The 72089-nt window shown below is 41.5% G+C and overlaps 1 protein-coding gene and 1 long non-coding RNA gene across 5 annotated transcripts; one reads left to right on the forward strand and one right to left on the reverse strand.

Annotated features, from left to right (window-relative positions):
* Positions 1-731: 731 nt before the first annotated feature.
* On the reverse strand, positions 732-56966 carry cul2 (cullin 2). Of its 3 annotated transcripts, none has more exons than XM_060922484.1 (21): positions 56688-56966; positions 52757-52895; positions 50567-50669; positions 50312-50406; positions 46227-46332; positions 38373-38455; positions 38120-38216; positions 37793-37903; positions 31856-32018; positions 29428-29606; positions 28880-28987; positions 26036-26095; positions 25824-25952; positions 23191-23277; positions 22732-22884; positions 22366-22443; positions 15741-15807; positions 12260-12462; positions 7258-7359; positions 7041-7157; positions 732-2063 (listed from the first exon to the last, which is right to left on the reverse strand). In XM_060922484.1, the coding sequence occupies exons 2-21, from the start codon at positions 52873-52875 to the stop codon at positions 1932-1934; spliced, it is 2292 nt and encodes a 763-aa protein (XP_060778467.1). In that variant the 5' UTR covers positions 52876-52895; positions 56688-56966; the 3' UTR covers positions 732-1931. The 3 variants fall into 3 exon arrangements, with proteins under 3 accessions (XP_060778467.1, XP_060778466.1, XP_060778468.1); XM_060922483.1 differs by having other exon boundaries at positions 52757-52898; XM_060922485.1 differs by having other exon boundaries at positions 29428-29552; positions 52757-52898; positions 56688-56965.
* On the forward strand, positions 31880-44543 carry LOC132887105 (uncharacterized). Of its 2 annotated transcripts, none has more exons than XR_009654768.1 (3): positions 31880-31973; positions 40146-40281; positions 43741-44543. It is a non-coding gene; the product is annotated as an uncharacterized LOC132887105 (long non-coding RNA). The 2 variants fall into 2 exon arrangements; XR_009654769.1 differs by lacking the exon at positions 43741-44543 and adding an exon at positions 42123-42934.
* Positions 56967-72089: the final 15123 nt, after the last annotated feature.

Genomic DNA, 72089 nt, shown 5'->3' on the forward strand with positions numbered 1-72089 from the left:
TTAAGGGTACGGTCTCCAATCCATACATCACAGCTGGTCTCACTACTGTCTTATACAGCTTACCTTTCACTTTTGCTGGGACTTTCCTACCACAAATGACTCCCGAAATCCTTCTCCAACTGCTCCACCCTGCCTGCACTCTCTTTCTCACCTCACTATCGTAGCCCCCATTTTCCTGCATAGTTGACTCCAGGTACTTGAATTCACCAACTTTCTTTACGTCAACTCCTTACATCTTCACTACACCCCATTCATCCCCATTCTCATTGATGCACTTGTATTGTTTTGCTACTGCTCACCTTCATTCCTCTCCGTTCCAAGGCATACCTCCATCTCTCCAAACCCAGCTCAACCTCCTTTCACCACATATCACAATATCCACCCGTTTGTATCATATTGTTTGATCAGAAAGTTTCTCCTCCAGCTGAGAGTTTGAGATTCCATGTTCATTAGTGGACTGCTGTTGTCTGCCAGGTCCGGCTACAGATTTCCCAAACGGCTGAAACGTCATGAACATCGTCTCAGTAAATGTATGGAATTCAGGTTGAGTCAAGGTCAGTGGCGTGTTAACTGGAGTCATTTGTGAGGCCTTTATTCATGCCTTACTATACCGCTCAAGTGTGAGATTCGACGTACAATAACCAGGACTTTTGGCATGGCCTAAAACAAAAAAAGTTGCCAGGTTTTGGACTGACACATCTGCGATCCAGCTGATAATTAACGAGGTTAACTTTTATAACAAGACTCGTTTATTGCAAACATTTGAAATCGGCTTTTCGAGTACAAAATTCTTCCATTCACATGAAAACATGGCCCACATACATTTCTTTGAAACATCTGCTACAGTTCTTCATTCCTGTTAATGCAAGAAATTGCTCTATTTCGACCCCTTCTGGCAACAACTAAAATTACACAAATGCATCCTGTCTCGATTTTAAAATAAGCTTTTCTGGGTAAACTCTTGTGACATGACGTGAAACCACAAAACTTCTACCCTTAAATAAGATGACAACGTAATGCCTCGGAGTGCACAAAACATGCCTTGGTGATGACGCACACGCTGTGGAAATGCGCGCTTCATCAGAACTGCTCATATGGATCCTATTTGAAGAGGATCTTCATGCCAAGAAGTAGCACACGCCAGGCTTTGGAAAAGGGGCTTGGACCTGAAGTGAGACACTTTAACAGAAAACTACCTCCAGACTGATGAAAAGCACAACCTCCTCGGGGCATTTCCTTTCTGTAGAGAACTGTCGATATTACAGCACTTCACTAAGACCCTTTGTCTCATAGCGAACTGTTACGCTCGAGAAAACATTCACACAATCAGTTTTTCATTTGTTTATTTGACAAGCAGCAGTATTTTGTCACCTCATTTTTTTTTTTTTTTACATGTTTAAGGTAAATACAATTATCGGTATAACGGCTTTATTACAATAGTCTTTTTTTCTCTCCCTCTCACTTTGATACATTAAAAAAGAAGAACACACTACAACTGCAAACGTGAGAAAAGAAAGCATGGTTGTTTTTCCTTAGACACTTTTTTTTTTTTTTAAAACTCTGACACGTCCATTTGCTCTCGTGGTTTCTTGGTTATGGTTACATTATTTAAAAATGTATTTTTTAATCAGTTTGCGCTTGAATAGCTATAGGCATCGTTTTCTTTCTTTTTTTTTTTTCCATTGACGCGCGGGGGCGTGGCACTGGTGATGTTGTAAACAGCGTAAAATCAGAAAAGGTTTTAGGCTGGAGGGAGGTGGTGGTGGTGGGGGTTTATGACTGCCTGGGTACGTGGAGGCCCTTCTCCCCCCTCTTCAGATGGCGGCACAGTCCCACTTCATCCTGCAGGGAGACAGCCTGAGCCAGCTGCAGCCAAAAATAAAGACATGGTTTACGTTTTGACTGCCAAGTGTTATTTTTTTCTTCTTCTTTTATGCCACATAGCTGTACTCGTCCGCAGAGGTTTGGCTTCGCTCTATGTACTGCTTGTCGATAAGCACTTCGATGCACTTCTTTATCATGCTGATACTGGGATTGAACCGGGCTTTGGACTGGTTGATCACCTTGAAGAAAAAAAAGAAAAGGTTGAGGGTTCAAATAAACATCACAACATACCTGTACTACAAAAAAAAAAAAAAGCCAGACAGCAGAGGAAAGGTCGAGAAGCATTTCTTTACCTCCATCAATAAAATAACATGCTATGAATATGCAAATAAAATTTTGCATACTGAAGCATGATTGGCTGTTATATTTTATGTCGTCACAACACTCACCTGTCATGAAACTTACAGCTCTCTTTTCACTGCAGGGATAATTTTTGCAATTTCTGAATTTTTTTTTTTTTTTAAATTTGCGCTAGCAGCGCTAAATCGTTACTCTCACTCAGGATCTTTCTACTTTATTATTCTTATTCTTCTCGTAATGGTTTTTAGGATGCTATTTCTCCCTCAGTTTTCAACCAATCATCACCCAATTTCACATGAAGAATACCTCTGGGCTGAATTAAGTTACGACTTTTGGTGCTGATCCGGATCAGTGATCCATGAAAAACAGCCTTTTTTTTCCCCCAATCACTGATAACTCTGTCAATTTTCATGATTTTTTTTCAATCAGGTTTTTTTTTTTTTAAATTGTTTTCAGGGCGCAACTTTTCCTCACTAAAGCCTCGGTCACAACCGGCCGTACGTGCTCCTACGGCCGGTCTACGTGCAAAAAACGCAAGAAACGCACGGAGGACATGCGTGTGACGTGCTGATTTTCGAGCCGTAGACTGGCCGCAGAGGTTCTTTGTCATGTCAAACAAACTCTACGGGCGCTTACGTTTTTTTTTTCAGGTTGCAAGACAAACTTACGGCCGACGTGCGTCTTTCTCCACGAACAAAAAAAAAAAAACCGCAACGATTTGGGAAACGCCAAAAATCGCACGGCCAAAAAATATCGTACGTCCGGTTGTGACCTAGGCTTAAGTGTCATCCTCTATCTCTTACCATTCTGGATCTACAGGGTATAGTAACCAGACATCCCGTTTTGTTTTTCTCTATCCATTTTTTCCCCCAAGCCGTCATACCACACTGCTGTCAAATTCTTGATTCTGATTTGTCAAAACACGTTGATTAATTTTCTCTACCAGCAACTCTGACAGCAGCACTGGCTGTAATTCCTTCTATAATGTTTCTATAGTACCAGCTCATATCAGGGCCTTGTATGGCAGATGCTCCACACACTCGAAGTCGAATAATGAACAAATTTAAAAGATGTATTGTTATTTAAAGTAATTACTGATATGGTGAAGCTTTCTGTCAAAAGATGTTTGTTTAATATTAATGCAAGGAGTCTCCAGCGTCATTGCTTTGTAACAGGCAGTAAGGTTTCCACCACAAGAAAGGACTTGACATTTTCTGGTTTCTTGTTAACATGACTTCATTTATTAACTTCAGTACAGAGAGGAAATAAGGTGGCTAATTAGGGAACAGCTGTTTATAGCTGCGAGAATGAATTCAAGGAAAGAAAATATATAGGTCTGTCTCAGAAACTGGGTGCCCCATATTCACAGTCAATAAACTATACGGTTTTGAATGGTGATGTTGGTTTGAATTTGAAATAAAATGATGAAAGAAATAATACAGATAAAACTAAATCTTTGATGTGAGTACTCTATTCAGAATTTGGCAAAAATTCTGCAAATTTGTGGAAAAATGGCGGCTTGATCTGGGACATGATAAACGGTTGACTACATCGCATTCCCTTAAAAAGGTCATAGTCCACTGAAAAGTCTACAGTTATCACTAATTGTATTTTAAGTTGTAACTTTATCCACCTAAGGATCGGTGCGCTCACAGAATAATCATAACCGTAATAAAACATCACGCAAAATATTTCATCACCGTCGTAACTCCGTTTTCCGCAGACCCAAAACCAATACGATCGAGTGTTTTGATCTAAACGGAAAGCCTCAGGGTCAAGGTCACGACCTCACCAAAAGTAGTAACTTAAAATCACTACGCCATATAAAAATTTAGTCATAAATCTGCGATTTTGTTTTTTAAAACGAAAGCTGAAAGTTAGGTATAGAATACGTTTCTTACAGAATATGTTACGATGGTAGCTGGTCCTGTATGAATTTCTGAGCTATAAAATGAGTTGTGGTCTATTTTTTACCGTAGCGTGTTATTTGTGTGCGGGGAAGGACACGCATTAACAATTTGCATGTGTAGAATGGAATTTTCCACTCCAACAGTTAGAAGTTGATCGTGCTTCCGTTTGCGGTCTTTCTGTTACGTGGGTGATCTGTTCGGACGTTATCGCTGAAAAGGTGAGTTTTGACAGTTTTATTTTGTTTTAGTCTTGCAGTATAAGGCAATAGAATGTTTCTTTTTCATCTTGCTTTCATATTTCGTAGTGTTTGCGTATTTTTGGCCAATATTTTGCAACCATGGTCAATTTAGATCGAACTTTTGATAGAATCTACGGCCAGTCGTTTTGCCCCGCCCCCGCCTCGCGCTCCGTCCGGTGCGGTAGTGATGTCCCGTTGCTCGCGCGCCGCAGCAGAGACCCGCGCGACCTTCAGCCGGTACAGTCGCTGTTCTTTTACCACCGCCGTTATTCTCATCTTTCCGTCGTGTTCTTGATTTTTCCATTGTGTCCTATTTCGCCATATCAAATACCCAAACTGTATCATATTATTCATATTTAAGCGAATAATCAATTCAGTCATCATAACTTGGCATTTTTAACCCAAGCAATCAAAAAGAGGAAATTTATTCAATATTTTCACTCCTCTGTGAAGGAGGGGCTTTAATTCTTCATGATGGAGTTATTTTATATGGAAATCAATTTTACAAAAGCATTTGAATTGTAATCAAAAGATTTTCCACAGTGGAGGCCAGATAAAGCAAGATACTATCTTTATTCTTATTAAACATGACAAAAGAAACTGAGTGTTAGGGAAATGCAAAAAAAAAAAGTAAAATTAGAAAATGTATTTTTTGACCATAATGTCCCAAATGAGAGACCAATTTCTGAGACGGACCCATATATATAGTCTGTGGTCTTGCAGGTTTTTGGTGTTGCCGAGCTCACCGGTGCACTCTGCCTTTATAAGAATGTACCAAGTTGTTGATTTAGCCCCTCCTAAAGTTCCTGCGATCTTTCTGATACGTCTGCTTTGTTTATTCAGCTGAATGATGGCAGTGATGGCTCAACAATTAAGGCCAATTTATGCTGACAACCCAGTCCTCGCAGATGGCGTCGCAGATAGCGTCTGCGTAGCCTCCCCCCTTCGCAGACGCTCTGCGCGCATCTCCCAAAAATTGTGACCACCGCAGAAGCCTCGCAGATAGCGTCGCAGACAAGAGGGCTCCGACTGGTCCACTCTACATCCGCTGTACACGCACTTCCGCTTCCCTACTTTCCCGGTTTGTTTTGTTTTCACGACCGCCATTTTTAAAAACACGAGCGAAGATGGAGCAGCACAAAGAGCGGTTGATCGAGGAAGTGAGGAAGTACGTACATCTATACGACTCCAGTTCTAGTCATTATAAGTAACCGGAGGATAAACACTCCACTAACCACACCCACCAACTACTCCTAGCGATTTCGCGCCCCCTTGCGTTGTGGCGGTGAATAACATCGCGCACGCCTATTACTCCCCGCTCAACGATAAATTACAACTGTCTGCGAAAAGCTATCTGTGAAAGCCTTGTCGCAAGAGCATGCAGAGGCCCTTAAGGCTCTGGGTTCAAGCCCACTGTTGGACCCTTAATCCTTTCTACTCCAGGAGCACTGTGTCATGTACCCTCTTGTTGTAAGTCACTCTGGATAAAAGCATCTGCTAAATGCCTGTAACGTAACAATGTAACGCAAAGCAATGCATCACCACGTCTTTGGACCGCATTTTGAAAGTTCTCATGACCAGCTACAAAATGCAAATTCAACACATGGGAGTCAACTTTTATCTCCTTGTCATGAAATAATCAGAAACAGGCCATGAAATTGTTGACCAGTTAATTATCCAATTACTTTTGAGCCTGTGAAAATAGAGGTACTGTATCAAAAAATATGTGTCATTTTTGTTCGAGCTCAAAGCCGACACGCCAATCACATCTTGATTGCTTCATTTCAAATCCACTGTGGTGGAAAAAAAAATTACAACTAGATAGAACTCGACGCCAACGGCATCGATGGGGATGCCTCCGCCTGGTAGACCACACGCCTTATTAAGTTGTGATTTGGGGATGGACATTTGACCTCACAGTAACCTTGACCTGTGACCTTTTAACCTCAAAATCTAAATCAGTTCATGTTTGTCCCAAAGTGCACAAATGGTGAAAGTTTGGTGAAATTCCTTTCATTAGCCTTGGAGATATCGCGTTTACAAGGTTTCGGGACGCACGCACGCACGGACAGACGGACAACCCGAAAACATAATGCCTCCTGCACCTTAAGGTGGCAGAGGCATAAAAATTGTCACAGGGTCTGTCCAAATACTTATGGACCTGACTATCGCAAAGTGGATGTTCTACGACAACTAAAAAATGTTTAAAAAGCACAGCGTGTAATTAACGAATTAACGCGTCAAATTGTTGCGGCATTAGAGAAATAAAATACTTCGAGATGTAACATGATGAGAAAAGAATCAACTTCAGGGTTCGCGTCGGCCTGCGACGCACCACGCGGACTCTGATTATTTCGCTATAAAACAGCACGCCCCCATCGTGTTTTATACTTTATTTAAATTTTGTGGGAATATACGCACATAGACGTGCAGGTATGAAATGCACACTTGTTTATGAGGATGAACATTATGTACAATTTGTGCTCAGACTGCATACGTGTATCTGTGCTCACGGAGACGTATTAGGTGACGGTAGTTTACAACAGGTTCTCTTACTCCAGATTTCATCCTGCAGGAATTCAGCTTCAGGGTTCCCGATAAACCTCCCAGTAAACAAGGCCCTCTGCTAATAAATACCTGGATCTTAAAACTCCAGCTTGAACAAACACACACACACAGAGAGAGAGAAAATATCTAAGTGACTCACTTCTTGAATAAGTGCGTTGTGTCTCAGAATTTTCCTGGCTTTCATGATCCTGACTATAGCAGCCTGTAAATACATCTTCCTGTCTTCATCCACGGCACTCCTCGTCTGTTCCACCTCCTACACACAATACATACACAAATCCAGTCACACAGGTTTGATATGACAGACAGCATGCACTGGATGGATCTGTCAGTGTTGCGAACACAGCGGCGTGTACCTGTGGCGTGTCTCGCTGCATCGAGGTCGTGATCTTAAACTTGGTCCTTTTACTCGTGAAACTCATATTTAATGAAAAAGTGGATTCGGCCTCAATTTCCTCCTGGAAGCATGAGACAGAGTGGAACATTAGGAAGCACTTTTGAACCTGGTTAACAACAAATGTACTTGATTTTTAGAAGTCTTCCAAGCACGAATGATTAATGATTTAAGTTTGAGTGAAAAATTAAGGAAAACCTGAAATTTTGATTTGTTTATTGCAAATTGGAGCCACAAACGAGACCATTATTTCATTCAATGCAAGCTTGCAACTTTTAAGGTCTTCACATGACTCACCATCGTAACTGGTGACAAACCATCTTCGTAGCTCATAGAAAGGGCTAACAGGGAAACCAATTTAGTACATGTACTTATTACACTTTTACCACAGGCCAAAAGTACACGGACACCTGACCATAACACCCATATTATGTTCCGACTGTTGCCACAATGGAAGCACTCAACCGTATAGAATATCTTCTGTTCGTATAAATGCAGAGGTGATTATAGGAAATCGTGTGCACTGATTGGTCGAGAAATTCCAACTATTTCTCGATAATATCACCTCGAGCGACTCGGCAAAATGCCGGTCGATCGCTTCGTCACCGTAAGCGAGGAAGAATTACAAACGATGAAAGAAAATGCTGTTCCTAAAAGCACTAAAGATGCTACAAAGTTTGGTCTAAAACTATTCAAAAAGTAAGGTGGGGTTGTGATTTATTTTATCGATTTCAAAACAAAAAGTATTTTATGTGACTCGGCGTAGATAAGTGACAAGTCTGCGTCGCATTTGCATGCCGCTTTTGAAGCTTGAAATGGAATTTTTTTTTTTAAAGATTTTTTTTGGGCTTTTTTCACCTTTATTGGATAGGACAGTGTAGAGACAGGAAATGAGCGGGAGAGAGAGACTGGGAGGGATCGGGAAATGACCTCGGGTCGGAATCAAACCCGGGTCCCCGGATTTATGAGCCACGACGCCCCCATGAATTTTTTTAAAAGACGATTTAAAAAAAAAATAATCAACTGTGTATTTATACTAAAATAATTCTCCGCTTCAGGCTCACTGAATATCGGTGATTATTTTATCCACATTCACTGGATATGAGCAATCGCGCGCTCTCATTGGCTACTCTACTACCAGGCTATCAGCTCATATACCGTTGATGGTAAGAACATATCTTTCTTCTTTTTCAAAAATTAATTATGGCATTTTTCACAAATTGCTAGTGTCATTTCGCCGGTTTATTTACATTCTAAGCGGAAATGATCGTCAGGCGTTTTGTATAAAAGTTTCTATTTATTGAATTTGCAAAAAATATAAACAAAAATGCTCAGTTTCTCAAAATCCAGTGAATGTGGATAGAATAAAACAAACAGTCATTCCACTCACTCTCGTCGTACATGGCTTTTAGACGACTCGGTGCTATGCGGCTCATGTACGCCTCGATTTTGTGGAATAACTGTTAAATATTTTTGATCATTATGGAGAATAGCTAAAGGGATCTGACATGGTACTTGAAGTTATACTTGATGCATAACTACGTGCTTAATATATGGAGCATTGTTCATGTACTCATCTGCATATACAACCCCGATTCCAAAAAAGTTGGGACAAAGTACAAATTGTAAATAAAAACGGAATGCAATGATGTGGAAGTTTCAAAATTCCATATTTTATTCAGAATAGAACATAGATGACATATCAAATGTTTAAACTGAGAAAATGTATCATTTAAAGAGAAAAATTAGGTGATTTTAAATTTCATGACAACAACACATCTCAAAAAAGTTGGGACAAGGCCATGTTCACCACTGTGAGACATCCCCTTTTCTCTTTACAACAGTCTGTAAATGTCTGGGGACTGAGGAGACAAGTTGCTCAAGTTTAGGGATAGGAATGTTAACCCATTCTTGTCTAATGTAGGATTCTAGTTGCTCGACTGTCTTAGGTCTTTTTTGTCGTATCTTCCGTTTTATGATGCGCCAAATGTTTTCTATGGGTGAAAGATCTGGACTGCAGGCTGGCCAGTTCAGTACCCGGACCCTTCTTCTACGCAGCCATGATGCTGTAATTGATGCAGTATGTGGTTTGGCATTGTCATGTTGGAAAATGCAAGGTCTTCCCTGAAAGAGACGTCGTCTGGATGGGAGCATATGTTGCTCTAGAACCTGGATATACCTTTCAGCATTGATGGTGTCTTTCCAGATGTGTAAGCTGTCCATGCCACACGCACTAATGCAACCCCATATCATCAGAGATGCAGGCTTCTGAACTGAGCGCTGATAACAACTTGGGTCGTCCTTCTCCTCTTTAGTCCGAATGACACGGCGTCCCTGATTTCCATAAAGAACTTCAAATGTTGATTCGTCTGACCACAGAACAGTTTTCCACTTTGCCACAGTCCGTTTTAAATGAGCCTTGGCCCAGAGAAGACGTCTGCGCTTCTGGATCATGTTTAGATACGGTTTCTTCTTTGAACTATAGAGTTTTAGCTGGCAACGGCGGATGGCACAGTGAATTGTGTTCACAGATAATGTTCTCTGGAAATATTCCTGAGCCCATTTTGTGATTTCCAATACAGAAGCATGCCTGTATGTGATGCAGTGCCGTCTAAGGGCCCGAAGATCACGGGCACCCAGTATGGTTTTCCGGCCTTGAGCCTGACGCACAGAGATTCTTCCAGATTCTCTGAATCTTTTGATGATATTATGCACTGTAGATGATGATATGTTCAAACTCTTTGCAATTTTACACTGTCGAACTCCTTTCTGATATTGCTCCACTATTTGTCAGCGCAGAATTAGGGGGATTGGTGATCCTCTTCCCATCTTTACTTCTGAGAGCCGCTGCCACTCCAAGATGCTCTTTTTATACCCAGTCATGTTAATGACCTATTGCCAATTGACCTAATGAGTTGCAATTTGGTCCTCCAGCTGTTCCTTTTTTGTACCTTTAACTTTTCCAGCCTCTTATTGCCCCTGTCCCAACTTTTTTGAGATGTGTTACTGTCATGAAATTTCAAATGAGCCAATATTTGGCATGAAATTTCAAAATGTCTCACTTTCGACATTTGATATGTTGTCTATGTTCTATTGTGAATACAATATCAGTTTCTGAGATTTGTAAATTATTGCATTCCGTTTTTATTTACAATTTGTATTTTGTCCCAACTTTTTTGGAATTGGGGTTGTATTTTGTACGTCCCCAGGATTAAAACCTCCGTTCCTGTGGAGCAGGTCAGAGTTGATACCGAGTCAGTGCTGGAATAACTTTTGAACGCAACTGATTTTACCCAAGTTAGTCAGTGAAGATGGTGGTTTGTGATCATGTGAAGATAACTGAGAGAAAATGACAGACAGTTTAACAGTTATTTCATGAAATCTCGTCGTACATGAGCTGATAGCTGACGAGGTGCATAGCATAGCACCTCGTTGGCTATCAGCTCATGTATGACAAGATTTCTTGAAATAACTGTTAAACAAGATGACATGGTCATCACTATCCCCTGCCACGAGCATTTTATGAAGACCTCTTAACACTTGCGCCGTTATAAGCCCATTGCTTTAATATCGACTTATGATGTCGTAAGTGCGATGACACCTTCATAAAACGCGACCCAGCTTTTTTCAGCAGTATGAACACACAAAGTTTCATGGATGTAGTTTCTGAGAAAACTTGTCCAGGTTGAGTCCACTTCTACGAAGTCCAATAACGAAAATCAAGGGCCATAACTCTGAAAGTAATAATTAATCGTAAAAGATTTTCAAACTCAACTTAGATCATGAATAGTAATATGAGCACGCAAAGTTGCACTGATGTAGCTTACAGCGCCCTCCACAATTATTGGCATCCCTCGTTAAGATAATGTTCTTAAAAAGGGACGTTCAACAACACTGTGATAATCAGGTGTCCACATACTTTTAGCCATATTGTGTACGATCTAAAAATGACTAGTGGAAAAAAACTGCAATGAAACGCATCATGTTTAAAATAAGAAGGCACAAATACCCCTTTTCCACCAAATCGGGGCCAGGGCTGGTTCGGGGCCAGTGCTGGTTCACAACTCGTTCAACTTGCGAGACAGCTGAGAACCAGTTTGCTTTTCCATAGCTCGCGGTGCTAAAGGAAGCCACGTCATTACGTCGCTGTATACGTCAGTTACGTCGCTACGTTTGCATAAATCTTGGCACGAATATCGAAGCAAAAACAACACGGAAGCAGCAGCAGCAGCAGCAACAACAACAACAATAATAATGGATGACTTCGCGTTTGTACAGCTGCTGCTTCTCGTCACTTAAAAATGGCGATCTTTCACGGTCTTGTTATTGTTGTTGGTCTTAACAACTCCGCCCCCCCGCTGACGTAAGCGGTTCTTTCCTCTGGCCCAGCAGAGAGTTGGTGCTAGCCTGGAACCGGTTTTTCTGGCCCCAGAGCCAGTTCTTTGTCGGTGGAAACAGAAAACCCGGTTCCAAACTAAGCACTGGCCCCGAACCAGCCCTGGAACTGCTTTGGTGGAAAAGGGGCAAAAGTAGTCCAGCAGCAGTGCAAAAACTGCTAATAAAAGGTCCATAGAGGAAGGAAGAAAAAAAAAAATCACTCTGAAACCAGCCTTGTGGATTTGAGAGCAGCTCATATGTTTGACAAATCCACACTGACAAAGTTGCGTAATGACAGATGTTACAAATTTCTGTGAATGACTTCCGATCGCTGTTGTTTACGTGACTCGCTTATGAAAGCAGAAAGCAGTCTTCGAGTGACGGGAACTCATGCTCCAGGATCCTACAGCAACAATTTTGCAACAGCGAACGACTCGAGTTCAATTAATCGGTAGTGTTTTGTATAACTCTGCTCAGTATAAACTACAGCTGAAAAACTTCATCTTGTTTATACGGTCAGCGCAACATAAGGAGCGAGAGAAGAGTGTTTATGCTGCGTGCGGATCAGGAGTTCTCCGCTGTCTTACTTTCTGCGAGTCATGATTGATCATCTTGACATCCAGCAGGGACTTGATGGTTTTCTGCAGCTCCTTCTCGTTCATCTGAGTGCTCTCCTGCAGCTCTTTATAGCTCACTGTCTCACTGTTGTTGAAGGCCAGCAGCACCGCCATCTGGTAGGTGGTAACCATGGCGACGTAGGGTTTGGACAGGTAGTTCATCTTCACCTCACCTGAGAGATACAAAGAGAGGGATGATGAGAATGATATCTGACAGGTCAGTGATGTTTTTTTTTTTCCAAAATAAAACACATGCGGTGTTATTAAAAAAAAAAAAAAAAGAGTGATGACATTGCCTTGAGCAACTGTACGATGCTATCGCTACGTATATTCACTGCGGTTAAATTTCTGTTACATTTTTAAACAATGATTCAACAGCAACAGGGAAAAAAAAAAAAAACAGTTCCAGAGAAATGACATTCTACCGGGATGCCTTGCATGGCCAATCATGTTCAAACGACAACAAAAGATGTGTGTGTGAACATTAAAGGATTAAGATGAACACCTTGGTGAAACTTTTCCTCTGTATGCACGTGTGTGCACGTGCGTGTTCTTCTGTCTGTTTCTTGAATAGATTTAGTATCAAGAAACACACAGTACTGTCTGAGGCACTGCATTTTTTTTTTTCATACAAACTTTGTTGGGTTTGTTTTCCAGCACAAAATTAAATGTTATCGGGGGGGGGGGGGGGGGGGGGGGGGGAATGTGCGTCTCTGAGCAGTGTATTCCATAAGAGAGCACTTTTCAGATTAAAAAAAAAGAAAGCATAAGGCCAAACAAAATAATGTGCATTTCCGGTTACCCAACTGACCCTGTAAAAACACTGCGACCCTTCAACTGTTTATGACCACGGTAAACAAACTATTTCTCGCACCCGACCCTACCTGCTTAGCAGCCACCTGGCAAGTCAAACAAGAACTGCTAGGGCATGTCATATAAACCACTCGGTATTTGCCAAAAGACACGAGGCCCATCAGGAGTAAATTGACAACCAGCACGCACCTCCCTCTACCCCAGCCCTTTCAAACCAGCACGGGCACGGCCTGGTAGGACGGTGCCTCGGCCAGTCACTCGCCACCGTGCAAGCGCTGCTCAGCGACTTAAGTTTTGATTTGATCCATGGCTCCAGCCCACCTTTAAACGTTTATAACTCGGACACCGAAGGTCGCAGCAAAGCCAAATATCGTAGGCATTTCTAGACAGGGGTCACCATTAGATGCAATCGAATACATAGCTGAACAATGCTGCGTATTCTTGCTAGCGTTACAGTGATGATTATCTTAGATTTTTAAGTAGAAAAATTGGCCACCCTTGTGTTCATGCCTCGAAGGGTCGGATGTAAATGACTGCTTGCACATGCGCAGTATATTTCATCGATTCTTCGGGTGCCTATAAAATGGAGGTTCGCCTCGGAACAAAAAGCGACACAGTGGACAAAAATGTTTGCTTGTCAAATCAGCCTATTGCGATGCAAAAGATATTCACGACAATTAAAAATATTTCCAAATGAAGAACTATAGAGTAACTACAACATTGTTTCCTACAACAAATCACACAGTTCTAACATTCTGGGATCAGTTGCAAACGTTTAACGAGTATTTTGCAAAAAAAAAAAGTTTTCAAAGGAAACCTCTCACTTTTTCCTACCTACCCTAGAAAATTTGTCGTAAACTTTTGGGATAAACACATTTTTTTTCCCTACCTACCTACCCTATTTTGAAAACCCAGGAAACACACATATTTTGTTTGGCCTAATGAAGGCTGCTGGGTTTTGGTGCAAAATGAAGAAGCGGGTGTGACAGTCAAAGTGTCCAGAAGAACTGGGGCTGGTTCTGGAAGATGCTCAGTAAAACCTACACCTCATTTCCGCATAAAACTGCACCCGAGACTTTTTTTTTTTAAGCAAAGAGTCATCTCACACCAAATACTGACTTTGTTTCATTTATTATAGCTTTCTGTTCATAGTAGTTTTTTTTAAATGTTGAAACATTTCATTTCATTATTTTTCAGCCATTTTTCTACAATGTCTACAGTATTTCTTTACAAATGCCTAAGACTTTTGCACAGCCCTGTAGATCGTTATAATTTTATGAATACAAATCGAATCATTTTGATCGCTGAAGTAAAATTGCATTTGGGGTTGCGTTAAATGCAATGCATAGATTTTTAAAGTGCATATCCTGGACCAATTTCGTGGTTTTTTTAATATGAAAGTATGTCCCTTTACACACTCATCCAGAAGGGTAATTTTGCACAACGCCATCTGTCTACAGCAGAAAAAAATAAAAGAACAAAACGCGTCTGGAAAAATCCCAAGGGAGTCTGGAGCCGGATTCGTGACGTCACCTGCGGAAGCGCCAGCCGGCTGCGCGAGCTTTGCACGGTTTCAGTGCACAGCCTGTGTAGACCAAGCGCTCCCATTTCTCTCTCACTGTCCGGTCTTTTGGGAAACGATGAGTACTAATCCCATCAAGATTGGTGTTGCTACACCCTCCTACGCTACATCTGTTAACCATTTTAATAATTACGTGATAAAGTTGAAGAAATTTGCAGAAAACCACCAGGTCGTTTTCTCATAAACAAACCAGCACTGACGTAGGATTCAGAGCGAGGCGTCCCGCATGCGACGTCATGGAAATCAATGTTTGCCGGGAAATCCAAATGCCAAGTTTTTTCAGAGGCGGACCAATTCAACTCAAATGGCTTGATTTCAACTGAATTTTTCTGGTATTGCGCAAGATAAAAAAAAATTGCACAAAATGCGACAGATATTTGACCAAAGTTTAATATAAAATAGGAGAATTACACTGATCTTGCTCCTGAATTTACCCGTGATATGCACTTTAAAGTTAAGGATACTTTGCGAATACGGTTTCGACAGGACAGAAACTCATCATGGTGAAGGATTTGCATTTCATACTCAAACTACAGGTTATGTAAGGACAGAATAACTGATGGTAGTGAATAGAAAGCTTCACGATGAATAACAATAGTGTGAAAGAGGTGTAAAAACAGGTTGGTATGGGGAGAGAGAGAGAGAGAGAGAGAGAGAGAGAGAGAGAGAGAATGGTTGGGGGTTGGGCTGCTGTGTGTTTTGCTCAGTCTCGGTGTAATAAAAGGACGGTTACAGGGTTGATAAACTGTGACTGACTGAAACGGTGAATGAAGCTAGAGCAGATAATTGGCTCATTTGACCCATTTCCTGCTATTACACCACCACAGCACTGTGTTAATTAAACCCAGCACAGAACACTGCCGAGAGACGGGGAGCCTTCATCCGCCACGCACTGCACACCAGCACGATAAATTAAACCAACCAGCTGAATTTAAAGCTTTAAGGTGAAGGTTTCTGGTTCTAACCTTATCAGTGAGACACAACAAGAGGAACCAGAGAAATCAGGATCCTTATCATATCCGAGTATTATGTCGCGTGTGTGTAAATGGACCGTACCTGTGCAGAGATAGTGCAGCCAGGTGAGCTTCCTCCCGCTGAAATTCTGGTTATAAAACAGCTCAAACTAGAGGGAAAAACAAAAAGACATCAGCAATAAAGTATACACTTTCACTCTGAACTGAAAGTTTCAATCATTTCGTGACCGAGTTAAACTACAGCAATTATAAAACTAAACCGTTTTAGTTAATGAAAACTACAAGGAAAGAAATCTTTCATTCCTTCCTCAGTGAAATGCCAGATTGATTTACAAGTGCACACCGTCATTCCAGAGGAATGGAAGCCTTTCTCTTTCCAGAGAACACAGGTCTAGAGTCGATACACCTTTCGCTCTCTCGCTGTGTGTGCGATCACAGCTGTGCACGCTGCATCTTAATGACCTCTCTTGTAGAAGAGAACCAAAGTAAGCGTGCAAAGATGAGGAGATGAAAATTTATGTTTCGTCTACTCAGCCAGTTTGACGTCTTATTACATTTCGTGACATATTTTGAGAACGCTGAATTATGATTCATTTATCACAGAGTTTTAATCATGGAAAAAACGGGGTTTTTTTTTTTGGTCTTAATAATCGTCAATGAAATTAGCAGTTCATTTCCTGTGTTTATAAACCAGAGGTCAGTCTTCACGGCCATTAATGACTGATCCAAGTGTTATATTTAGGGAAATCGGTCCAAGTTTTCAAAATGGAGCGAGTTTTCGATTTGCTCCACAAAAAACGAACACAACTAACGGAGCACGTGCTCACTTTCATACCTTCAGTTGTTAGTAATGTAAATTATGAATCAGGTACTGTATAACGCCTCAGGTGATTAGTCTATAGCATGACGTCGCTACATTTCACGAGGTGTCTTCACTCACACAACCTCTTAAGAAAATAATTAAATCCCCACAAGCGATTTGAAAACAGATGAAATTTAATGGAATATCAATTTGGGAACTGACGGAAATGAGAAAAGGGAGTCCTGTGATAGATCAGTGACCTGCCCGGGATGTACCCCACCTCTCATCTGAAGTCACCTGGGATTGGCTCCAGCTAAGCAGCGACCCTGATGAATAAGCGCGATTCTTTGTTTGCAATCACGTGACTTTTTGCCTCCTGGTTCACATCTGGTTTCCAAGTGATGGGCAACAATCAAAGATGGCGTTCAAGCCAAGTGGTCATCTTGTGGAAAACATTATACATCTGACTATGTTAAAAGGACTAGAACCAAAAGCAAAATTGAGGTATCAAGAAAATTTATATATATATATATATATATATATATATATATATAAAAAAAAGTGCTGTCAAGCGATTAAAATATTTAATCGCGATTAATGTCGCGACTGTCAGTTAACTTGCGATTAATCGCAATTTAATCGCACATTTTTGTCACATGAAAAACCATTGTAATTCTCTTATCAGCATAAAAAAGTGAATGGGCTTGCGTTGTACCAATGTTTTTTTTTTTTTTTTTATTGCAGAGCATAACACTACGGAGCTGTAGAGGGGACATGGTGAACAAAAAAAAGCGTGGGAACGACTTATAAGGCGTGTGCACGAGATATTAATGCGTGCGCTCGAGTTATAACCCGTGCGCACGCTTTACGTTAAGGCGTGCGCTCGGGTAATTAAAAGTGAGGGGACGAGTTACTACGGCTCCGTATAACACGTCTTGTCACAGCCACTGCAAAGTCGGGCTGGAGCCGCCGATGGGAAAACGAAACCTAAGCCGAGCACTGTGGCTCTTCGTCCCGAGGCGCGGCAGCGCGAGCTGCCCGCGCTGGTTCTTTGGGGGGGAGGAGGGCAGAGGACTCTGGCTGTGCGGGGCGTGACATTACAGTCTAGCTGCTATCGTTTTTCTAAGCAAAGTCTCTGTTCTGTTCCAAGTTCCTAGCAGTTTCAAAAGCTTATGAAAAACCTACATCATGTCACAGAGCGTTAATCTCGCGATAAAAAAATTAATCGCCGTTAAAATTGAGTCAAGGTAACGCGATAATAACGCGACATTTTTGACAGCACTAATATATATTTTATATATATATATATATATATATATATATACACACACATACACACACACATACACACACGATGGATTGGACCCCTACAGCTTAACTAGATAGAACTCGACGCCAACGGCGTCGATGGGGATGCCTCCGCCCGGTAGACTACACGCCTTATTAAGCTGTGATTTGGAGATGGACATTTGACCTCACAGTAATCTTGACCTGGTGAAATTACTTGTATTTGCCTTGGAGATATTGTGTTCACAAGGTTTTCGGACAGACACTTGACCTCACAGTGACCTTGACCTTAGACCTTTTAACCTCAAAATCTAATCAGTTTATCTTTGTCCCCAAATGCACAAATGGTGAAAGTTTGGTGAAACTCCTTTCATTTGCCTTGGAGATATTGTGTTCACAAGGTTTGCGGACAGACATTTGACCTCACAGTTAGAGCCCTGCACTCCCGCGGGAGTGACGCGGGACAAATTTTGAAAGATCACTGCGGGCGCGGGCGGGAGGGGGAGTGCACAATGCGGGAGCGGGCGGGAGAGGTGATAAGCTGCAGTCCCGCTAACTAAAAACATGTTTAAAATAAAATTTATAAATTATTAATTTATGTCTATCATATATAATTTGTGCTGGATATTTTATTTGGCATTAATAAAAACATTTTAAGATGCCTAAATTTGCGGATGTGGTCTAATCTCGCGTACGTTTCCGATTCCTTTCCGCTCTTCCATGTTTGAGATCTCCGATCATGGCAGAAGAGCAGAGCTCCTCTAGTGAAGCTCACAATGGGTATCTCTGTAAAGCCTCAGCTGCGCATGCCGCCTGGCAACGCGCACCCTCGCTACGTGCGCTAGGTGAAGGATCGGTCAGTGGAGAGCTCAGCTAAGCTCAGCATGTTTAATTCCCCAAGCCAATGACAAGAACTTTCGTGAGAAATAACACGAACATCTGCATCATGCGGGATTTGCGGGCGGGAGCGGGACAAAATATGGCAGGCGGGAGCAGGACTGAAAATCATAATTCTTTGCGGGAGCGGGACTGCACAATGCGGGAGCGGGCGGAAGCGGGACTGAAAATTCTGTCCCGCGCAGACCTCTACTCACAGTGACCTTGACCTTAGACCTTTTGATCTCAAAATCTAATCAGTTCATGGTTGGTGAAATTCCTTTCATTAGCCTTTGAGATATCGCGTTCACAAGGTTTCGGGACGGACGCACGGACGGATGGACAGACGGACAACCTGAAAACATAATGCCTCCTGCACCTTACGGTGGCGGAGGCATAAAAAACAAAGACAGATTTTCAAGTGATTTCAACAACTTTCTAAACATACAGCTTCTGGACATCTGGTCGTCCAAACATCAAATGTCGTTCGACACAAAGAATCAAATGAAAGCTTTCAAAAGTCTTGAAGCCTATAACTTTTTCATTTGTGGCTGGGTTCATGACGCAAGAAGACTTCTAAAAGGACAATAATCATCTTATTTTTTGCGAGGGGAAGTAATATAAGCCCAAGTGTCGTATGTGATTCAAGTCGAAGCTGCTGTCGGCATTTTTGCAACGATAAGTTTTGATTTTCGATACATAAAGTATCATGATGTACGTACGTTTAACAAAATGACTGCTGTAAAACACGAGCATGTGGACTCTCTGTTCCTTTTGAACACAATGAAAGCTTTGCGAGCCATTTTTCACGGCATCTTTCGGAGATATTTTTCATTCTTTCACTCTTGCGCACAACTTATTTTGGTATCTTAGTATACCTTTCATCTTTTTCTCGATTTGACTGGTTTGAACATCCAAATACAAAGCAACAATCTGGAATATTTGGAGGCGAGACACAAGAAACTACTGCAAAGCGACTGTAAACAAATATGCCACCTGCCCATCAGCTGGAAATCTGAATACATACCGAGGCGGATCACTACTGGAAGTGACGTCTATTGCAAACAAAGAATAGATAATGGATGGAGGGATGTACGGGGCATGCAAAAGTTTGGGCACCCTTGCTGAAAATGTCTGTGACTGTGAATAGTTAAGTGAGCAGAAGATGAACTGATCACCAGAAGGCATAAAGGTAAAGACGAGACATTTCTTTAATATTTTCCGCAAGATTACATTTTTATTTCCATCATTTACAGGCGTAAAATACCAAAAAATGAAAAGGACCTGAAGCTAAAGTTTGGGCACCCTGTATGGTTAGTATCTAGTAACACCCCCTTTAGCAAGTATCACAGCTTGTGAACACTTTTTGTAGCCAGCTAATAATCTTTCAGTTCTTACCTGGGGGATTTTCACACATTCGCCCTTGCAAAAGGCTTCCAGTTCTACAAGTTTCTTGGGCTGTCTTGCATGCACTGCTCTTTTGAGAGCTATTCACAGATTTTCAATGATGTTTAGGTCAGGGGACTGTGAGGGCCACGGCAAAACCTTCAGCTTGGGCCTCTTGAGGTATTCCATTGTAGATTTTGAGGTGTGTTTTGGATCGCTGTCTTATTGTAGGACCCATCCTCTTTTTAACTTCAACTTTTTTACAGATGGTGTGATGTTTGCTTCCAGAATTTGCTGGTATTTATTCGAATCCATGCTTCCCTCGACCAGTGAAATGTGCCCTGTGCCACTGGCTGCAACACAACCCCAAAGCATGATCGATCCACACCCATGCTTCAGAGTTGGAGAGGTGTTCTTTTCCTGGAGTTTGGCACCCTTTTGTCTCCAAACATATCTTTGCACTTTGTGGCCAAAAAGTTCTATTTTGATTTCATCAGTCCACAGGACTTGTTTCCAAAATGCATCAGGCTTATTTAGATGTTCATTTGCAAACTTCAGACGCTGAATTTTGTGGCTAGGACGCAGGAAAGGTTTTCTTCTGACGACTCTTCCATGAAGGTCATATTTGTTCAGGTGTCGCTGCATAGTAGAACAGTGCACCACCACTCCAGGGTCTGCTAAATCTTTCTGAAGGTCTTTTGCAGCCAAACAGGGGTTTTTATTTGCCTTTCTAGCAATCCAACGAGCAGTTCTTTCAGAAAGTTTTCTTCATCTTCCAGACCTCACCTTGATCTCCACTGTTTCTCTTACCGTAACTGCCATTTCTTAATAACATGACAATCTGAGGAAACAGCTACCTGAAAACACTCTGCTACGTTCTCGTAGCCTTCTCCTGCTTTGTGAGCATCAATTATTTTATTATTCAGAATGCGAGGGAGTTGCTTAGAGGAGCCCATGGCTGTTGATTTTAGGGACAAGTTTGAGGAGTCAGAGAATTTATACAGCTTTGAAATCTGCATCATCTGACCTTTCCTAACGAAGAATTTGAACAAGCCACAGCTCAATAAGCTAATTAAGGTCTGGAACCTTGGTAAAAGTTACCTGAGAACTCAAATGTATTGGGGTGCCCAAACTTTCGCATGGTGCTCCTTTTCTTTTTTCACTCTCCAATTGTACAAAACAAAAATAATACACAAATCCTGCAGAAAACGCTGAAAAGAAATGTCTCGTCTTTACCTTTATGCCTTTTGGTGATCAGTTCATCTTCTGCTCACTTAACTATTCACAGTAACAGACATTTTCAGCAAGGGTGCCCAAACTTTTGCATGCCACTGTACATACTTTGGGGCATAATAACGCTTTTTGCACTTGTGTGATGTTTCTCCCTTAACCATCTGAATAAACACTTCAGCTTGAATACGGTTAAAATTGTACTCTGTTGTTTAATCATTTTCAAACTAGAACTGTGAGTAAACTCACTGTAGAATACGCCCACAACAAAATTTGTCAACTGGAACTGTGTGAACTTAAAAAAATGATACCCCTGCAACACCATGATTCAAATTCCTATTAGTCATTCATCTCAATAATATATGGGGTCTAAATCCGTTTGGTACAATTTCATGGAGTGGAACACCAGCCACATCACCAGATAATGACATACACAAGAAAATAATTATCTTTAAGACCTTGGTTCAGGATAATTTTCCTTCATGCACATCTTCAGGTGGTATACTGCAACAAGACACATGGACAGATGGACGAACAGACAGGGTGGTTCCTATATACCTAGTAGTTTCAAAACTGAATTTCTTTTCGCGGGTTCTGAATGCGCTTCATTGCTCGATTCTTGTTTGTCTTTCGTCCGTTTTTGATTTCCAATTAATCTTTGTCATTTTGTTTTTTGCAATGCTAAAAGCCGGTGCCTTGGAAAGAAAGTCTGTAATTGCCCACTGGCATTGCGGGACCATTCTGCCTGCCAAGGAACCAATCAATCAGAGCGCACGATTTTACCGGAAGTAGCTCGTGCCATATAATAAACCTGCATATTATCAAACCAATTGGACCAACAGGGATGTTTAAGGTCTTTGCTCTGTAAACTCTGTAGCTTTTTCCTATCGAGAGTTATTTCATGAAATGTTGTCTTGGAGAACTTTAAGAAGCTTCTTCACCTTCACCCTGAACGCTACTTGTTGCATGAAATCTTCCCAACATCCTTTATAATGACACCTGGTGCACAAGACTGTTTGTTTTGCAGCATTTCTATTACAATTTGATTCATTTTCATGTAACCTTTACAAGGCCTGCCTTCTTTTTGATGCCAAGATGACCGACTCTCTGGGGCGTGGTATCTCACCATTTGTACGCTCTTCTCGAGTTCCTGAGGGATGGCAAATGTAGAAGAAGGAACCTGTGTGAGAGGCCATGCACCTGCCTGCAACACACACACACACAAATCAATTTAATTTGTATAGCGCTTTTAACATGGTCACGAAGCAGCTTTACAATGCACAGACCCTCCATATTACTTCACACAATCTTCTCACGTTTCCCAAAAACAGTGACACTCATGCCGGTTCAGACATGTTTGGGATAGTGAATGAAATCACTGTTTTTTAACGCTTCAGGAACAGACTTAAAGCACTCGCATATCAGGTCGGGTGTTTACGTTCCTGCATCTCTACCTATGTGGGTGTGTGGTCTCGATCACTCGCTGCCTCACCTGTAACACGTAGATCTGAAAGCTGATGCCCAGATCCACGACGGTCTCCTGGGTTTTAATGAAGTTGTTGAACTTGTTGTTGAGATCAGCACTGACGCTCATGTCTGTGTACATTCGGTGCAGTTTGCTCGTAAACTCATAGCCGCATGCTTGCTGCAAATCAGAGAACAGAGAAGGAGACTGAGTTCGGGGGGGGAAAAAAAAAAAAGAAGAAACAAACAAACAAGGGCATAGTTTGCACACTTTCATCTGATAAAGGCTTTCATTTCTGCAACAGCTTGGGCGTAATGACAAAGCTGCTATGGAGTGAGAGAACAGTGGAGGAGGGGGGTAGTTATCACAGTTGAATCACTTTATAGTGTGGACTTTACTTCAGAGTCACTTGAGTGCAGAATTATAGGTCAAAAAACAAACAAGCAAGCAAAAAAAAAAACCACAAGAGGCATACTTTGGTCTTACCTTTAGTTTGTTAATCATGGCTTCTTCAGAGTCCATGGATAATGAAAGGCCATGTATTAACCTCTTAGCGAGCATTCTGGCATAAAACTAAAAGAAACACAAGCAGTCAGAAACAACAGCAACTGGTTTCTAACAGATTTCTAAAGAAAGTAAGTATTTCTCGGTCCCGATTTTAACGCCTTTGTAGAAAAGTTTGGATTTTCCTCGTGTCCAATCTCTTCTACTGAAGCATGTGTTCAGACTAGGCTTGGAACAATTCATGATTCAATTCGATTCATGATGAGATTTTTTCCCATGATATATTTATAAAAATTTTTTTTACTACATTTATCAACTTAAATATTCCTTTTCTTGACTTCAAAAAAAAGTGCTTCATTTTCTTAATAACCAACAATAATTCTTGATCCATATTTGCAAAGGTTGGAGTAAAATCTATTATTTTATTTTTTCGCGGTCCAGTTTCCATTAAATCCTGCGCTCTGATTGGCTGGCGAGCTGGTCAGTATCCTATGGTATGGACCCCAGTTACGGACCTCTGGCGACTCGCTCATTCACAACAGCAACAAACATAGTAGCATTTTTTGGCAACATTTATCTTTTTTTTTTTTATAAGATTTATTTATAAGATTATCAAAAATCTTATAAATTTTTGCCAGCATTTCTCAGGAGAACAGCATTAATTTTACAGCATGGATAGCGATAATGACTGTTCACAGTGAAAGTGAGTTTTACTACCCTGAGGAAGAAGAAATAAAAGAAAACATTTCAGGAGAAAGCTAAAAACCTCAAACTTGCTAACGCCGAGCAAAAACATGGCTGAATCCTGAATGACTCCTCATCTCATCATCTCTAGCCACTTTATCCTGTTCTACAGGGTCGCAGGCAAGCTGGAGCCTATCCCAGCTGACTACGGGAGAAAGGCGGGGTACACCCTGGACAAGTCGCCAGGTCATCACAGGGCTGACACATAGACACAGACAACCATTCACACTCACATTCACACCTACGGTCAATTTAGAGTCACCAGTTAACCTAACCTGCATGTCTTTGGACTGTGGGGGAAACCGGAGCACCCGGAGGAAACCCACGCGGACACGGGGAGAACATGCAAACTCCGCACAGAAAGGCCCTCGCCGGCCACGGGGCTTGAACCCAGACCTTCTTGCTGTGAGGCGACAGCGCTAACCACTACACCACCGTGCTGCCCCTGAATGACTCCTATTTGTATAAACAGGGGACTACATAGGCGGCAAAATGTAGTTATTTTCCTGCCATGGAAGTGCACTTGTATACCGAGGAGGAAGCAATTTGCATTACAGCCGTGAATGAGGATTCAAAATGGCGGCTCAGCTCGGCTCAGTTTTCCCTTTTGGGCGCTCTCGTTTTCTCTTAGAATTTGGTAAAGAAAAAAATAAATATATTATTTACCAGCTTAAGGTATGGTGAAATACCGTGACCTCGGCCTCGGTCAGTACTTTCAAGACCTCGGTCACGGTATTTCACAACACGAACCTCCCAGCTGGTAAATAACATATATATGGCACGAACTACTTAAGGCAAAATTGTGCAATCTGATTGGTTCCTTGGTGGGCAGAATTTTCCTTTAATGCCCGTGGGTGATTACAGACTTTTTTTCCCCAAAGCGTTGGCTTTCAATGTTGCCAAAAAAAAAAATTGGAAATCAAAATGGAATCAAAAACTGCGAAAACACAAAAGACAAATGAGAGTCACTGAATTATTCAAGAAATGAGCAACGAAGAGCATTCAGAAACCGCGAACAGAAATTCAGTTTTGAAACCGCGAACCGTTTATTTTGCATATGTGACTCAACTACGTTACAAATATGACGACGTGACTGAAAGAAAGTGGCATCACGCCTCATTATAACGACTGTCTATTTTAATCTTAGAAATAAAAAAAAACGCCATATAATAAACTCTTTATTAACCTCGCTTACTCTGTGTCGGTTGCCTACGTCTCGGTCCGTACTGTCAAGACGACGGTTTGAAGACCTCGTGCCTTTTTTTAAAAATAAACTTTTATGAATATTTGTACTCCCTCAATTTTCTACTCTTTTCTTTAGCTTTCAGCAGTCTATATAAACAGAGCTCCGATTTCCTGGTGAACCTGTGTCCGGTCAAATCACACAGTTTTGTGTGTGTGTTTGTTTTCATGGCATTAGAGCTGTGTTACTTCCGCCTAGAGTCAAGTCACGTGTAGTCCCACTGTTGTGTTATTGTTCCCTCTGCTGTCTAAACAATACAGTTACAGCTAGGAAAAACTAACCCTGTGTCCGAAATCATTCACTACTCATTATACAGTGGACTATATAGTGAGTTTGCCATTTTGTAGTGCTGTCCGAATGTACAGTGAGAATTATTACACCCTATATAGTGTCGGCAAAATACTATTATACACTTTTACAGAATGAATCTGACAGTTGGATTATGTACATAAAATAAATTCATCCAGAGAGCATCCATGGATTTGTTTTAACAATTAAAGAGCTTTGAGTATCCCTGATTAACACCACCACTAGGACAGACAACAATTCCCAAACACCCGAGAATATTTAACACTTAAAGACTTGCGTCTTTATGTGCTGAGAACTCCGACTTTCCTGCTGAGATTACCTTTTGAAAGACGTCTTTGTCATCAATGTACTTGAAGACAGTGATGAAGCTGGTAAGTTTATCCTCCACCTCGTTCTCGGTCATCCCCTTTGCTGATTTCTTCAGCAGATTGTCACAGTACTTAGCAAGCTGTAATGTACAGCACAAGAACCAGATCGTCATACACGACACTGTTCTCAGACAAAAGGTATGAAAATGAAACACACACTCACCAGTTCAGGTGCTTTACAAATGGATTTGGGTTCTCTGTAGTTTACGACTGATGTCAAAGCCTGGAAAAGTTAGAAATAATCAATCAGTTTATCATTTGAATATGGTTATGAAGCACACCCTTTAGTGCAAGTTATTTTCATTGCATCTCGAGATATCCTAACGTTAAAGGTTCTTTAAAAAAAAAAATCATACAACTTCAAATGAGTACTCGAAGTGAGGATTAGCTTTACATGAAGAACTGATACCCTCCCACCTGCAAATTCGCCATTCGTTTGAATGCATGCCAGCCTGACATACTATTAAGTCACCCGATTTTTGACCATTTTTTGTGTTTCAACTTTATTTGGTCAAGTTTGAAGAGGTTTTCAATCCTAACATTAAGCTATCTTACAGCCCTTGAATAGTTTAGTTGGAGCCTCATTTCATCCTTGAAGAATTATTGCCAACCAAGTTGACCACAAATGGGTACTGACAGGATGACAAGGGCATATTTAATAAACTTACTTGTCTGTCAAAAATGTCCTCTCCGCTAATGTGGTCCTGATTATAGCAAAAAAGCAGTTCTTAGACAAGTAGCTCATGATTCTGAAAGCCCAGGTCCGTATAAGTACTGGCACATAAGGTTATACACTTAGCTTCTTAAAATGAGCGACAATGGTTACCGACAAAAAACATGATGTGTGTGTCTGTCAAAAATTGTCCTCTCTGGAAGAAGAATTATGCTTTCACCATGAGCCAGGTCACAACACAGTGCTGTCTGTATTCTAGCTACAAATTCCTGCCACCAACAGCACTCAGCAGAAAATAAACTTTTCAATATGTATGTATTGATTGATTACAAACAAACAAAAAACTTAATTTATTTTAACGTTAGTGACACAAGCTTGTATACCCTGACTGCGAAACACCCCAAACATCACTGAAGACCACATCTGGAGTTATGATAGGCTAAAAAGTTATTTCAAGATCTTCACTGGCGTCACTGCTGGACACATGCGTTCACTAAATTCTAAGACGATGTAAAGTAAAGGAAATTAAAAGACAGACAAATCTAATACTTGAATGATTTATGCCTAATGTGCTTCATGTTTGCTACTGATGTCAGTTAAATTAATATTTTAATAACAAGATTGTTGTCTTCATCGTCGTCAACAACTTTCTAAATACAACTTGACTAAATCCTAGTTTCTGATGCCACCTACTGGTTTAAAATCATGATCTGTATCAACTGTGTGAAAAAGAAAAGAAAAATACTGAGACCCAGTCAAACCCTTTTTATTCTATCCACATTCACTGGATATGAGCAATCGTGTGCTCTGATTGGCTACTCTACTACTAGGCTATCAGCTTACATACTGTGAGTAGAGAAAAACAAAATGGCGGCGCGTGTTGCTGAACCAACTGATGGCGAAATAAAAACTACTTGAAAACAACCCCCCCCAAAAAAAAGGAATAAAAAGTATTTGATGGTAAGAACATATCTTTTTTTTTCCCCAAAGAATTATCATCGCATTTTTCGCAAATTGCTCCTGTCATTTCGCTGGTTTGTTTACATTCCAAGCGGAAATTATTTTGTCGGACGTTTTGCATAAAGTTTTTATTTATCGAATTTGCAAAAAAATAAAAAATGTTCAGTTTCTCAAAATCCAGTGAATGTGGATAGAATAAAACAGTTAAGGGTTGTTTTACAATCAGGGTACGCAAGCTAAAAATCACATTTAACACTTATTATCTTCAATATCAAAAGGCTTGACTAAATAAACTTGGTTGTTTATTGTAGCCCTGTGGTAGCTCTATTTACCATGCAAAAAAAAATTTGGTGATAACGTTATTTTTGGTGAATGTATGGCAATATATGTCATATTTAGCAAAATTACTCGTGTCATTTAGAAAAAGTGCTTTTTTGACCACAGGTAGCTCCAAAAGGGATGCACTTACATCATTCTTTATACCATAAAACACATATTTGGTTCCGTATCATTGGAAACATAGTTAAGTTTTAATGTTGAACGCCAGTAAGTTTTCAGACTATTTTGATCAAATTAGTATGTAATTGTGTCAAAAAAAATATCCTCTCCGAGACAGCTAATTTTTCAATATAAAATAACATATCTAAAATGATTATTTTCATCCTAAAATGTGGTCAAGATATTGGGACATAAATATTAGACAACAACTAACACAAAGCTTACAGCCTTATATTTAAAAGCACTATGGAAGTAGTGGATTCTGAATTGTCAAAAAAAAAAAAGTCCTCGCCGAGAATCACTTCATTTGTTTCTCCCGTCTTATAGCAGATTACACAAAACTACCATACACACATGTCAAAAAATTACCTGAAATCTGTTCTTTAACTTGTCCTTCACTTAAAAACTGCTACAAGAACCAGTTTGAATCAATTTGAATTTTGGACCCCTGTGACACAAACTTTGTACCCTGATTGTGAAACAACCCTTATTCCACTCAATCTCGTCATACATGGCTTAGAGCCAGCTCATGTACGACTCGATTTCGTAGAAAACTGTTAAATATCTATACCGGAACACTTCCACAGAATGAAATGGAGATTATGTTGAAAAACGATGCGCTGTTGTGACATGTATTTGCAATAAATAATGCATCAAAAAAAAAAAAAAAAGAGGTGGGGGGGTCTTGACTCAGTCGTGTACATTTATTATGTTCAATTTCATGGACACGAATTCATAATAAGCACAATCCTGAACATGCTACTCTACAAGCAAATGCTGTTTAAGGCCCTGACTAAGATGCATGCAATCTTTCCTCAATACTTTTGATTCATCATGTATGCTGAATAAAAATCTTCGTGAAAGGAGGCTGTGTACCTTGTCGAGTGCACTCATGAAGTGCTGGTCCCCATTTAGCACTGTGTTAATCAGCTGGACAAATTTACTATGAACCTCCAACACGGACTCCACAAACTGAGTTGGCATCTGCAGCAAGAGGGTGAACAGGAGAACTTCTGAATGGTGCGCATACAGTAATACAAAACCAAAAACGGGCAGATAATCCTTTCTTTATTCACTCGGCTAAAAAGATTATCTCCAGTCGGTCAAGTCAAATAACCATATATTCATGACTAGATTTCAGGAAGTAAAACAAATCTATTCAGTGCATTTCCAGTGAAAAATAATAGCTGGAAGAATAATGGGAATTAGTGACTGCGGTGTGATGTCGAAAAGAGGGCAGGTTTCAAACACGTCCATCGTCTCCTTCCGGTAAATCAGATAATCACAATGAAGCAAAGACGCAGGATTTACAGCCTTATTCAGTCATGCAATCAGGACAAATACACAGTCCTGTACATGCAGTCAAAACAACATCCGTATGCATCCATTCTCACACACACACACACACACACACACACACTCACGTTTTCCTGAGAGAGGTTACTGGTGGCTCGGAGCCCCTCGTCACGGATGTGCACCTGCAGCTCCTGGATCATGTGAGGTAAGCCATTGGCGACGGCCCGCAGCAGTGTGTACATGTTCGCCATGTCTGAAAACGAGTCAGCACAAGCCACGTCCATCAGTGAAACAGACGTTTGGGCTCCTGCATGTCACAGTTTGACAACAAATCAAGGCTAAAATGTCACAATTATTTACACAGACATGGAATCATTACAGCTTTACTTACAACAAAGCATGCTTCAGACATGGCGAGCAACAGAGTATAATAAACTAGCTAGTTTTCGCAGGGATAATGAATATAATCATATACACACTACACTCGCAAATCTGACTTGAGCAGGACTTGCAGTGAAAAGAGCAATAGTATTTGTACAGTAAAGAATTGGCAGAAAAATGAAGACACCTACAAAAGAGATTACACAATCAGAGTACAAACTGTGAACTCTTCATAATTTAAAGCAAAAAAAAAAAAAAAGTATTTTAAAATATCTTGACAATGAAACACACACCTGAAACAAACAGCTGTTGCTACCAGGATCGATATTTAAGACGCTGGCACGACTCTGAATAACACGTAATGTCATTACTGCGTTCTTAAAATGACTTGTACCGAGACTACGCATCCACATTGTTCCCAAATAACGTCATTAAAATCTTAACAGGGTTTGTTGGGACCTGTTGCTTGCTTGTTCTTAGTTTTCCGCGAAGTATTGTTTCTCAATATTGATACTGTGCCCATTTAAGATCATTCCTGATTTGTTTTGTGATTTACTTTACTGGAGTAGATCCAACAAGAAGAAATGATGGACTGAAAACATTCGGAGTCAGAATTAAGACTAATTCATATATAAATAATTCAAGTGCTTAAAGCAGCTCCAAAACCTGCAAAGACTGAGTCACAAATCACAAAACTGTTAAATAATGGAGCTTGGGTTTGAAATCCATGACACGGCCAAAAGTTTGTGGACGCCTGACCATCTTGTTGAACATCCCATTCCAGTTTTTTACTCCTTTCCTGTTAGAATAACCTCCACTTTTCTGGGAAGGCTTTCTACTAGATTTTGGAGTGTGTCTGATCTCGGATGAGAGCATTCGGCATTCCAGTTTATCCTAAAGGTGTTCACTGGGGTTGAGTTCAGTCAAAACTCTGTTCAGGACACTCGAGTTCTTCCACTCCTTCACAAACCATGAGCTCCTTCATGGAGCTTGCTTTGTGCACAGGGGCACTGTCGTGATGGAACAGGTTTGAGCCTTTTCGTTCCGGTCAAGGGAAATTGTAAAATGTTACAGCATACAAAACATTCTGTACAAGTGTGTGCTTCCAACTCTGTAGCAACAGTTTAGGGAAGAACCACACATGGGTGTGATGGTCAGGTGTCCACGAACTTTTAGTTCTATTTGGACGACATGGAACAAAGATTAATAAACTCTCCCCAACAACTTCTTTCTTTGATGCATGATCCAGCTCATTTTGAGCATTTCATCTCCGTATTTATTGATGAATAGGTTTTTTTTTTTAAAAAAACATTTAAGCAGGAATGTGTAAGCTAAATAAATAAGTCTCTAACACTTGAAGACTGGAGAAAAAAACAAATGCCGTGGCACTGACGAAGACAGTGGAAGAAAATGTTTGCACTGCATGTAGTGGACACAAGTCTTCGCGGTCCGATTATACGTACTGGGTTTGGTTTAGTTTTGGTGTTACAATTTTTGTGGTACAAGACTGCTAGAATGGAGGCTGCACGGTGGTGTAGTGGTTAGCGCTGTGTAGCCTCACAGCAAGAAGGTTCTGGGTTCGAGCCCAGTGGCCGACGAGGGCCTTTCTGCATGGAGTTTGCACGTTCTCCATGTGTCTGTGTGGGTTTGCTCTGGTTTCCCCCACAGTCCAAAGACATGCAGTTAGGTTAAATTGTCTATCGGTGTCAATGTGTGTGAATGGTTGGTTCCAAGCCCGGAAATAGGACTGTTGTGGCAGGAATGAAGGGCATTCGGCATAAAACTGTGCTCCAATTAATATGACATATCAAGGACATAGCAGCGACCCCATAAGCAAGAAGAAGACTGCCAGAATGTCTACAGAAGTAAATAATGTGGAAAAATTTTTTTAAAAAGTGAGTTTGAACACGAGCTCTAACTGTTTAAATGTGTTTACAGGGAAGCAACTTTGGGACCAAAAGGTTGCCGGTTTGATTCCCTGGACCAGCAGGAATGTCTGTTGCGCCCTTGAGCAAGGCACCTACTGCTCCCCAGGCTGCTCTGGGTATGTCTGCGTGCTTATTCTGGATAAGAGTGTCTACTAAAAAGCCTGTAATACAGATGCAATTCTTTTGGACCTAGAATTAAACATACTCCAACCTAGGCACATGGCTGTGAGAACGAAACAGGACAGACCTTCTCTCTTTTCTTGTCTGACGATGTTCTGGCACTCTCCATGCAGGAACTGCAGGTGGTCAGCCACCATCCTCTGCTGGCATTCATGGATCACTTTGGCATAGGAGCTTGGATGCAGGTACTTCCGACATCGCACCTCTTCGTCTTTCAACCGCCCTAACACCTTTCGACACAAAGCCACAAACAGGAATGATGGAAAAATAAACAGGATTATAAATCGTACATCAGTCTAAAGCAGTGTCTTGAGCAGGCAACGTAAACCTTGTTGAAATTTCCGCTACGGCTTATAAAAGTTTTAGTAAAAACGAAGCAGAGGATTCCTCATAAGAATAAACGCGATGGGTTTTTCAAGGCTGCTACATATTTAGCACACCTCTTGGTGAACAAGCCAGAGCACCTATACTACATCTTGTGACATTATGACTGAAACAGATGCTAATGGTAACGCAGGTTAATATTATTGCACATTACAAGAACAATGAAATCAGTGGGGGAAGCACAAACAACAATCTAATATTTAACAAAACATGGCAAACAAAAAGTGAACTTTGGGTAAGAACGGGGTGGACAATACTTCAGTAGTTGTACCTCATGACTATACTTATGGATCATTTTGGTGTATTAATATCAGGGCTTTGAACCGGTTCAAGGAACGAAAACCAAAACCGGGAACTTTTTCTATTTCACATGGAACAGAAACTAAACCAGAAACTTTATTATTTTTTATGTTCCGGAACAGAAACGCTTATTAAAAATAATGGTAACCGGTTAATACCGGTTTTTATTTCGTTCTTCAAAGTTTCCGTAGCCTACAAATAAAAAAGTCATTCTTCTCCTGCGCAAGTTTCTATAACCCGCTGGGGTTCACTTCCTGTGTGACGTTCGCTGACTGAATGGAGAGAGTGGGAGGGTGGACTACTATCACGTCTCCACATCTTAAATAAGGAGGTAAATATTGCAGTCTATCGTTATTCAAAAACGTCAATTTCAAACACGATATCAATATATTTGTCCGCGTTAATGCGAACATCAAATGACGTTAACCTCTGTTAGCCTATCAATGCATACGGGGCTTTCCACTAAGGCTCATACTAGCCAGCCATGACAAATAAGTAGCCAGCCGGGGGGTGTTAAAACACAAAATAAACTCCGCCGAGTGCGCGCACGCGCACACCGCATGTCGGGGCCGCGGATCAGCGAAGTCAGCGGGGAATTTGTGGTTATTATCGGTACAAACATCGCGAATCACAACTTAAATGAGTGCGGTTCAGTTTGACATTGTCAGTCCGTTAGATAAACATTTAATTTTATTAAAATCGAAAATTTATATTTAGAACCTGTGGGCTACAAAAATAATAGTCATTAAAGTAGCCGGCTGGACTTAATTGTGTGCCGGCGCTTGTGGAAAGCCCTGTATAGAGCCTGACTAGCCTTTGGTAACACACTAAATGAATTATCTTTCATTTTTGGCACTTTTTCTGTTTGTGTAGATGGGAAGACATACTGAGAATCCAAATCGCCAACATTTGAAATAATAATTGTTTTGAATTATTTCTTGTCTTATTTAATGAAGGTTGTAATAGAATTAGCCTACATTTGGCTTAAGCTGGATGAGACAGAGACATAATTTTATAGCCATTTGTTAAACAGCTGACAGGGAACGTAATTAACCGTTCCGGGAACGAAATGTTTTTGTTCTAACCGGTTCGGGAACGTCTATTTAATGGTGGAACCCAAAACCGGAAACGTTAAAATTCCGTTTCTGTTCGGAACGAATCAATAGGAAAAAAATTCTGGTTCAAAGCCCTGATTAATATGTACTTGAGTCGTATTAAAATTCAACGCTTGTTCATGACAATGACATTATATTTCCAGAAAGGGGGGGGGGGGGGGGGGATTCAGGATGAGCACACCTGGCCCGACCTGAGTAAAATATTTCAAACTGCCGAAGTACACAAAATGAAGTGTCTCCTTTACCTCCTAGAAGACATGAACACCATCTGATTTGGAAAAGCATGTGAAATTTAACTAAATTTGTGAATGATAACTGCTTGTTTGACAAAGACAGCCTGCTTTCTTTGCTAATAGCTTTTTTTTTAAATTTGCCATTTGTGCATAAACCAACAGTTCAGACACATTGGAATTTTTGTGCAGGGCTCTCTCAGAGTCAACAGTTTAGGAAATAAAACACGATAATAATAATAAAAAAAAGTATACAATACAACGTTAGGAAATAGAACACTATAATAAAAAATATATAAAATATAAAAGCACTATACAAAAAGGTAGCAATATATACAAAATTAAAAAAAAAATACAAGTATTAAACAAAAAGGGAGGGCAAATGTTAATACCAGGTTATACTCGCACTGATTAAAGGTGCAAGCATAAAAGTCAAATTCTAGCTAATGGTAATTATTCTATCCACATTCACTAGATATGAGCAATCGCATGCTGTGATTGGCTACTCTACTACAAGGATATCAGCTCATATACCGTGAGAAAAACAAAAACAGTGCGTGTTACGAAAAGAAAGAAAAGAAAAAGCACAACTTGATTCATCACACACTCGTGAAATTCCTCTCTGCATTTAACCCATCTGAAGCAGTGAACACACACACGTGAGCAATGAGCACACACACATACCCAGAGCAGTGGGCAGCCATGCTAACAGCGCCCGGGGAGCAGCTGGGAGTTTGGTGCCTCGCTCAAGGGCATCTCAGCCCAAGGCCGTCCCATATTAACCTAACCGCATGTCTTTGGACTGTGGGGGAAACTGGAGCACCCAGAGGAAACCCACGCAGACACGGGGAGAACATGCAAACTCCACACAGAAAGGCTCGAACCCAGAACCTTCTTGCTGTGAGGCGACGGTGTTAACTGCTACACCACCGTGCCACCCAACCGAGGATGAAATAAAAACTACTCAAAAACAAAACCCCAAAAAATACAAAGCAACAAAGTTACGTAATAAAAGTATTTGATGGTAAGAACGGATCCTTTTTAAAATTTTTTCAAGAATTATTACCACTATTGCATTTTTCACAAATTGCTCCTGTCATTTCGCCAGTCTGTTTACATTCTGAGCGGAAATTATTTTGTCGGACGTTTATTAAAAAGGTTTTATTTACTGAATTTGCAAAAAATAAAAAATGCTCCGTTTCTCAAAATCCAGTGAATGTGGATAGTGGATAGAATAAAACAGTTATTCCACTCTGCAATATGCGTCTCGTTGACTATCAGCTCATGTACGACTCGATTTCGTGGAATAACTTGTACTGTAATAGGCAAACTGTTAAATATCTGTTTAAATAAGACAAACCGTTGAATAACTTAAAATAGCACACACTTACGGAGACACAATCATGGTTCCAGGCAAAAATGATGCGGTTGCTTCTCACAGTTTTAGAGATGGAAACATGACAATAACTTCATTTCTTATGTTAAAAAAACTTTGACTTATTAATGCTTGTGTACATTTAAAAGCAGGGACTTTTTTATTTTCACTTGAGTACGTGTTTTGGCTGAATACTTCCACTTTTAACCGGGTAAGATTTTGACACACTATCTATACTTTCACTTCAAGTCATACAAAACCCATAAATAAAATGCTGTTTGCTGAACACAGCAAGTGTCCTGATGTGCCTTCCACATGTTTAAATTAAAAATAAAATTCGATAACTTTTAAAATGGATAAATTTGTTATGATATTGATAAAAATAGGCTTAGCTGGAAGATGCAATCATTTGCAGTGAAACTGGATATCCGCTTGTGAGGTAACAGGCACACTAGTATGCTGTTTACCTTCGTTACACAATCAAATAAAGGCTTCTAATTCTAAAAACAAACAAACAAACAAACAAACAAAAACCCCAGGCACCACTGCTCTCACTCTCGCATCCTCTCTCTCTCTCTCTCTCTCTCTCTCTCTGAGTTCTGAGTGTTCATTCCCTGCTTCAGATGGGTCAAATGCAGGGAAAGAACTTCACTGTGCCGTAATGCATATACTCATCTCATCTCATTATCTCTAGCCGCTTTATCCTTCTACAGGGTCGCAGGCAAGCTGGAGCCTATCCCAGCTGACTACGGGCGAAAGGCGGGGTACACCCTGGACAAGTCGCCAGGTCATCACAGGGCTGACACATAGACACAGACAACCATTCACACTCACATTCACACCTACGGTCAATTTAGAGTCACCAGTTAACCTAACCTGCATGTCTTTGGACTGTGGGGGAAACCGGAGCACCCGGAGGAAACCCACGCGGACACGGGGAGAACATGCAAACTCCGCACAGAAAGGCCCTCGCCGGCCCTGGGGCTCAAACCCAGGACCTTCTTGCTGTGAGGCGACAGCGCTAACCACTACACCACCGTGCCGCCCCCTAATGCATATACTACGACAAATAAAGGCTTCTAGTTCTACAAATCTAATCAGAGATTTTCTGTAACGATGTGATTTTTACTGGCAACAAAATCCGTCAATCAACAGACTTCACTTTTATGAAGTGTAAATCTCACTCAGCAAAAAAACCCAAAAACCCACATATGCAGTACTGAGATAGATACTACTAAACAAACAATCACGTTACCATAGCAACGTCATTCTTGCTATCGAAAAAGAGCGCTTTTCTCAGTGAATTTAAAAAAAAAAAAGCATGTCACATAAAAATAAAAGGAACTAGATAGAACTCGACGCCAATGGCGTTGATGGGGATGCCTCCGCCTGGTAGACCACACGCCTTATTAAGTTGTGATTTGGGGATGGACATGTGACCTCACAGTAACCTTGACCTGTGACCTTTTAACCTCAAAATCTAATCAGTTCATGTTTGTCCCAAAGCGCACAAATGGTGAAAGTTTGGTGAAATTCCTTTCATTTGCCTTGGAGATATTGTGTTCACAAGGTTTTCGGACAGACATTTGACCTCACGGTGACCTTGACCTTAGACCTTTTGATCTCAAAATCTAATCATTTCATCTTTGTCCCAAAGTGCACAAATGGTGAAAGTTTGGTGAAATTCCTTTCATTAGTCTTTGAGATATCGTGTTCACAAAGTTTGGGGATGGACATTTGACCTCACAGTAATCTTGACCTGTGACCTTTTAACCTCAAAATCTAATCAGTTCATGTTTGTCCCAAAGCGCACAAATGGGGAAAGTTGGGTGAAATTCCTTTCATTAGCCTTTGAGATATTGCATTCACAAGGTTTTGGGACGGACACATGCACGGACAACCCGAAAACATAATGCCTCCTGCACCTTACGGTGGCGGAGGCATAAAAAAAAAAAAAAAAAAAAAGACACTCAAAAGCTTGACACACTGGCATTTTCAGGGTTGTTTACAAAAATTTTGAAGCGATGTGTCCACTCGATCTCAGCCTCGGTAAGTCATGTACTAACTCGGAGCACGATATTTGAACCTCGGAGAGGAGTAAAGCCTAGGTCACAACTGGACATACGATTTTTTGGCGTTTCCCCAAATTGCTGCGTTTTTTTTGTTCGTGGAGAAAGACGCACGTTGGCCGTAAGTTTGTCTTGCAACCTGAAAAAAACGTAAGCGCCCGTAGAGTTTGTTTGACATGACAAAAAACCTCTGCGGCCGGTCTGCGGCCAGTCTACGGCTCGAAAATCAGCACGTCACACGCGCGCCCTCCGTGTGTTTCTTGCACGTAGACTGGCCGTAGGAGCACGTACGGCTGGTTGTGACCTAGGCTTAAGATGGCAGTGCCCAGGAAGATTGTTTTTCTTTTAAAATAAAATCTGCACACAGTATACGGGTAATAAATATGAACAAGTGAACACTCGAACACGTCGTCTTGTATGGATATTATCTGTCAGTATAAAGGAGTTTATTTTGGGGTTTTGTTAACTTTTAAGTGTAATTTCTCAGTACTTTGTCCGCCCTGGGAAGAAAAGTATGGGTCATAATATTACCTTTTCCATATACTGAGAGCAGTTGGACTCCTGCAGTAGGTTGGATGCTTCTTGTGTGTAATACTCGCCTGTTTTTGTCAGAAACGGCCCTTCAAAAATCTCCTGATAAAACTGAAACACAGCATCAAACGGAATGGTTCTCATATGAGTCACATGGGCAGATACTTTCAGTTTGTGTCTTTTCTGGAATGCTGTACATCATAAAAGCCTGTGAGTGCACAGTTCACAACTGTAAGCATATCTAAATATCACAGAAACACGTATGAAACCTCACCAAGACCCAGTACTCTAACGACAGAAACATGAGGCTATTTCACAGGCACTCACCTTTAGAGGAAACTTTTTCTTGTACTGTTCAACATGAACAAAGGAGTTGATAACCCCATGGATTACTTTCTGATTCGGATGCTCCCCACATCGGTCACTGGGAACATTTTAGCCAAGCTCAGTGTTACAGAAATAACACTCATTCAGATTAAAACTAAATAGGGAAAACCTCATCAAGATAACAGTATTAGCTCATAAATGAAACACAAATGTGCAAAAGGCGATACTGACGCAATCTGATGCTTTCACCTACTTTTTGATTTCTTTCAGAAGCATTCGGATCAGCAGGGCTTGAAGAGGCTCAATCATCAGCTTCCTCCACATATCAAGAGCAAGCTAGAAATAGAACAAAACACACTCATATTTAAAAAAAAAAAAAAATTATATATATATATATATATATATATATATATATATATATAAATAATTCCCTGCATCTGATTATCTAGATAGGAAACATTAACACAAATGTCTCCCTCAATGCACTCAGGATGCTCAAAAACATCCTCCGTATTCTGTAAGAAAGAAACCAGCACCCCTGTGCGGGGTCTGTTTCAGAAAAATAATCAATGACAGTATGGTTTGACGCATTTCCAAAGTTGACCATCCTATAACAGCAAGTTCTAATCATAAGAGCAAATTACATTTTTATTTATGAAGGACGCATCGTAGTTTTTATCCATTTATAGTTACATTTAGTGACATGGAACTTCCATAATACAAGTTATTTTCCTGTTGTCTCTTACATTATAAAGCTATAAACAAAAATTTACATGAAAGCTGTGCATAACAAAATATAAATTAACGGCAAATACATAATGACGAATGAAATAAAACCAGACCGTCAATGACGGTGTAGCTCACTCCGGCTCCGTCTAGTCCAGAAGGAACGATCTAGAGTGGGCCGCCTCGTGCAATAAATGTTGCAAGCTATATATGATATATATAGACGCGATATACACACTAGAAATACCGACCTATTTGCCAGAAAGAATCCAAAACAGCGAGGAATTGACCGAGAAAAGTGATTTTTTTAATTGAACTGCTCATTAAGGCTTAATTAGTCCATAACTTCATTAATAATTGTAATGAAGCAAATCTGGGTAGAAGTTGTTATATGCACCCTAGGTACCTTCATGCCAGAAAGAATAAAAATCGTTGAAGAACTGATGGAGAAGAAGCGATTTGTATGGAAACTGCTCGTTAGGGCTTAATTACTCCATATCTTCATTATTAATTGCAACTATGCAAATCTGGGTAGAAGCTATATGCACCCCAAGCAGACCTACCTTCCTGCCAAAAAGAATAAAAATCGGTGAAGAATTGAGAGAGAAGAAGCAATTTTTGTGAACTGTGGATGACGTCAGACGGATGCCAGACAGACAACACACGATGACATAAGCTCATCGCCTGTTGGCCGGATGAGCTAATAATAAAAATCTATCAGCATCAAGTCAATATCAGGAGATATTGACCTTATACAAGCAAAAAATTGGGAACACGAGCTCAAATCTTGATTATGCCATAAGACAAATCCACATCTCTAAGCACATGTATATGGGAGAAGGCAGATAGCGCTTGCCTCCTGTCGGCAGGATGAGCTAATAATAACGAATAAAATAAAATATAATAATGTGGATAAAAATATTAAAACTCGTAGCGATTGGTATTGAGAACGGAAACTTTAAGAAACTGTGAAAAATTATAATAACGTGAGCAAAATGATTTCACACAGTTTTTAACTACAGAATCCAGACTGTGAATAATTTAGCAGCAGAATATTTGAAGGATCTATAACCAGACTTGGATGATGTTTCGACCATATGAATGTTAGATTTGTTTCTGGCGGTGTGGTTATGTCCTTCAGAATTGCGGGTAAACGTTCCTGAGGTATGATGGGCAGAGCCCTTTCAAGCATTTGAATACAAATAGGCATTTATGGAAAGTCCAACAATCGGTTTAAAGGGATCCAACCCAACTCTCTAAACAAGTTTTCAGATCGTTCTTCTCTGCTCTTCTTTTGTAGAATAATGCGGGCACCTCTCTTCTGCAACCTCAGTAATCTGTCGAGGCTTGTCTTGTCAGCATTAGACCAGATCACATCACAGTATTCCTGAAGAGGCTGAACCAAAAAGCCGTGAAGATATTTGCACGTGTCCACAGTGAGATACTTTCTAATCCTCCTTGAAAGGTTTAATCTTTTGGCTACTTTTCCAGAGAAATCGTCAATATGATTTCGCCAGGTCATAGTAGGATCAAAGGTCAGGTCTAGGTACTTGAAAGAATCTGTAACTTCTAGATCAGTTCCTGCGAATGACAATACTGGCTTTGGAGATCTTTAGAGCCAAAAAAACCATGACTTTTGTTTTGGTATGATTTACGATTAGCTCGTGAAGAGAAAACCAGCTATTGAGGGCATGAAGCTTTTCCCTGAGAAGTAACTCTATAGAATGGATGGCCTTACCAGCAAAGAACAGGGCTGTTTACGACAAAACGCAGCTTGTCATGTTACAAAGAAATCAAGAAAGTGCAACAAACTCCATCCTGAATGCTTTCCTGTGGAGGAAAGCCTAAAGTTACAACTTCACTTTCAGAGATAACATTGAAGAATCCTTCTAAAAAATGTTAAATGTCTCCCAGAGAATTAGCTACTATTGTAGAAATTATAACATTAAAATGTGAGCATGAAATATTACATTACATTCATGGGGTTTAGCAGATGCGGTTATCCAGAGCGACGTACAACATACATACGTATAGCCTGGAGAGCAGTTGGGGGTTAGGTGCCTTGCTCAAGGGCACATTCCTGCTGGTCCAGGGAATTGAACCAGTGACCTTTTGGTCCCAAAGCTGCTTCTCTAACCATTAGGCCATGGTTAGAGAAGCAGCCTGAATATAAGCCTGTGATTTACCTTACAGCTATCAGAGCTGCTCATCTCATCTCGTTATCTCTAGCCGCTTTATCCTGTTCTACAGGGTCGCAGGCTAGCTGGAGCCTATCCCAGCTGACTACGGGCGAAAGGCAGGGTACACCCTGGACAAGTCGCCAGGTCATCACAGGGCTGCCACATAGACACAGACAGCCATTCACACTCACATTCACACCTACGCTCAATTTAGAGTCACCAGTTAACCTAACCTGCATGTCTTTGGACTGTGGGGGAAACCGGAGCACCCGGAGGAAACCCACGCGGACACGGGGAGAATATGCAAACTCCGCACAGAAAGGCCCTCACCGGCCACGGGGCTCGAACCCGGACCGTCTTGCTGTGAGGCGACAGCGCTAACCACTACACCACCGTGCCGCCCATCAGAGCTGCTGCAAGAGAAAATGAATCACCACATTCTCACCAATCAGAATCCAACAGAGCTTTGGTATAAACAGGAATAAAATTCTTTCATTTCGCCGTGTCATATTTGACATTCTCTCGTACTCCTAACAGCATGTGTAAAGGTATAAGGCATGCATACACTCGCCAAGCACTTTAATAAGAACACTGTACTAATACTGACTTCAGCCTCCCTTTGCTCTCAAAATAGCCTCAATTCTTCATGGCATGGATTCCACAAGATGCTTCCACAAGATGCTTATCTTCATCCCTGTCTTCCTGTCTACCCTATGTCAATTGTATGTTGTATATGTACGGACAGGTTGACGGCTAATTTCGCTGGTACATGTGACTCGTGACAATAAAGGGCATCATCATCACAAAAGTTCCTTTGAGATTCTGGTCCGTGTCAGAATTCCTACAGATTTTTCAGGTGCACTTTCATGCTGTGACTCTCCTGTTCTACCACATCCCAAAGATTTCAGATCCTATTGGATTCAGATCTGTCGACTGGGAAGGCCACTGAAGAACACTGAACTAATCATCATGCTCATGAAACTATTTTGAGATGACTGTTGCATTAGAAGATGGTAAATTGTGGCCATGAAGGGCTGTACATGATCAACAATACTCAAATAGTCTGTGGAATTCAAGTGACGATTGTTTGGTATCAGCAGGACCAAAGTGTGCCAAGAAAGCCTTCCCTACACCATTACACCACCTCCACCAGCCTCGACTGTTGACGCAAGGTATGTTGGGTCCACGGATTCATGATGCTGGTGCCAAATTCTGACCCAGGGGTCAACATTAATGGTCGTCCGACTGTCCGGGACAACCAAATGTTTGGTCCGGACAACTCCAATCTGCATCTGCCTGTCCGACGGGACAAGTTGAGTATTTGTTGAAAATCACCATTTTTATCGTAATTATTCCAGAGTTACATCAATAAAGTTCCAACAAAACTCGTTCAATCCCCTCAATGATCCAGCCGTGTTATTGTTTACAAAATTCCGGGAAACCAAGTACAGCAGGTGTGTGCGTGTGTGTGTGTGTGTGTGTGTATAAAAATAACCACATAGTAATATCTAATTATTATTATTATTATTATAATACTTTGAATTCATCAAAATCGGACAAATGTCTATCAAAAAGCTCAATAAAATAAATATCTGTGGTGACTTCATTTCGTTCAGACATTCACTGAATTTTGTCGTTCGGTTCATATTAACCATCAAAAATGTCGTAAAATATTTCATGGGAATTTTATGACCGTGCCAAACTCACTTACGGTTTGTTTTCATTCAGAACATAATTGTGTCACCCTTATGTCCAACTTGGGTTTTTTTTTTTCAGTTTCATTTTGTCAAAAGAAAGTCTTTCATTCGAAACTCACATTGATAACATTACCCGGATAGCTTTCTTTCATCTCAGAAATATTGCAAAGATAAGAAATTTAATGTCATTGCATGATGCAGAAAAACTAGTCTATGCTTTCATTACCTCCAGGTTGGATTATTGTAATGCCTTACTGTCTGGATGTTCCAATAAGTGCATAAACAAGCTCCAGTTAGTTCAAAATGCAGCAGCAAGAGTCCTTACTAGAACTAGAAAATATGACCACATCACGCCTGTCTTATCCACACTGCATTGGCTCCCAATCAAATTTCGTATTGATTATAAAATACTACTATTGACCTTTAAAACCACTGAATGGTCTCGCACCACAGTACCTGAGTGAACTTCTGCTCCTCTATGACCCGCCACGCCTACTTAGATCAAAAGGTGCAGGCTATCTGCTGGTACCTCGTATAGTGAAGGCTACATCAGGGGGCAGAGCCTTTTCTTACAAAGCCCCACAGTTATGGAACAGCCTTCCAAGTAATGTTCGGGAATCAGACACAGTCTCAGCATTTAAGTCGAGGCTGAAAACATATCTGTTTAGTCAAGCCTTGTGTTAATGGTGTTTATGAGGTAAAGGAGTAGATCTGGAGGGTCCTCAGACAGAGTGTTTTGGTAAACTGGGATGTATGGATGCGGTCAGTCCCCACTCGCTTGCTCACTCGAGTTTGTTAACGGTGTAGTGGCTGCTGCTTTATGTCCCGGGGCTCCCTCATGCCTGTGTTACCTTCTGGCTCTCTCCTTTTAGTTATGCTGTCATAGTTAGTTGCCGGAGTCCCTGCTTGTACTCGGTGCAATATGTATACTGCTCCTACTTATTCAGGTGACATTGGGCATACCTAACCACCTGTGTTTTCTTTCCCTCCCCCCCCACCCCAAATCTGTCCCTCTGAGTTACATGAAGTCAACAGGAAATCTTTTGGTGGAGAGGGTGGAGACCTCGACTGGCTATCGTAGCCTGCAGGGAATCGGCCGTCAGACATTCTGTCGCATGTCCCAGACACGGTGAAATGTAACTGAATTGTCTTGGCCAGCCCTAAGGGTCCCATCTGCATCTCATCATTGCTGAGGAGTGTGCTCCCATCACCCAATCAAGCATCCAGCCAGAGCAGGTCATGATATATTTTTTACCATATTAACATGCCATTGTTGTGTGTTATGCCTGATGTAAAGACTCTCGTCTCTGCGAGCCTACCACACAGATTTAATACTTGTCATTTTTAGGGCATACCTAACAACCTGTGTTTTCTTTCTCCCCCCCCCCAATCTGTTCCTCTGAGTTACATGTTGATCCTGGGATTGAGATGCTGGCCTCTTCTGCCCCTCGGACCTGCTTGATCCATCCTGGTGCCCTGTGTCTGGTCGGAGTTTTATCGCACCGCTCCTGTGAAGGACGGCCCCATGAGGACAGTTGAGGGTTATACCTGTTAAAACTGTTAATATTATAGTCAGGCTGTCTGTTGTTGCCCAAATGAGGATGGGTTCCCTTTTGAGTCTGGTTCCTCTCGAGGTTTCTTCCTCATGTCGTCTGAGGGAGTTTTTCCTTGCCACCGTCGCCACAGGCTTGCTCATTGGGGATAGATTAGGGATAAAATTAGCTCATGTTTTAAGTCGTTCAAATTCTGTAAAGCTGCTTTGCGACAATGTTTATTGTTAAAAGCGCTATACAAATAAACTTGATTTGATTTGAAAAGAAAGTGAAAAAGACAACAACCCCAAAAAGCTAAAAGGACAAACAGAAACCAAAAACAGTTGTATGGAAAGAAAAGGAAACGCGAGTTCCTTCCAAAGTGGCTCAAAAAAAAGGAATCTCCTTTCATCTGGCGACCACAATGTTTTTTTATCTGACTTTAAATTAATTTATACATCAAATTTTACTGGATTAATCAAGATTTTACTTTATTTCCACCAGAAGCTTTGAATTTGGGTGAGTCCGACACTTAAAATTGATGAGGTAATGCGTTATAACACATGCACCAGAATGGGGCATTAAATTGATTTTTATTGTTACAGTTAAAGTTTGAGTTTAATTGAAAAATGATAAATCATTAAAGCATAATGACTATCACATAACTATACCTGCTTTTTAATAAACTTTGTTAATTACTTTCCTTTCATTGAACTCGTAAATACATAGTGATAAAAAGGTTATGGTCAGGGAAAGTGAAAAATCTTGCTGCTTGTCTGACTGGACGAGTGGATTAAAACGTTAATGTTGAACCCTGACATGATCAGCTCAATACTCAAATAGTTTGTGGAGTTCAAGCAACGATTGATTGGCCCAAAGTGTGCCAAGAAAACACTCCCCACAACATTACACCACCTCCACCAGCCTGGACTGTTGACACAAGGTAGGTTGGGTCGATGGATGGATTCATGATGGCGGCACCAATTTCTGACCCTTCCATCTGTGTGCCTCAGCAGAAACCCAGATTTGTCAGACCAGTTCTTGTCTGACAGAAGTGAAACCTGACGTGGTCGTCTGCTGCTGTAGCTCATCCGCCTCAAGGCTTGACATGTTGTGCATGCTGAGAGGCTTTTCTACTCATGACAGTTGGACAGAGTGGTTATCTGAGTTACTGTACTATTTCTGGTCGTTCTCCATTGACGTCTCTCACCAACCAGGCGTTTCCGTCTGCAGAACTGCCGCTCACTGGATGTTTTTTCCTTTATTGCACCATTCTGGGTAAACTTGACACTTTTTTTGTGTAAAAATCTCAGGAGCAGTTCTAGAAATACTCAAACCAACCCATCTGGTAACAATCATACCACGGTCAAAATCACTGAGATCACATCTCCCCCATTCTGGTGGTTGATGTGAATATTATCTGAAGCTGCAGGCCCTTATCTGCGTGATTTTATGCATTGCACTGCTGCCACATGATCAGTTGATCAGATAATCGAATAAACGACTACGTGTACAGGTGGTGGTCCTAATAAAGTGCTACATGAGTATTTATTTCCATATATAATAAATTAAAACGTACATTTCTACAATCTATTCCCAACCAACTGTTTTCACTTCCTTCTTACACCCCAACTGATCTGTAGACTACAATACATCTGCCACCAGGCATAGTGCTCGATTTAAATCCGTCTAAGCAGGCGTGTGCTTCTAATCGTAGCTGAAGTGGACACCTTAGGAAATGAATAAACATTAAGCAAATCTAGGAGTTAATTTATGTCTGTTTGGAATGTGGTTAAAATCGAACCCAGATACAAGACACATGACCAAGTCTGAATTCCTGAAAACAACCAAATCTTCAGCCATTTGGCATCAAACAGTGCACAATCTGGGACTGTACATCACAAGTTTAACCCAACAACAGATTTACTGGAGCACAGTAGTTTGTCTTTGGGTGAGGGAGCGTTTTTTGTACCTCTCCAATCTCCATCAGTGGTTCATTCATATCGACTCCTCCGTAGCCGTATTGCAGATCCGCTTCAGTCAGTTTGTTCTTCTTTATAAACTGTGTGTTGAGGTACCTAATGGGGGAAAACAAATCCATATATAAACAGCAGCAAACAAACACAAACTGGACCACATCTCATAAAGCCTGGGTCCAACAGCAGACAGATGAGAAACACCAGAGAACAATTCCAGAGAACTGGTGAGTCACAGATGAGCACTATCTGATGTGATGCTTCATTCCAGGCAGGTCACAGTGCCAAAAATCACAGCTTAATGAAGTGATCTTAATAAAACTTGTGGCCAAAAATAACATTTACACAGTTTCCCATCTGATCAAAAATGTGTTGAGCTGTAAAGTTCGCTTCATGTTTACTTTTGAGATTCACTTTCAGTGATAAAAGTGCTCATTAAATGCAATTACATTACATTACAGGCATTTAGCAGACGCTGTTATCCAGACTGACGTACAACGTACCCAGAGCAGCAGCAGCCTGGGGAGCAGTTGGGGGTTAGGTGCCTTGTTGAAGGGCACTTCAGCCATTCCTGCTGGTTCAGGGAATCAAACTGGCAACCTTTTGGTCCCAAAGCTGCTTCTCTAACCATTAGGCCATGGCTTAAAGCACAATGAAGCACAAATGGGGGAAACGCTGGCCATCTGTTTGTATAAAAACTGAACTGGCATGTGATCTCTGGAAGACTGACTGATACAAGCTTTTGTTTTCATGGCAACCATCTCATCTCATTATCTCTAGCCGCTTTATCCTGTTCTACAGGGTCGCAGGCAAGCTGGAGCCTATCCCAGCTGACTACGGGCGAAAGGCGGGGTACACCCTGGACAAGTCGCCAGGTCATCACAGGGCTGACACATAGACACAGACAACCATTCACACTCACATTCACACCTACGGTCAATTTAGAGTCACCAGTTAACCTAACCTGCATGTCTTTGGACTGTGGGGGAAACCGGAGCACCTGGAGGAAACCCAAGCGGACACGGGGAGAACATGCAAACTCTGCACAGAAAGGCCCTCGCCAGCCACGGAGCTCGATCCCGGACCTTCTTGCTGTGAGGTGACGGCGCTAACCACTACACCCACCACCGTGCCGCCCCCTCATGACAACCATTCAACCAATAAAAACCCCTAGTGTTAAGCCCTTAATAAATGTAGCGATGTTACAAATCAAGCTAACTGTATATCATGTAATACTTCAGTTTATTTTCCAGTAAGCTCTGATTCAGACATTTATGTGCCATTTGTACACACACTAACAGTACAGGTGCAGAGGAATTTTTTGTGCAAATCTCTTCGAGTCAACAGTACAAAGAAAAAAATAGATAACAAAATGAAGAAATGAAACAAAAAAATAAACACTAATGAGACATTATGAAGTGCAATGAAATACCCACTATAAAATGCGTTAAGATACAAAATACAAAAAGTAAACTAGATAGATACTGGGATTCAAGTCACAGTGATTTGCGCTAGCTCTTACAAACCAGGACGTCTGGTCACCATCAGTGTTGTACTCGAGCCACTAAACCTCGAGTCCAGTCTCGAGTCCCCAGTGTTCAAGTCCAAGTCATTAAAAAAAAATGTTTTTGAGTCGAGTCCAACACTCCAACAGCACCATTTGACGGTGGCTGTTTCAACGCCATTAACATTAGTTTGTTCCTGAACATGACATACGAACAGGTGAATGTGCTTCTCTTTGTCAGGAAGCGTGAAGTATTCTGTCAGAGATGGTTGGGAGACGGATGCAAGTGCAGAAGGTGTGTTTATTAATCCAAGTGAAGACGGGTAAACGATCCAGAACGGCATGCAAAATCATAAAACAGTGAAACAGGCGATAGATCGATTGAGGCACAAACAGGCTATCGTAGACTCGGCAGAATCAAAGACGAGAAACAGGAAATCAGGGATCAGGAAACCAAATAAGGAAATAAGGCTCTGTAATGTGTCAACAACGCAACTCAATACTTCGCAAAGTAAGTGTGTTTTCACAGTTTTTATATAGGCGCGCTGATTGCGTCTTAATCCTGTGCAGGTGCGAGTCGTTTACGGCGCGTGAGACTCCGCTTGGCGCATGCGCTGTCCGGAGTGCGCCCGAGAGTCTATCTGATGCATGCGGCAAGGTGTGCAGGTGTGACACTCTTACACGAAATTAGCACAAAATTAATGTAGATATAAATATTTTATGCCAAATTATTATGGCATGCTACAAAAAATAAAGAAAAAAATCCAAGCCCTCATCTCCAATCAAGTTAATGTACGAGTCTGAGTTATCAGCAGGGCTTTGAACCGGTTCAAGGAACAAAAACGAAAACCGGGAACTTTTTCTGTTTCACATGGAACAGAAACGAAACCAGAAACTTTATTATTTTTTATGTTCCGGACCAGAAACGCTTATTAAAAATAATGGTAACCGGTTAATACCGGTTTTTATTTCGTTCCTCAAAGTTTCCGTAGCCTACAAATAAAAAAAAGCCATTCTCCTCCTGCGCAAGTTTCTATGACCCACTGGGGTTCACTTCCTGTGTGACGTTCGCTGACTGAATGGAGAGAGCGGGAAGGTGGACTACTATCACGTCTCCACGTGATAATAAGTGAGTAAGTGCATTACTGAGTGTCTGAGCAAAGAAGAGCCTGAACGTTGCAACCTCCCTATTGGCTGTTTGTAAAAATGTATCAGTTGTTGCCCTTCCCACGGGAATCATCGCGGACTCGAGAGACGAGACCTGACGAGTTAGTTCGTTGGTAGCAGAACAAAATGTCTGGACACAAATCGGGTTTTCAGAAACGGAAAGAAAATAAACGGAGGGTTGAAAATACAAAAAAGGAGGCAGAAAATGCAAAACGAGTTTTAAGGTAGAACAAATGGTTACTTTTTAAGGCAGCCCGCCGTGGCTGCAGGCTTTCAGTTGTGTCATTGAATGGTTACTTTTCTGAGGCAGCTGATTTATTATAGCCCATTTAGTTAAAATAGTTGATATAAAATGTTTATAGTTATAGTTATGTGATGGTTGTCCTGATTTAGACTGGCGTTTTTTTTTTGGGGGGGGGGGGTTTGCGCGATGTTGCACCCGGGTCCAGATTAGGGCAGAACCGGCCCTGGCTACATTTCAGGTGTAGTTTGTTTTATGTATGTATGTATGTACTTGCATAGATGTGTACTTGGTCTTCCAATATGGCGCCTAACAAAATCTCGCGGCGCGGTGACGTCATGCGGTAGCCCTCTATAGGGCCTGACTAGCCTTTGGTAACACACTAAACGAATTATCTTTCATTTTTGGCACTTTTTCTGTTTGTGTAGATGGGAAGACATACTGAGAATCCAAATCGCCAACATTTGAAATAATAATTGTTTTGAATTATTTCTTGTCTTATTTAATGAAGGTTGTAATAGAATTAGCCTACATTTGGCTTAAGCTGGATGAGACAGAGACACAACTTTATAGCCATTTGTTAAACAGCTGACAGGGAACGTAATTAACCGTTCCGGGAACGAAATTTTTTTGTTCTAACCGGTTCGGGAACGTCTATTTAATGGTGGAACCCAAAACCAGAAACGTTAAAATTCCGTTTCTTTTCGGAACGAACCAATAGGAAAAAAATTCTGGTTCAAAGCCCTGGTTATCAGTGCTCAAGTCCAAGTCGAGTCACGAGTCCTTAAAACTAGGGAACAAGTCGGACTCAAGTCCGAGTCCTGGACTCGAGTATTACAAGCCTGGTCACCGTACCCTGTAGATCCGGAACGGTAAGAGATAGAGAATGATGCTTAGTGAAGGAAAAAAAGCCCGTTTCTTATGGATCATTCTGGTTTGGTGATCCAGATCAGCACCAAAAGTCTTAAACTTAATTCAGCCCAGAGGTATTCTTCATATGAAAATTTGCTGATGATTGGTTGAAAACTGAGGGAGAAATAGCGTCCTAAAAATAGTGTCCTAAAAAAAGCAAAGAATGAGCTGGGTGGTGTGTGTCCCTGAGGACGCTCTGTGCCTTTCTCCTACAGTATTGTATGACGCTATAAAACTAAAGGTCTCGCTCTACGCACCGATACAAGCAGTCCATGTAGTCAGCACCCTTACTGTACTCCTCCCAGTATCTATGATACATCAGCAGCACTTTCTCCTCAGACTCCAGCACTTTCTGAAAAGAGAGAGAGAGAGAGAGAGAGAGAGAGAGGAACGCTAGGGTGATGGCCGTTTCATCAACGTAGCAGTGAGAAGGCAATGACGAATGAATAAATGAACAGAGATAAAAGATATTACTACAGGTGCAGGTGATGGAGTTGGAACTTAGTCCTGACCTTATATAGCTGACGGACATGATTTTCCAGAAACACTTTTGTCTCCGTGTACAGCCGTTCGCCCAAGGGTTCTGGGTATGCAACACACAATGCGTAAATATCACTGAGACCTAGGGTTAAAGAAACTTTACTGGATCACAGTTAAAATTTATGAACATGTGGGAGGATTTGCATTATTTTCCCAATATCTTTAACCACACGGCAAAATCTCCAACATGAAATGAACCTGGTTTAATGGATACTCATGAACACAATACGAGTCAAAGGAACACTCTAGCTTATTCTCCGTCTACCGCGTCTGCGTGGTAACCACAGACAATTTTGGTGTTTTCTTGTTCCGAGGAAACAAATTCACCTATGGAGGACTTTCACGTGACGTCATCCTAACCGCGGATTTGTTTACGTGGCCATATTGCCGGGCGAGTTTTGTGTTTGCCAGAGACCGGCACAAGCGGATGCGAGTGACCGCAAGCCAAATTCAGTAAACATCTACAGATAAACTTGTAGAAGTTTTATCTAAAAGAACAATACCAGAGACCTGTAGTGCTTTTGGATATAATAACAGACGTGGAGATAAGCTTGGTTTAACTTTTCACTGCTTCCCGGCAAACCCGGAAAAACGAGAAAAATGGCAAGCTGCAGTTAAACAGGAAGACTGAACGATAAAACATTCCCGTGTGTGTGGAGAACATTTTATATCAGGTTCGTGTGAAAGCTCTGTGCAACGTTTATATATCTCTGGATGTGGGCTTCGGACGTGATATATTTTATTAGATCTAATGCTTGGCTTGACTAGCAGCATGTTTGTTATGTACTGATAATGTAGATTCGGCTAATCACCATAAATATGCTAGCTCTAGGCCCTGGCTTGTTTATTACTGTTAAAAGTCCATGTTTGAGCTTACCTTTGTCATAATAAGATATTTTTCTTTATCGAGAATTTCCCATAACATTCTGGCACGAAACCTGCTTCAAAATATTGGTAGGCATCTGTACTTTTGTAAGCCTTTAGCATCTCTGGTGTATTTAGAAGTCCCAAATACTAATAATAAATAGTTCAGGATGTCACAGTGTCCCACATCCGGTAGCTGGTTGGCCGAGTATTTTTCAAGTGGAATAAATATGTTTGTGGGTAAACTAAGAAGAAGAAGCCTTTATTTTTGTCACATTACTCCTCTGCATTTAACCCACACATGCACACAGAGAGAGAGAGAGAAGTGTGCAGAATAAATAAATACATTGCTGGGTAAATGATATGGATCTGTGATGTCTGCATGTTTCAGCTTTTGGATGTAACACGATCTGCTGGTATAAAATAAATTTATCATCGTTTCAGAGAGATTGTACTGACTGCAGTCATCTCGATTTTCATTATTACCTGTCGCAGCTATGGTTCTTTGTTTGCCCGGCAATATGGCGGACGCCGCGTGATGAACAAAAATCCATTACATCAGTGAAAATCCTCTATAACAGGAGTCTAAGGGCAGATAACTGGGGCAGCTGTACAACATTTATGTACGAGATGCATTTTTGTAGGACACCAGGTCATTGGTGGACAACAAATTTGCAAATTAAGCTCTAAATCCTGATTCGAACAGGTTTGTTCAGTGGCTGCAATTTCAGAAAACGCCTCCGTCTTCGCCTGATTGTGCACAGAAACTACAAAACTATTTGGGCATGTATCAATCACTGGAATTACTTTTTACTGTACTCTTTGTGGGCAGAGAGTTGGCATAGGAGGTAGCACTGTTGCCTCACGGTTCAATCCCGAGGTCAGGTTGCTGTGTACGTGTAGTTTTGAAAGTTATTTCCAGATTTGTGTGAGTTTCTGAGACAGATGGATGAACGAACAAATGAATTGCTCAGGTGGTTAAATATTCATTTGAAGCTTTTACTGACTATAATGGTTATATTTTTGAATTTGCGTGACATAGCTATGCATTTTAAACCTTTGCTACTAAATTCAACAAAACGCCCTTCGTTTTCTATGCTCATTTTGAGTGAAAAGGTTTTCTGTTCTTCGTGCAGTACAAAATTATTCTGTCAATAGATCATCAAGATTGGGTGAAGAATAAAGGTTTAAAAAAATAAATGAATTAAAAAAGACAGAACTGTGTCCCTAATCTCTTCAAGCATTTATCACACCAAACTGAGCATCGCCTGTCCCCAAGCTCCTCTATAAAAGGATACGAGAAGCGGTCGTTCCACGTCGCTCTCTCCACGTAATCCAGCATCACCACCGCCTTGATGGTGGTGAGCAGCTTGTTCCAGGTCTCATCAAAATCCACCACCCGCGGTTTTAAGGACATCGTGCAGCTTCCACTGCGAACTGCTGAAACAGGAAAATAAAAAGGTCAGAAAATGAAAATAATCAAGCGACACAAACACTAACCTTCGGAGTGGTAATGGTGATTGATTTCTTGTACAACAACCACGAAATATGTGACGAACGATCACACAATTTCCAAAATAAGGGACATTATTATCATGTGGATGTCAAAAATGTGAACTCTAAATAAAGACTAAACATGATACCACTCGGTGTAAAGTCCCCATGAAACGAAATGCTAGAAAAGAAGATGGAGTGTGATTCTGGAGTCATGCCAAACACGTGTTTGGTCAACTGTCAGCGGCACAGATGGCGATGGAGAGCTTCAGGGTCGTCACCGGGAGGCAGCTGACTTCCTCTTACTGACAGAGAAACCCTGAAGATGTGGAACTCGTGTTCTCGGCAACATTCCGTGATTGCACAGCTCCAAGCGGGGACAGCGTCTGCCATGTCAACTCCACCTCACACAACTCCACATGTTTGAAAAGAAATAAACTCTGGGTTTCTCAACCAAGTGAACGGTTTGTGTGAAGATCCACAGCTGAATCATGGGCGCATCAGAATATTCATACTGCCTTACTACATAGTCCTCAAAAAGCAGTATGTCATCATCCGCAGGGTGTCCGAATACTCTGAAGGCATTTAACAGGAGTCGAATGGTACCCGGATGATTTACTACACCCGCTGAAGCTTTGAAGTGCCTAAGCGTACCCTTATGCTAACCCATAAATCAGCTGGAGCCCAAATAACCCAAGAAGAAGAAGAAGAACTACTCCCTGGGAAAAATAGAAGGAAAACGGTGGACCAAAATGAAGAAGGTTGTGGCTGCATCAAAGGGGTGTATCTGACAACGGAGAAATGTAAAAATCAGGAATCATTTAAAGGAGAACTGAAGGCAATTTTTTTATCATCAAAATTCTATTTATCTCATTTTATTAAATATAGGAACACATTTTCGATAGCCATTTTGTCACTGCTATAGCAAGTGATGAGTGTTTGAAATATGCTCTGTAATATATCAGTCCGTATGTCAAAGCAACGGCCGTAAACGAGATTCACTGAGACCTGTGCGAGACATCGTAGGACGGAAGTAAAACGTACAGCGGAAATCAAAGTGACCAACATCTGCCAACGTTGTCAAAAGACGCGCGCGCCCTCTTTCAAATGCTGACGTAATCAAGCCGGAAGTTTTGTTTGTTTTGATAGCAATCAGGAAAGTTTGAAAAAGTTGGCAGTAATCGTCATTTAAACTCGTTTTTGTGCAATACTTCGTTTGGAAAACAGTTTTCAAAATGGCGGCACTGACACCTGGCTGACGCTTCACGTTTCAAAGTCTCACACAAGTCTCGTGAAGATCACGCGGATAAGTGACGCCTGCCGTGGACCAAACAAACTACATTCAACACGGCTAAAAACCGAATAGGCCGATAAGTATAATATTTAATTGCAATTAGCTGCCAAGACGAGTCACGATATAAGGTTACTAAAACCGAAAACGTAATTGGATAACACGTTAATTAAGAAATAAAGCACGTTTAAAAATGACTTCAGTTCCCCTTTAAACATTTCTGCCGTTATAAAATTTAATTTCCGCTGAATACGTGCATATACATCATCTGTAAACATCTGAGTAAAAGTACAGGTGAGATGGTGGCAGAGCACGTCCGAACAGCGTCCTTACTACTCTCTCGCATACCCACAGAACGTACCACGGTAACGATCGGTGAGTAATCAAATATACCATGCACTGAGAGGCTCCGGTTGAAATTATGGATTCTCTGAGGTGACTGGAATTGTAGTATTCTGTGAGGGGCGCAGCCAGTCACCAAAGAGAATCCATAATTCCCGGTGCCTCTCAGTGATCGGAAAATTAGATTTATATCCCTCGTCAAAAAATTCCAAACTAAAAGTGTTAAGATTGAATCTCAGCATAAACTCACTGTACGCAGCCATGTTTGTTGTTTTTACGTTGGCGCGAGCTTCAACCTCTGCACGTGCAATGTACCATGTCATCGCCTGCCTCGCTAGACATGATCATGATACGTATATCTACACGCACAGAAACGATTGCGGAGCCACAGCTGTGACTCGAGTTGGCCATATGAACTCTGACATCAGTTCATAGTATATCCAGGATATACCATGACTGGCACACACCATATCCTTTTTTTTTTTTTGTGACTTCATGAGATACATTGCTGAATTAATGGTGGAACTATTTTATGTCACGCGAGCCATCTTTGGCCAATCCCTGCACGGGAATTTTTTTGATGAGAGAATACAATAGATGTTAGTGCATCCTGAGTATTCGGATGGACCCCATCCGTGTCCGAAATCACTCACTCCTCACTATATAGTGGACTATATAGTGAGTTTGCCATTTTGTAGTGCGGTCCGAATGTATAGTGAGAATTATAACAGTAGAGTCATAGTATCTGACAATGCACTGTGAAAAGTAGTGTACAACTGATGGTCACTAACCAAGCAATATATATATCATCATACATTGTGGTCGCGCTGAAAGAAGAAAAAATTTTAAAAAGTGTGTCGGGGTGAATGGACGGAGGAAGAAATACATTATAAACAGACACTCAGGTACAATTAAAAATAGTAAGAGAACAGAAAATAAGCTAAAATAGAATAAGACATAAAATACAAGAATAAAAGTTAGAGTCCAGAGCGAGGAATCAATCAAAAGCCTCAAATTTGATTGAATAAAATGCAGCGGCGAAGAAGAAAGTATTCAGCCCTGATTTAAAAGAACTGAAAGATGCAGCAGACGCAAAGTACTTTGTATTGATTAATGTGGGAAATACGCTCAGGATAATATGGATTTATCACAAAAACACGAGTGTATTTATTATTTTGAAAACCCACCAGCCGACTGATCTGGCACGTTTTAATCGTGCGACAGACAGTAATGACGTAAATAACAGAACTTTTATTTTACCAATGAGCTCACGATACAGTCCTCTATATAGAATTCCCTAGATAGTGAGCAGGGAGTAGTGAATGAGTGAGTGATTTCGGATACAGGCCACGAGCTGCTACTGTAGAACAAACCCCGCCTCTAGGGGCGGGACATATACATTCTAGAGATCATTTAATTGGACGAACACCAGAGTAGTACAGGATGAATCATCAAAAAATGTTAATCATATTCCTAGAAGTGAAGTGACCTTCAGACTTGAACTGTATTTGCTCTGTGTGTGTGTGTTTAGATATACAATAATCTTGGTGTTTTTAAGAGTTGTGAAACGTTTGATTTCAGGAAAGCTTTATGAACAGAAACCTGAATGAAGTGAAATGCAGCTCAAAGTAAAAAGTGTATGGACAAGGCACAAATATAGAGTAAGAATAGTAATGAGAGAGTTATGATCTCAGTGAGGAGTATTTTGTGACACTTTACGACAACAGACGCATATTTACGTTACGCTACTCACAGGCCCGGCTAGTTAGCTATATAGCTTAGCTTTAACACTTCTGCCGTTCAGGTTTGGGTTTAAAATGTCGGAATGAGCAAGCAGAGCACTTTGAGTGTTGAGTGAAAATCAACCCGAAGGCCCGGTACACTGGGGTGTTCGGTTCCGGCTGTTCCGGAAGTGTCCGTGTACCCGGAGCCGTGTTGCTGAGTAACTCGAACCCAACTTAGCCGAGCTTTTAGCCTCCGAGCGCTTGCGCCCAGCTCTCCTTTCACTCAGCCGCTATTTTATTACATTAAACTCTTCCAACACCGTGACACAGACACACACCACCAACAGGAACGGGTACTGTATATAAACACCATGTTACCTTGACCAATGTCACTGTGTGGAATAAAAGTTCCCCCGGCTGTCAAAAAAATAAAACCTCCGATAGCTTTCACTTAAACCTCTGCCATCGTCCAGTGTCCAGGAACAAAGTACTGCTCCGCTCACAGGGGTACCAGAGACCAAAAGGGAAATTATATCCAAGAATAAATCCTCAAGGTCACGAAGTGTAAAGTTTTACAAATGCAAGACTACGTATTTTAAAAGTATCAATGCATAAAATGCAATTTGAAGTTGAGAAGATTTGTATTATTCAAACAAACGTTTCGCATCCCCCCCTCTTCAGTGATAGTTTCGTCTACGGCTACGGTAAGCACATCAGGACAAGAAGGTTCGAAGATCGAAAGCCGTTTGACACGGAATGATGACGTAATCAGTGCTTTACGATCACTGAGCCCTACGTAACTGTCTGGAGAGCTCGGGGTCCAATCCGCGCTGTTCAGACCGGTGAGTGAAGTCATCTGGCCGCCATATTACCACGCACAGCTCGTGTATTTGGTTTGTGTGTTAAACTGATGTATCCGATTAAATTTGACCTAAGAAAAGTATTTATTGACTTTTTCCCCCTTTCATTCCCTCCTCTTATTTTCTCAGCTTTACCCACATTCCTTACATATCTTTATAGTGCTCCCCTTCACCATTACTGTTTTTCCCTTTTCCAGTTCAGTCTCTGATCATTTTTTGAACAGCTCTTTTACTACTAGCTATAATTATTTCAGTGGAGATTTCACTTTTTCTCTTACACAGTGCATTGTTCTCTATCTATCTATCTCTTCTCCCTTCTTCTTCCTTGCGTTAGTCCCACATGGGTGCAGGGTCTGCAGGTTGGCTCAGCTGTCTCCGCTTACTCCAATCAAAGACTTCTTCTTCTTCTGGTTTTATGGCGGTTGGCAAACCAGCGTATTTGGTGCATTACTCCAATCAAAGACATCCTCTGGTTTTGCTTTTATGGACTTGTCAGCCCATTTCTTTCTTTCTTTCTTTCTTGCGTTAGTCCCACATGGGTGCAGGGTCTGCAGATCGGCTCAGCTGTCTCTGCTCACTCCAATCAAAGACATCCTCTGGTTTTGCTTTTATGGACTTTAGGTCCTCCTTTATTGAGTCAGCCCATTTCTTTCTTTCTTTCTTTCTTTCTTCTTCTTCCTTGTGTTAGTCCCACATGGGTGCAGGGTCTGCAGGTCGGCTCAGCTGTCTCTGCTCACTCCAATCAAAGACATCCTCTGGTTTTGTTTTTATGGACTTTAGGTCCTCCTTTATTGAGTCAGCCCATTTCTTTCTTTCTTTCTTTCTTTCTTGCGTTAGTCCCACATGGGTGCAGGGTCTGCAGGTCGGCTCAGCTGTCTCCGCTTACTCCAGTCAAAGACATCCTCTGGTTTTGTTTTTATGGACTTTAGGTCCTCCTTTATTGAGTCAGCCCATTCCTTCCTTCCTTCCTTCCTTCCTTCCTTGCGTTAGTCCCACATGGGTGCAGGGTCTGCAGGTCGGCTCAGCTGTCTCCGCTTACTCCAATGAAAGACATCCTCTGGTTTTGTTTTTATGGACTTTAGGTCCTCCTTTATTGAGTCAGCCCATTTCTTTCTTTCTTTCTTTCTTTCTTGCGTTAGTCCCACATGGGTGCAGGGTCTGCAGGTCGGCTCAGCTGTCTCCGCTTACTCCAATCAAAGACATCCTCTGGTTTTGTTTTTATGGACTTCAGGTCATCCTTTATTGAGTCAGCTCATTTCTTTCTTTCTTTCTTTCTTTCTTTCTTTCTTTCTTTCTTCTTCCTTGTGTTAGTCCCACATGGGTGCAGGGTCTGCAGGTCGGCTCAGCTGTCTCCGCTTACACCAATCAAAGACAACCTCTGGTTTTGCTTTTATGGACTTTAGGTCCTCCTTTATTGAGTCAGCCCATTTCTTTCTTTCTTTCTTTCTTTCTTTCTTTCTTTCTTTCTTTCTTTCTTCTTCTTCCTTGCGTTAGTCCCACATGGGTGCAGGGTCTGCAGGTCGGCTCAGCTGTCTCTGCTCACTCCAATCAAAGACATCCTCTGGTTTTGTTTTTATGGACTTTAGGTCCTCCTTTATTGAGTCAGCCCATTTCTTTCTTTCTTTCTTTCTTTCTTTCTTTCTTTCTTTCTTTCTTTCTTTCTTTCTTCTTCCTTGCGTTAGTCCCACATGGGTGCAGGGTCTACAGGTCGGCTCAGCTGTCTCCGCTTACTCCAGTCAAAGACATCCTCTGGTTTTGCTTTTATGGACTTTAGGTCCTCCTTTATTGAGTCAGCCCATTCCTTCCTTCCTTCCTTCCTTCCTTCCTTGCGTTAGTCCCACATGGGTGCAGGGTCTGCAGGTCGGCTCAGCTGTCTCCGCTTACTCCAATGAAAGACATCCTCTGGTTTTGTTTTTATGGACTTTAGGTCCTCCTTTATTGAGTCAGCCCATTTCTTTCTTTCTTTCTTTCTTTCTTTCTTTCTTTCTTTCTTGCGTTAGTCCCACATGGGTGCAGGGTCTGCAGGTCGGCTCAGCTGTCTCCGCTTACTCCAATCAAAGACATCCTCTGGTTTTGTTTTTATGGACTTCAGGTCCTCCTTTATTGAGTCAGCTCATTTCTTTCTTTCTTTCTTTCTTTCTTTCTTGCGTTAGTCCCACATGGGTGCAGGGTCTGCAGGTCGGCTCAGCTGTCTCCGCTTACTCCAATCAAAGACATCCTCTGGTTTTGCTTTTATGGACTTTAGGTCCTCCTTTATTGAGTCAGCCCATTTCTTTCTTTCTTTCTCTCTCTCTCTTCCTTCTTCTTCCTTGTGTTAGTCCCACATGGGTGCAGGGTCTGCAGGTCAGCTCAGCTGTCTCCACTTACTCCAATCAAAGACATCCTCTGGTTTTGCTTTTATGGACTTTAGGTCTGGGCGGCACGGTGGTGTAGTGGTTGGCAAGAAGGTCCTGGGTTCAAGCCCAGCGGCCAGCGAGGGCCTTTCTGTGTGGAGTTTGCATGTTCTCCCCGTGTCTCTGTGGGTTTCCTCCGGGTGCTCCGGTTTCCCCCACAGTCCAAAGACGTGCAGGTTAGGTTAATTGGTGGCTCTAAATTGAGCGTAGGTGTGAATGTGAGTGTGAATGGTTGTTTGTCTCTATGTGTCAGCCCTGCAATAACCTGGCGACTTGTCCAGGGTGTACCCCGCCTCTCACCCATAGTCAGCTGGGATAGGCTCCAGCTTGCCTGCGACCCTGTAGAACAGGATAAGTGGCTACAGATAATGAATGGATGGACTTTAGGTCCTCCTTTATTGAGTCAGCCCATCTCTTTTTGGGTCTTCTACGTGGCCGCTTGCCTGGAATGTCCAATGATGTTGCAGACTTAGCCACTGCTCCATCTGAGCTTCGCATGATATGGCCATACCATCAGAGGCGCCACTCTCATTTTTACAGTGATTGAAACCACCTGCATTTTCCTACGGACTTCCGTATTTTCCACATGGTCTAATAGAGAGAGTCCTTGAGACCAGTGTAACATTTTCATCTCCATGGCATGTAGACTTTGCTCATGTTTTACAGTGACTGGCTAACATTCGCAGCCATATAGTGCTACTGGGTGTATCACAGTCTTATATACTTTAGCCCTCAAATTGTTCGGCATCCTGCTGTCACAAAGTACACCTGTTACCTTTCGCCATCTCAGCCAGCCAGCATTTACATGGGCTTTGGCATCTTGGAGGGTATCTCCATCCTCACAAAAGACAGAACCCAGATCTGTGGCTCATATGTGGACCAACGTTACAAATCAGATCGGAAAAGCTGCAGCTGAAATATTAGACAAGACATAGGCAGGTCAACATTTAATCAAAAAAAAAGATCTGGTGGTGGAATGAGACTGTTCAGCTGGCATTAAAGGAAAAGACTGCTTACAAAGTTTGGAGGCAGTCACAACAACCTTCCGATCTACAGCAATACAAAGCTCCAAAATCAGCAGCAAAATGAGCTGTGGCCCAGGCTAAGTCCAAACATCTGACTGACCTGTATGATCAACTGGATACCCGGGAAGGAGCCAACCAAATAATATCGCCTTGCCAAAGCTCGTTACTGTTCCACCCAAGATTTTGGACAGGTATCCAAAATAAAAAATGAAGACCATCAGCTTCTTAATGATTCAGCCTCAGTCCTACAAAGGTGAAGTGACTATTTCTTTACCATCAGCAATGAGGAGTTTCCTCATCCAAAGGTCACCAGTGCTGATCCAGTCATGGGCCCTGTTCCCCTGATATCCCCTGCAGAGGGAGAGGCAGTGCTGTTAAAAATGAAGTCCAGAAAGGCATGAAGTCCAGAAATGAAGTCACCTGGCCCAGATGACATCCCAGCTGATGTATGGAAACTACTAGGAGGCAGAGGAATCAAATTGCTGACAACGATATTCAACCGATCAGTCATTGAGGGGACTGTTCCACATGAGTGGACAAAGAACATCACTCTGCCCGTCTGGAAGGGAAAGGGTGATGTTAGCGAATGCAAAAACTACAGGCCAATATGATTATTGTGCCACTCAATGAGAATCTTTGAGCGTGTAATTGACAACCGGCTTCGTGCTATTGTTGACATCACACCAAACCCAACCGGCTTTGTGAAGGGAACAGGTGCCATCTACGCCATCCATAAGTCATGTCTTAACAGTATTTATTGGTCATATTGGTCGCAAGCTGCATGAATATTGTGACAGTGAATTATGTGACCAGTAAATACTGTTAAGACATGACTGTGAGAATGAAGTGAAAATGGCAAATAACATGAGAAAATAATCCTGTTTCAACAACTGTCCTAAATAGAAAGGAAGAATTGTACAGCCTTTGTGTTGGTTTAATTAGTTAGTTAGTAAAGAGAGAGAGAGAGGAAGAAAGAACTATACAAAAAAGAAAAGTACTGTACCTTGTATAAGAGAAAAACTGAAATAATCTCCATTGAAATAATTATAGTCGTAAAAGAGCCGTTCAAAACGAAACATGATCAGAGACTGAACTGGAAAAGGAAAAAAAAAACAATAACAGTGAAGGGGAGCGCTATAAAGATAGGGAAGGAATGTGGGTAAAGTTGAGAAAATAAGAGGAGGTAATGAAAGGGGAAAAGAGTCAGGAGATACTTTCCTTAGGGTATGTTTGATCGGATACAACGGTTTAACACGCAAGCCAAATCCACGTGGTGGGAGTGGTAAGATGGCAGCCAGATGGCTTCACTCTGACGAGCCTATGAGCTCTCCAGATTTTATACAGAGCTCACTGATCTCAACATAAAATATCTGGAGAGCTCATTGTCCAATCCGCACTACAGACCAGTGAGTGAAGCCATCTGGCCGCCATATTACCACTCTCATCGTGTATATTTGGTTTGTGTGTTAAACTGTCGTATCCAATCAAATTTGCCCCAAGGAAAGTATTTCCTGACTTTTTTCCTTTCGTTGCCTTCTCTTAGTTTCTCAACTTTACCCCAATCCTTCCCTATCTTTATAGCGCTCCCCTTCATTATCTCCGCCAAAGAGGTTATGTTTTCAGTAGCGTTGGTTTGTTTGTTTGTTGGTTTGTCTGTTAGCAACATTACGGAAAAAGTTATGAATGGATTGCTCTGAAATTTCTTCCAGAGGTGTGACTGGGCACAAGTAACAACCCATTAAATTTTGGCGGTGATCCGGATCACCTTCTGGATCCCGGAATTTTTCAAAGGATTCTTGGCGGAGGTCTGCGCTCTCCGAGTGCTTTTCTAGTTATTGGTTTCTGATCATTTTTTTTTTGAATGTCTCTTTTACGACTATAATTATTTTTATGAAGATTATTTCAGTTTTTTCTCTTATACAGTGTATCTTTCTCTTTCGTATATTTCTTCTTCCTTTCAATAAAGGACAGATGTTGAAACAGGATTATTTTCTCATGTTATTTGCCATTTTCACTTCATTCTCACAGTCATGTCTTAAAGTGCATATCCTGGACCAATTTCGTTTTGTATATGAAAGTATGTCCCTTTACACACTCATCCAGAAGGGTAATTTTGCACAAGGCCATTTGTCTACAGCAGAAAGAAATAAAATAACGAAACACGTCTGGAAAAATCCCAAGGGAGTCTGGAGCCAGATTCGTGACATCACCTGCGGAAGCGCCAGCAGGCTGCGAGAGCTTTGCACGGTTTCAGTGCACAGCCTGTGTAGACCAAGTTTAGCAGCTAGCGATTTTGTATTGAAATATGGAATTGTCGCCTGAGCTTCTAAACCCATGGATTCATGTATCAATGTTCATCTATCTATTGTTACATAAATCATAGTTTTTCTCATTACTATTATTTATTTATATATTTCTTCATTTAGAAGAGTACTGGCTACTGTAGGAGAAAGATTTCATAAGCTACACACATGGAATCGGCTAAGCAGGGTTGTATACATTTAATGCGTTTGACAGGTCCCAAGCTCTCAAGCCCTGACACGCATATCCCTTGATAAATGTGAAGTAAAATGTAAAGAAAATGTGACCTTGGGCGCTGTGAGACGGCTGCCTCTCCAGTAGCTCTGTAGTTTTTAGCTCTTTAAACCTCCTTTTTTCCACCTTTTTACTTTACTTTTCTGCTCTTCTTACGAAGACATAGTTTGTTTTTCTTCATACCCCATGGATATTTTTAACTTTAACATGCAACCAGGAGCCAGTTTTCTCGCTTATTCGAGAGAGGAGCTGCTGGCCCTGAAAACAATGGGACGAGCCGGGATACAACACCCCATCCCGGCGGAGCTGAGGAGGAAACCCAGGGGCTGCAAAGCCGGAGCTAAGCTAAAGGCTAGGCTAGCGGACAACTGGCGGAGCTACAAACCATCCATTCCCTCTGTTATCATGAGGAATGTGAACTCGCTGCCGAATAAAGTCGACGAGCTATCCGCACTGAACAACCAGCGGATTTCCCAGGAGAGCAGCTTATTTATTTTTATGGAGACATGGCTAACACACCTTGTACCGGATGTTAACATGGACCTGCGGGGATTCACTGCTGTGAGAGCTGACAGAGACATTAAAGCATGCGGGAAAGGCAAAGGTGGGGGACTCATCATTTACGTGAACAACCACTGGTGTAACCCTGGACATTTCTCTGTAAAGACAGTCTTATTTTGCTCTGACTTGGAGCTGTTAGCATCACCATCTGTGTTTACATCCCTCCGAGGGCAGACACAGCCACTGCATGTGAGGGGATTCACTCTGTCACAGCAAGTCTGCAGACACAGCACCCTGAGGCATTTATCATCATTTCTGGGGACTTTAACCATGCTACTTTGGACTCTACTTTGTCTGCTTTTTACCAGGCTGTGGACTGTATCTTTTTAATTTCCCTGAGGGAACTCTCCCAAAGGGATCAATAAAGTTCTATCTAATCTAATCTAAGTAAGTGTATTATCGCCCAGAGCTTTCGTGTTGTTTACTTTTGTGTGTGTCAATAAATAACATTATCCGTGGACCACACAAACACAGGAACACCTAATTTAGAGTATAGTCTGTCTTATTTCTTACCCTGGCAACAGTCAACTTGTGAATTGCCGATTTTCTTGGTCTTTTTCTCGGCTCTGCTTGGTCCTCGGCTTCCGGGTGCCTCGCACGAAGTGCTCCCATTTCTCTCTCATTGTCCGGTCTTTTGGGAAACGATGAGTACTAATCCCATCAAGATTGGTGTTGCTACACCCTCCTACGATACATCTGTTAACTATTTTAATAATTACGTGATAACATTGAAGAAATTTGCAGAAAACCACCAGATCGTTTTCTCATAAACAAACCAGTGCTGACCTAGGATACAGAGGGAGGCGTCCCGCACGTGACCTCACGAAAATCAATGTTTGCCGGGAAATCCAAATCTCATCTCATCTCATTATCTGTAGTCGCTTTATCCTGTTCTACAGGGTCACAGACAAGCTGGAGCCTATCCCAGCTGACGACGGGCGAAAGGCGGGGTACACCCTGGACAAGTCGCCAGGTCATCACAGGGCTGACACATAGACACAGACAACCATTCACACTCACATTCACACCTACGGTCAATTTAGAGTCACCAGTTAACCTAACCTGCATGTCTTTGGACTGTGGGGGAAACCGGAGCACCTGGAAATCCAGATGGCAAGTTTTTTCAGAGGCGGACCAATTCGCCTCAAATGGCTTGATTTCAACTGAATTTTTCTGGTATTGCGCAAGGTAAAAAAATTGCACAAAATCCAAAATGTGACAGATATTTGACCAAAGTTTAATATAAAATAGGAGAATTACATTGATCTTGCTCCTGAATTTACCCATGATATGCACTTTAACAGTGTTTATTGGTCACATAATTTACATCACACATGAACCGATCCTGATAGAGTTCAGTAACTTACAGATTATTGCTCAGTACTCACACGAATATCTCACATCTTATTTTCTTTAAACACACATTGGCTTTTTTATCCTAGCAAATTGTTATATTGATCTTATTTTTGTTTGATGTAGTTATGAATAGATATTGCCTAGTGTTATTTAGGTTTTCTTGAAATTTATGTCGATTTTTTTTTTTTAAAATGTTTTGGAAATATTAATTTATATGGAAAATTTTCGAATAAATGGAGTATTAGAATAATTGTTAGTATTGTTTTGTTATAATTAAGCAGTAAATTGTAATTAATTTAAGACTTGTTTAATTTTATTATTATTAGAGGATTTGATTATGCATAATTTGTGACTATAGCTACGGATTGGTATCAATCTGTTTCTAAAGAGTTAATTTGTAATATCTACATGTAACTCTCTGTTCCATCCATTATTCACATGATTAGTTTCATTTCATTTTTCATTTTGTGCAAAAGTATTTATTTATTTATTTATGATCTGGAACAGTGTATGAGGGTTCACGTGCCTCCAGGCAACAGGAAATGATGTTACTTTTGTGGACCCTGACCCACATCCTGGTGCCCTGTGTCTGGTCGGAGTTTTATCGCACCGCTCCTGTGAAGGACGGCCCCATGAGGACAGTTAAGGGTTATACCTGGAGGACGCTCTGGACTCTTACAGTAATGCTTTTATGGCTGAGGACTACAGTTGTCTTGCTAACTTTAGGACTGCAGTTATCATGAACAGTTTTGCACTCAAGTTTCCATCAATGAAGAGTTATAACATCAACGAAACTGTCCTCATGTTAAAACTGTTAATATTATAGTCAGGCTGTCTGTTGTTGCCCAAATGAGGATGGGTTCCCTTTTGAGTCTGGTTCCTCTCGAGGTTTCTTCCTCATGTCGTCTGAGGGAGTTTTTCCTTGCCACTGTCACCACAGGCTTGCTCACTGGGGATAGATTAGGGATAAAATTAGCTCATGTTTTAAGTCGTTCAAATTCTGTAAAGCTGCTTTGCGACAATGTTTATTGTTAAAAGCGCTATACAAATAAACTTGACTTGACATGCTGTCTCCATCTCTGTGGAAACCGGAATTGTTCTGTCATGTTGTAATGAACACTTTGTTTTCTTCTCTGTTATGCATGTATTGTCTATGTATTTTCTATTTGGTCAGTGTGGTATCTGACCAGGTGGGTGGAGCACAGAAGCACGGCAGGCTTGAACTGAGTTCACAAAAACTCTTTTTATTAATAGCTTTTCAGCTTTCCACACTCTCCCAGCCACACATGCGCACACACACACACACAAGTGTTCTGGTTGGGGAGAGAGCTCCCTTTCTCTGCTCTCTCTCTCCTTTTAAAGGGCGCGGTCACTGGGGAAGACACACAAACACAGGTTAATTCCCATCAGGTGCAATGATTCCACCACTTACCTTCCCTGACTCCGCCCTCCATGCACAGACCAACGCTTGGCCACGCCCCCGCTGCCACAGTCAGATAGATAGACAGATAGATAGAACCTGCAGTAAGCTTCCTGAATGCATCCATAATGATAAATTGTACTGAATATGGTACATTAAGATTAAAACACAAACACCCCACAAAAATCAACCATTCACACACTGACATGCACACACATACGCACGCATACACACGCATGTATAAAGAACATGTCCAATTAGTGTAGCTTCTGAGGCAGAGATATGACTGTACCGATCCAGTGTGTGTGGTAATAGGGCGGCCAGATTGCTTCACTCTGATGAGCCAGTGAGCTTTCCAGATATTTTACGTGGACATCAGTGTTTATGTTGCAAGTGAAGAAACTTCATTCTTGTGCTTGTTGGTTTTGGTTTATCAAATGTTTTATACATCCATCCATTATCTGTAGCTGCTTATCCTGTTCTACAGGGTCGCAGGTAAGCTGGAGCCTATCCCAGCTGACTATGGGTGAGAGGCGGGGTACACCCTGGACAAGTCGCCAGATCATCACAGGGCTGACACATAGAGACAAACAACCATTTACACTCACACCTATGGTCAATTTAGAGCCACCAATTAGCCTAACCTGCATGTCTTTGGACTGTGGGGGAAACCGGAGCACCCGGAGGAAACCCACACGGACACGGGGAGAACATGCAAACTCTACACAGAAACGCCCCCGTCAGCCACTGGGCTTGAACCCAGAACCTTCTTGCTGTGAGGCGACAGTACTAACCACTACACCACCATGCCAGGATTGGAATGTGATTCACTGAATTTCAAATCCACGACATGGCCAAATATTTGTGCACACCTGACCGTCACACCCTTGTGCTTGATGAACATCCCATTCCAGATTTAGTCCTCCTTTATTGTTATAATAACCCCCACTCTTCTGGAAGGCTTTCCACTGGATTTAAGAGTGTGGCTGTGGGGATTTGTGTCTTTCAGCCATAAGAGTGTTAGTGAGATCAGGCACTGATTTTGGGTGAGGAGACCTGGGGTGTAGTTGGCTTTCTGTTCCAGTCCTCCAAACTTGGCACACCATGCCTTCATGGAGCTTGCTTTGTGCACAGGTGCATTGTCGTGCTGGAACAGGTTTGGGTCTCTTAGTTCCAGTGAAGGGAAATCGTAATGTTACAGCATGCAAAGACATTTTATACAATTGTATGCTTCCAACATTGTGGCAACAGTTTGGGGAAGAACCACATGTGGGTGTGATGGTTAGGTGTCCACAAACTTTTGGCCAAATAGTGTATGTTGTGCTGCTAGCAGCACGGTGGTGTAGTGATTAGCACTGGTGCCTCACAACAAGAAGGTTCTGGGTTTGAATCTCATGGCCAACGGGGGCCCTTCTGTGTGGAGTTTGCATGTTCTCCCTGTGTCTGGATGGGTTTCCTCCACAGTTCAAAGACATGCAGGTTAGGTAAAAACACTCGTACAATCATAATAAACCCCTTCCTATATCAAGATGAGTATTTTTTTAGATTACTGTGACCATAATCCAGAGTTGTGCTAAAGAACAGAGTTGTGCTAAGAGACTTTGGATTTGTGCTAAATAACCGGATGCCGCATACTTGGTGCTAGTCCTAAGCCCAGATAGATTGGGAAGACTTGTGTCAGGAAGGGTTGTTGTTTGTTTGTTTGTTTTGTCTGTAACCACTTACCTTGTGCAGGGTCGCGGAACAAGCTGGAGCCTATTCCAGCTGACCATGGGCAAGAGGCAGGGTACACCCTGGACAAGTTGCCAGCTCATTGCAAGGCTGACACACACATAGAGACACAAACAACCATTCACACTCACAGTCAATTTAGAGCCATCAATTAACCTAACCAACATATCTTTGGACTGTGGGAGGAAACCCACGTAGACAGAGGGAGAACGTGCAAACTCCACACAGAAAGGCCCTTGTCGGCCACTGGGTTTGAACCCAGAATCTTCTTGCTGTGAGGCGAAAGTGCTAACCACTGCACCACCGTGCTACCGTCAGGAAGGGTGTCTGGTGTAAAAAAAAAATCCATGCCAATTCAAATATATGGACCATAAATTGGATGATCTGCTGTGGCGACCCTGAATGGGAGCAGCTGAAAGAAGAAGAATGTATGTTATGCTACCATGGTTTAAATTTTAATTGATTGTTTTGAAGCTGAACTTGATTAAATAAAATGCAGTAATATATCACCCAGTTCTGTGAGCAGTCATAGTTGCATTTTGACATTTGTGAACTAACTACGAGTCTCACTACTGTCTGCTTTACATCAGCATGCTTTCCTGAGCACACAGTGTCTGATACAATGGCACCCTGTGCGCTGACCCCAGCTCTATTATACTTGGTCGGGTATTTATTGAGGAAAATGATCCAATATTACATATCTGTGAGTGGCAAAAGTATGTGAACCTCTAGGATTAGCAGTTAATTTGAAGGTGAAATAAGACTCAGATGTTTTCAATCAATGGGATGACAATCAGGTGTGAGTGGGCACCCTGGTTTATTTAAAGAACAGGGGTCTATCAAAGTCTGATCTTCACAACACGTTTGTGGAAGTGTATCATGGCACAAATAAAGGAGATTTCTGAGGACCTCAGAAAAACCGTTGTTGATGCTCATCAGGCTGGAAAAGGTTACAAAACCAGCTCTAAAGAGTTTGGACTCCACCAATGCACAGTCAGACAGATTGTGTACAAATGGAGGAAATTCAAGACCATTGTTACCCTCCCCAGGAGTGGTCAACCAACAAAGATTACTCCAAGAGCAAGGCATGTAATAGTCGGCAAGGTCACAAAGGACCCCAGGGTAACTTCTAAGCAACTGAAGGTCTCTCTCACATTGGCTAATGTTAAAGTTCATGAGTCCACCATTAGGAGAACACTGAACAACAATGGTGCGCATGGCAGGGTTGCAAGCAGAAAGTCACTGATCTACAAAAAGAACATTGCTGGTCGTCTGCAGTTTGCTAAAGATCATGTGGACAAGCCAGAAGGCCACTGGAAAAATGTTTTGTGGATGGATGAGACCAAAATAGAACTTTTTGGTTTAAATGAGAAGCATTATGTTTGGAGAAAGGAAAACACTGCATTCCAGCATAAGAACCTTATCCCATCTGTGAAACATGGTGGTGGTAGTATCATGGTTTGGGCCTGTTTTGCTGCATCTGGGCCAGGACGGCTTGCCATCATTGATGGAACAATGAATTCTGAATTATGCTAGCAAATTTTCAAGGAAAATGTCAGGACATCTGTCCATGAACTGAATCTCAAGAGAAGGTGGGTCATGCAGCAAGACAACGACCCTAAGCACGCAAGTCGTTCGACCAAAGAATGATTAAAGAAGAATAAAGTTAATGTTTTGGAATGGCCAAGTCAAAGTCCTGACCTTAATCCAATCGAAATGTTGTGGAAGGACCTGAAGCGAGCAGTTCATGTGAGGAAACCCACCAACATCCCAGAGTTGAAGCTGTTCTGTATGGAGGAATGGGCTAAAATTCCTCCAAGCCGGTGTGCAGGACTGATCAATAGTTACCGGAAACATTTAGTTGCAGTTATTGCTGCACAAGGGGGTCACACCAGATACTGACAGCAAAGGTTCACATATTTTTGTCATTCATAGATATGTAATATTGGATAATTTTCCTCAATAAATAAATGACTAAGTATCATATTTTTGTCTCATTTGTTTAACTGGGTTCTCTTTATCTACTTTTAGGACTTGTGTGAAAATCTGATGATGTTTAAGGTCATATTTATGCAGAAATATAGAAAATTCTAAAGGGTTCACAAACTTTCAAGCACCACTGTATATACAGGGTTAGTCAAAATTATGTTAACGCTAATGGATTATTTTTCTCCTGCAGATAGACGTATGCCGTGGGTGACAGATTAAATGGTATTGTTGCTCGCTGGTTTTTGTGTGTTGAACACGGTGGCGAATAGGTTGAGACCGTCCTGTAAATCATCTTTCACATATGATCTATGTTTTGTTTTTAAGTGTTAACATAATTTTGACTAACCCTGTAATTATAGATTTTGACCACAAAACATGATGAGAACATTATCCTGGATGACCCACAACAGGCTTCTGTAAGACCTCATGTTCCTCGCTTGGATATGGCTTTCGAAGGGATTTCATTTCAGCTGTAGTTCATTTTGTGCTGTGGCTGAACTGAATGTCACAAACACTAATAATTGTGCTGATGGGATTAAATCTCCTGTTCTCTGAGCCTTGCACTGATTCCAAGACAGGATGAGGGAATTCTTTCATTCTGTAGGAAATTCTTCAGCATGAAACAATAATTTCATGCTATTTTCTTGGAAAAAAGGCAATTAAAATATAAATAAATAAATATCACAGACCAGCTGGATACAAAATGTAAGCTTGAGTTTATTACTATTTATGATTAATATGGCAAACAAAACCAAAAGGCAAGGAAGGTCTCAAAATCAGAAAACAGAAAGAAAAGGTCCAAACAGACCATCCACCCATTACCCATAACCATTTATCCTGTGCAGGGTCGTGGGCAAGCTGGAGCCGATCCCAGCTGACTATGGGTGAGAGGCAGGGTACACCCTGGACAAGTCACCAGGTCACCACAGGGCTGACACATTGAGACAAACAACCATTCACACTCACATTCACACCTACGGTCAAATTAGAGCCACCAATTATCCTAACCTGCAAGTCTTTGGACTGTGGGGGAAACTGGAGCACCCGGAGGAAACCCACACAGACACGGGGAGAACATGCAAACTCCATACAGAAAGGTCCCCGTCGGCCACTGGGCTTGAACCCAGAACCTTCTTGCGTTGAGGTGACAGTGCTAACCGCTACACCACCATACTGCCACAAACAGACCAATCCTTGACATGCAAGTGACTTCAAAGCAAAATAGAAACCCGGATGTCGGCCATGTTGGTGGATATACAAATGCGGGGTCAAGCGACATTCCATACAAAACACAGTCATGCGTGCGCAACTCTGTTTTTCCACTGCTTTAAGCATTCTTTTAGCTCTGCCATATCTTTGTGCTGTATATGGTTGTGGTCACAACAATACTCATGACTGTTGCACGTTCCAATTTTTTAGAATTCCGTCCGTGATTCGGAAAGAGGGCGAGGAAACTCGGAGGCTTAGTATGGAGAGGAGACGAGCACGGCTGAACAACATCGGCAGGGCTGATCTAACAGAGGCTAAAACCAAAACAGCTCGTGTTTGCAGTAATCGTTTTATCTCAGGTGAGATTCAAAAGCTTTCTCGATAATATCATGGAAGGATTTTATTACGTGTTGCTAGAATTTTGCTATAAAATGAGCGTTCTCTTCTTGTGGTTCACTTGGTCGTTGTTATCATTTTAAAGGTCCCATGGCATTAAATTTTCACTTTCTGAGGTTTTTTAACGTTAAAATGAGTTCCTCTGGCCTTCTTAAGTCACCCCAATGGCTAGAAATTTCATAATGTGTAAACCAAACTATGCCCAACATTTGAGAATGGCGCGTCAAAACGGCGCGTTGATAAGCTCTTCCCTTTACTACGTCAGCAAGGGAGATGATCCCCACGCCCCCCCTCTGGATTCCCAC

This window comes from Neoarius graeffei, chromosome 5 (genome assembly GCF_027579695.1).
Source record: "Neoarius graeffei isolate fNeoGra1 chromosome 5, fNeoGra1.pri, whole genome shotgun sequence".
NCBI lineage: Eukaryota > Metazoa > Chordata > Actinopteri > Siluriformes > Ariidae > Neoarius > Neoarius graeffei.

What these genes read in the sequence shown, in the direction of transcription:
- cul2 (XM_060922484.1), bottom strand. Translation starts at nt 52,875, where the DNA reads ATGTCCTTAAAACCGCGGGTGGTGGATTTTGATGAGACCTGGAACAAG. An exon ending in GCTCTCAGTATATGGAAAAG is followed by an intron (nt 32,019 to 37,792) that starts GTAATATTATGA and finishes TTGTGTCGAAAG; the next exon opens with GTGTTAGGGCGGTTGAAAGA. An exon ending in TCAATCATGACTCGCAGAAA is followed by an intron (nt 7,360 to 12,259) that starts GTAAGACAGCGG and finishes TCATGCTTCCAG; the next exon opens with GAGGAAATTGAGGCCGAATC.